At 42.3% G+C, this 59,951-nt stretch overlaps 1 protein-coding gene across 1 annotated transcript; it reads left to right on the top strand.

Moving 5' to 3' along the window:
* The first annotated feature begins 7,332 nt into the window (after window positions 1-7,332).
* trabd2a (TraB domain containing 2A) lies at window positions 7,333-51,934 on the top strand. Its single transcript, XM_083670555.1, has 7 exons — window positions 7,333-8,117; window positions 8,898-9,458; window positions 25,444-25,590; window positions 25,886-26,060; window positions 43,493-43,583; window positions 47,574-47,831; window positions 51,057-51,934. The coding sequence occupies exons 1-7, from the start codon at window positions 8,013-8,015 to the stop codon at window positions 51,247-51,249; spliced, it is 1,530 nt and encodes a 509-aa protein (XP_083526681.1). The 5' UTR covers window positions 7,333-8,012; the 3' UTR covers window positions 51,250-51,934.
* Window positions 51,935-59,951: the final 8,017 nt, after the last annotated feature.

Here is a 59,951-nt window from a genome sequence, read left to right on the forward strand (position 1 = left end):
CACACACACACACACACACACACACACACACACACACTACAGAACCAAACAGTGTGACGCTTGAAATGTGTGCCGACAAGCAGACAGTTGAGCTGGTTTAGCGCCAGTATAGACACAGGTAAATACTGCCCCCTGTTGGTGATCATGGTGTTCAGTCGCTTGTGACAATGTATGCTACAGTGGTCATTTCATGGTATACGTGGTCATTTATGATATACTAAACATGGTTCTTGTTTTCATGACCAGTAGATCTCAATGATGGCACAATATATGTATGCCATACAGCTGATGCTTTTATCCAAAACAATTTACATTGCAATGCATACATTACAGTATATATGGTCCCAGCGGGATTCAAACCCACAACCTAAGCACTGTTAGTGCCATGCTCTACCCACTGAGCCACAGAGGATCACCTCAACAACAGGGTGATGACACTCAAAGTCAAGTTGCATAACAGATCATTTTAAAATCATATTACAGTCATGTTAAAATAAATAACATTTGAACAACATAACATTTGAACACAGCCAAATACGAATGAGTACAGTCATCCGTTCATACAGTAAGAACTCCTTCTGTTCCACACTAAATACGATGGGAATCGCCGATGCCAGTGCCAATGCTTGTGTTGATTTTAAATTCTCGTTTTTTAAAAAGCCGAACATGAGAATCTTGGGGTGGCTCATTGTGAAAGAAGATTCCCTGCCGAGTACTGTAGGGCCTTATGTCATGACCCAGGGTTCAAACTCCCCGTACACATTTCCTTTTATCAATAAAGACGGTTTCCAGTGAATCGGATCCATTGACCCGGGTGGACTTGAGTGACACCCCATGGCTGGGAGCCAGCAGCAAAATGGTTCATTTGTTTATAAGATGACAATCACAAGGAACAGGCCTTGAGAGCCTCTCAGTCTCCAGCCGGGCCGAGATATTGGTTTAAACATACGAGGATTACATCAACAAAGATGGCTTGATGATCTTTTGAGGGTGTTGAAAACCTCTTTCTCCCTGTTGGTGTTTCTTGTTGAAAAGAGCTTCATGTTCTGAGTGCTAACCCCTGCCGCTCTGATGCCACAAAGGATATCTGTATGAAAACTAAAGTCCTGTAACAAGTACAAACGGAAAGACATTTCACATTTCATGTTTTTTTCATTATTTTATTTTTTATTTTATTTTTTATTTTTTTTGTTCTTCTAGAAAACTCCAGCCATTTACCATGGATAGCCCACAGTATGTAGTAGGCCTACTCCCCACTCCCCATTACACACCATTGCTTCAAAGATCTTACAAAAAAGACCTATAGTTGTTCATATGCTATGCTTCTTTCTACTGATCAAAGTAAAACTAATTGAAAACCAACTACACATGCCTCCTGCTACTGCCCCGTGCATGGGAGGCTGTTTGCTCTCCACAGAGTATAAATACAAGGCAGAGGACTCAGACAGAAGTACAAATATTGCTGTTGGGGGATCAGAACCATTAGCCCCTTTCTGCTTGATTAACAGCCGTCGTTGAGGGGTGCTGAGGGGGGGTGGTGGTGGGGCAGCTCAGAGCTCTGGGACTATAGACTACTCAGGGGGTAAGAGAATGTTGGGGGGGTGGTGGTGGGGCAGCTCAGAGCTCTGGGACTATAGACTACTCAGGGGGTAAGAGAATGTTGGGGGGGTGGGGGGGGGGGGTACTCAGAAGTAACAGAGGGGGAGAGGGGGGAGGGGGGTCTGGGCAGAGGCTAGAGTCTAGAATCGCAGCTGTTTGTATAAGAACCGCTGCGGCAGAACCAACCGTTGTGGATGCTCTCTTAAGCTCTCAGACCCTGACTGCCACGACGGGGGCCCAGGCGTGGCACGGTGCAGCTCTGAGGGTAAAACCATTTTCCTGCGAACGGGGAGTAGGCTGCGGAGAGTGCGGGCGCAGCGTGGAACATTGGGTGGTCTCACTAATGCTACACATCATCTCACACTGAACGGCTTTCTTCCTCTGCATGGTCGCAGGCAGCGTAAATGGATTCCTGCCGAACACAAGAAATGTCAAGGGGGAATTCAGCGTAGAAGTTACACATATCTGCATAAATACTCAAGTTCAATGGGAAATGAATGGTTGATGGTACATGATATCATGACACAAATGGTGATTAATAGTCATAGAAAATGCTATTTTTTCTCTTTTACACAGGTTATTGCATACAAATAAATTGAAGTCAGCCTATGAAATCGGACGACTGGCTCATTGTAATGCGTGGAATTGAATGGGGAATGGTATCAAACACACAGTTGGGAAACAATTTTAGTAAAGTACTCCTTTAACTATAATGGAACATAACCTTACTGTTTATTGTACGAAGGGGTGATAGACTGATTTTCATGTTTCCATTATAACACTTCACACATAAAGAGGTAAAGCAGTCCACAATAAACAGTGACATCTCTGTATCAAATTACTCAGGTCTTTACACAAATACCCTTATGTGTCTCCTTGGTTTCATCATTGCCATTAGTGTTGCATTAGTCATGTGGTCATTGGTCCACTGTTAATGGATGCCCGTGTGTATTTTCATCAAGGCTCCCTCAGTCTCCCTGCTCTTTGGTCCGGGTCACAATGTTAACATCAACAATGTGATCAAGTACCCAGTGAAAGATTATACTCATAATATGCTCATTGACATAAATGTCCAGTATACATAAAGTCCACATGGAAACGGCAATATCAAGGAAATGTCTCAAATATACGGGGGATTGTTTCATGTTAGATACAGACTGACTTTAAATGAAATGCAAAAACATGGTTCAGATGCAAATGATTTCTTAGAGATTATGCAGTTTCTATATTTTGCACCGTAAATAATAAACTGATTCATTTGAACATGTTCTTTGTGTTTTAGAAAGCAGCATTGTGTCACATTAAACTATAAGAGCATCACTTTATTTTAAATTACATAGGGCAAATCAAAAACTGTTTGGTGTAATTGATTTGTATTCAGGCAGGAGTTCCAGAACAAATCACAGTGAGAGGTGCTAATCTAATTTAAATGCATTGGATAAATACAGTAGGAACAGAGGGAAACATAATGACGGGGAACTTTGTGAATTTATCTTAAAAGGGATAATCTCTGTGTCAACCTAATCTCCACATTAGCCCTCTCTGTAGCGCTGGGAATTAAAAAAACAACAACACCACATCACTTCTCAAAAGTAAGAAATACTCTGGCACATTCCAACATATTCTCTGTGGATATTCTGCATAACAGTGGATAATTCTGCATAATGTACTGTATGTATGTGGGAGTAATATATATGTAAGTTCATGCTTCTCAAATATAGTAGGGTCTATTTCAATCCTCTTTCAGGCTATGCTATTTATATGTTTTTGGTCCCGTTTTGTGTTGTAAGGAAACAGCTACATAGCTAGCCATCTGTTTCTGATTCCAACTAATTTAGTTTGTCCAATCTGGCTCATGACAATTTTGAAATCCTACCCGCACTTGAGTGTTTTCATGTGACTTAGATTTCCTTATTTGCTTGTGTTTTATGAAGTGGTACGTCAATATTTAGCAGCGATATCTGTCAGTGCAGTGTATAAATTACAATTATAGCTCAATACCTTCGTAGTTATAAGTGTAAGACCTCAGTGAGGTTATATAGCACACAATATTTCAATGCATGCCATATGGTCTTGTCATGAGGTATGATAAGCTTGAGAAATGACTGCAGTAAGGCCAATTTTACTATTATCTAGGAACAGTGATATCAGTGATATATTCAGTATCTTTATACTTTGGGGTGGCATATACAAACTTGAGGTAAATATACTGTAAGAGAGGGTGAGATTTTGTTTGAGTTTGTGAGTTTGTGTATGTGTGAGAGAGAGTGTTTGTTGTGTGTATATAAGAGCAAGTATGTGTGTGTGCGTGCAAGCGTGTGCGCCTGCCTGCACGCCTGTGTGTGTGTGTGTGTGTGTGTGTATGTGTGTGCGTGCCTGCCTGCCTGCACGCCTGTGTGTGTGTTTTCACAGTTCCCAGGCCCTCCACATCACCAGCTGTGATGCAGAACTCATAAAAAAACTCCTCTTGAGAAGAAACCCTACATGTCCTGCTCCTTCAACTCAGCTTGGCATCCTAAATAAGATTTCTAAATCAGATCCAGAACGGGACGGTCCAGCCCAGCATCTTGAGCAAACACAGGCTCTCTTTCACACGCTGAGCCAGAGGAAAATAATTAGAAGCCTTGATGTGCTGAAAAGGTTGAGATTGGCCTTCTCACATAACCTGAGTGAGAGCACTCCAGGAGGTCAGGGCCGCTCTGACACCAGTTCAAAGTACACAACGTATTGTATTTTTGTTTAAGTCTGATCCACCTTTTAGGCTCACTGTCACCTAACATTTCTTCTTATAACCTGTAATATCTGTCAGCGAGATTTCATCAGATTCATGTGTCTTATTTTGCTTCTAGTGTATTGGATGACGGTGAGAATTCAATGATGCTGTGAAAGCATGGGATTATATGGATGAAAGAAATCATGTTGAGATTATTATGCGTCTGAGTGAAATGCATTTTTTAAAATTGTTTTTATCATGTTTATTTGACAGGAGGAGCCATGAACAATAAAAACATACATTTCAGAACCTCTAGAACATCTGACGCATCATGGTTGTCTCAGGCTCATGGTATGAACTCTCACACAGTGGGGTGGAGTGGTATGAACATCATGATGACATTACCTGTAAGTCAGGGGAGGCTGGAGGAGGTAGAAATTGGAGGACGGGCTTATTGTTATCCATGGAATGGAATGAGGAATGGTATCAAACACGTGTGAAGGGTATCAAACACGTGTGTTTGATACCCTTCCTGATTCCGTTACATAAATGACTATTATACCCAGATCGTTGCAGTGCAGAACACAACTCACATTTACATATTGCGCCATCTTGATTTTCACCACATAGTGACACCCTAAACATCCTGGTTGAACATCAAATGAAAAATAATTATACCAAAAAACGAAGGACAACAAACCTCAGTTCCTCCTGGCATTCCATCACTGTGAACTGCTTCCTTCAACCTTGTTATGCAGTTCCTCAATCAGTGCATCAATCTAACGAATCAATTTGCTTTGGTTTCCTGTTTGTTTCCACCAGGTTCACTGTACCCTGACGGACCAGCCGCACAGTTGCTGGCAGACTACACATCAAACAACTTCTAAAAGGATCTTATCTTAGCACATTAATGTTGTATAAACACACCATATAACGTGGGATGGGAGCGTGTGTTTGTACCATAATTGATCTGCCGTTGATGTTTTGGGTGGTTGTTTTTTGCAAAAGCCAAGCAGAATGTCTTCTGCTAAATGTCAAAATGTAGAATGCGTGAGCCCTAGGGAAGGCCAAACCTCTAGGTTTTTGTGTGTGCTTGTCTTCCTCTCTTAAAGTCCTCAGTGTGCGCTGAAACAAGGATACAGTAGGACTACAGTGTGGTTAAAATGGCTGAAACTGCTGGGAAACAAAATAACCATCCAAACCTACAGAAATCAAAACCTGACCCTGTTGGCAGAAATTGGTGCCATTGGTCTATTTATCTGTGCTGATGAGTCTGACCTTATGAAACAGAAACATTTAATAACAGTTTTGGCTCACGTAACTCCTGCACTACACAGGTCCGTCTGGTGGTATTGATCGTCATCCATTGAGAAAACATCTGATCACTGTACTAAACCCTTTGACCCCCTGTTGTTTATGTATAATGTCACCTCACAGCAGTTTGATAACAGGCTTGATGCATTTATCTTGGGACCAGGGGAGGCTGGTGGAGGTAGAAATCTGAGGACTGTGTCATTGTAATGCATGGAACAAAATGAGGAATGATGTGTTTGAAACCATTTCTCATTTCATTCCATGCATTACAATGAGACCAGAAAAGTTCTTAATTTAACACATTTTGTTCTTTCATGAACAGAAGATTGACCTGCAGACATGGATTTTACAATTGGTTCTCATGGCTTTGTGGCTGGGTTATCAGGAGAAATTGGGATGGCTTTGCGGCTGGGTTACCAGGAGAAATTAAGTACTACTTAAGCTACAAAGCTTTCTGGAAACTGACCCCAGATTCACATGGGTTGCACCAGGGAGAGTGTCTTTCACCCACTAGATGGCGGTCCTACAGACTTTATGTGGGGTTAGGTAGAGGTGACCATCAGATAGGATGGACCAATTTATAGAAAATATACTACTAACCTGGTAGAGGAAAATGTGAAGAGCCAGGTAAAATCAATGGATAATATCAAGTAGAGTAGTCCATTCGGACAATTTGTGTTATCTTGATAATTCCAAAGCTAGTTGATTTCGATAATACAAAGGAATGTAATCATATAGGATTTTATGTAAATAAATCAATGGGAAATAATCTAGGCCTATTTAATAATCGACGACGACGCCATACGCCTATTTGCAGAGGCTATTCCCGGACAGGTTGTTGGTAGGTGTAAGATTTATTTACCTACATACCGACCGTCTTTGTCTGTGCAAATGTTTGTATTTACACAGACGTCTGACAACATGCATTAACTACTGGGTGTGAAAGTTAGGTTTTACGGCAGAAACGCATCAAAATCCGATGGTGCTCATGGTGCGCGCATTGTCATGTTAATAGCGCGTAGTTTGTCGCGCATTAGCAGGACATAGGTTTGTATCACCAGGAAATCCAACACCCTGCGTGCCCTTGTCAATTACAGCTTTTAGACAACTAATAGACATCTTAAGCCATTATCCTGAGTAATCTAAAGTAGGAACTACGCTCAAATGGAGAAAAGAGAATCATACATTATTTCCGTAATAATGACTAATAGGCATATGTGACTTGCTGGCATCAACACACATTATTGTGCAGACCTTTTTCTTAAGGCCAAGTACCAGCCACCAAAAGAGGTCGACGACTAACACAGTTTGAACAAACAATTGCTTTCTTAAACATAGATTCTGTCTTGCCTACTATCCGACACTAATAACAAACCGTGCCCACTAATTTGTCGCGCTATTGCCCGAAACATAAAGAAAGCCCTCTCCTCTCTGGATACCCACCGCCGTTCAGCATCCAGAAGTTATTTCAGGAGATCTGGCCAATCTTGTAGGCCTACTTGTGAAGTGAATGCGTGTGCTCTTCCCGCGGGGACAAGATGCTGAAATGAGATTATTGCGTAGTCAGAGTGAGCAGGGGGAGGGGGTGGAGGCAGGGGGGAGGTAGGGGGTAGGTAGTGGCCATGCCTGACAGAGATGCTCACGCACTTCTACAACACCGTGAGAGAGGAATGAAGGCTGGTCGAGATAGAAATAGAAACAGAGAGGACACGATAAAAGAAGTTTCTTCGATCATTTGGGGACAATGTGGAGACGAGGACAACCTATTACGAAGAAAGCTGGAGAAACTCATTTAGACCGGCTTTGATGGTATAGTTTGTGTCCGCGCAGCAGTGTTTGGAAGTTGATAACACGAACATCAACATCGTAGCGAGAGGAGATTTCCAACGTCTTATTTCGGAACTGAGGACGCATGGAGAACCTGTTGCTTGTGTGCAGTTAAAACTTTAAACATCGTGCACACTCCGCTCGATGTTCAGGATATGCTACTAAACGGGAAAGTTAGTCAACCGAAATAATAGGTTTCATTTAGGGGCGGTTATTTATAGAAGAGGTGTTGTGTTATAGTTGTACCCTCACGTGCCAGGCAAGACACTATATCAAATATGAGGGAGAAGGAGAGTGTCACCAAGAGGACAACAGCGTGACATGGCTATTCTCTCTCCGTGAGACCAACATCAATGCTTTCTCACACGTGAATCAAAACTCAAGTTGCATGCAGTTTCGCACAAACATGAGTTCGCCCGGCATTATGTCGGACATGTATCGGTGTGACTTAATTTTCAGGGAACCAAACATTGGAAAATAATTTCCTCCTCTGGGGGAACTGTTGTTGAGGTAGTTTGCAACACATTGTGAAAATTACCCCTGCACGCTTGGAGCTACGATGCTGGTCACTTGGGGCGCATTTATTCAAGCGTTCCTAATATTACTGGTGAAAGCCGACCAATGGAGCCTGAAGGATTCCTCTAACTGCGAGCTAAATAGGAAAGTAAGTGCTGCAATACCACTCTCCTTAATGTGTCTTAAATCTGAGAAAAGTACCCACTTGCTCCCCACAGGTGTACTGGTTGCATACTGTCACAGGTAGCCTACTTTGCAGAATGCTGCAAAAACGTGTTAATACACTGTTATTTATTACAACATATTTACATAATTTAATTAGTACTTTTATGTTCCTGACACATTTTGGTAATGGCAAGCATGCTTGGTTCTAATCAACACTCATTGTCTTGTATACCTTTTTTTTGGAATGTTTCCCACATTGTCGCGCTGAGCTCAGACCATTTTAGATGTGTATTGGTTTGTCTACTGGCTCTTAAGTGATCTGTTAATATGATATTATCACTCTATTACGCATCTGAAGGCGCTTTTTGAATCCACAGTCTCCTTCAATATTGAATCCACAGTCTCTGTTGACACTAACATGGATGTCACTGACACTGACATGAATGAAAATCAACCTTTTATTGTATTACTTTATGACTGTTAATGATAAAGTAGTTTTTGGAGTTCATTTGATTGTTTTCTTTACTGAATTAAGGTTTTGGCAACTACACCTTGTTAGCTGGAGAATGAAACAATATGACACACACACACACACACACACACACACACACACACACACACACACACACACACACACACACACACACACACACACAGGCTTAAGTGCTTTGTCTACATAATAATAACAACAGGCTTTGAGTCAATGAAAATAGGCCTATTTATTAATACTAATTCGCTCATTTATTCTTGTGTGTGTTGGCAGCAAACGGATTTAAACTCCTTCCTGTGGACCATCAAACGGAACCCTCCGTCGTACTTCTACGGCACCATCCATGTCCCGTACACACGGGTCTGGGACTTCATCCCCGAGAACTCCAAGAAGGCCTTCCAGGAGAGCAACATCGTGTACTTTGAGCTGGACCTAACTGACCCTTACACCATCTCAGCCCTGACCAGCTGTCAGCTGCTACCCCAGGGAGAGAACCTACAGGATGTGCTACCCAGGGACATCTACCGGCGGCTCAAGAGGCACCTGGAGTATGTTAAGCTCATGATGCCCTCCTGGATGACCCCGGACCAGCGGGGGAAAGGCCTCTACGCAGACTACCTGTTCAACGCCATCGCCGGGAACTGGGAGAGGAAGAGGCCCGTGTGGGTGATGCTGATGGTGAACTCGCTCACGGAGGCCGATATCAAGACACGCGGGGTGCCCGTTCTGGATCTGTACTTGGCGCAGGAGGCGGAGCGGATGAGGAAGAGGACGGGCGCTGTGGAGAAGGTGGAGGAACAGTGCCATCCCTTGAACGGACTCAACTTCTCTCAGGTGAGTGTGCGGGGGCGTTTTTTCTTTTTTCTTTCTTCTGAATTTGTGAGGAAGATGCTGAAAGTTTGGTAATTTTATATGATATTTTAAACATTCTTGTTTAAACACAGAGAATGGCTGAAATTTGAAGAAAGAGCTCCTTGGTTCTTTCTCAATTGAGGTAGTTGTGGTCTGGATCAGCTGAACAAATAGTCTGCTTCGGCCTGTCTTCCGTTATTAAGAAAAAATTGAACCTAATAGTTTTCGTCTGAATTTAGCTCAAAACCCCCTTGTTCCAGCAAGGGTGTCTGTCAACCAAATTGACCCGGCAATTATAAGTGTCCTTCAAAGCACACAGTTGCTGTGAAATCATGTTGAGTATTGTGGAATTTCTGCTAATACTCCTTCGGAACTAAGGGGATTACACATGGCAATTTTGCTTAACACCCAGAAGCCAAAGCAGTGTTATTTTAATGCAGGTCTTGCAAGCTGCAGTCCAGAATGCTTCACTTCAAAACATTGATTCGTGACACCACTTTTTTTTCTCCCATGAATATAGGGAGTTACAATAATATAGAAACAATTCAGGCTTAGTATCAACAAGTATGTGCAAGTATATAATCAAAGGCATATCCAATAACTTACACACGCACGCACGCGCGCACACACACACACACACACACACACACACACACACACACACACACACACACACACACACACACACACACACACACACAGACACACACAATGTGAGCCACACACACATGAATTTCAAAGTTGTCTATTTAGTTAATCCAGGTAATGGAGTGAATTTTGAATAACCCTAACCCTAACTCCAATTTATTGATCATTTTACAGGGGTGTTTCCACCCTGGAGAAGATACTGTAATTAAAGATTAAGGCTTATGAGATATGGATGATAACGTGTGATTCATATATTGACCAGAGGAAGACAACTTCATTTATTCAGCTTATCTGGAGGAGGCAGGAGGCGTAACAGGGAGCAAAGTGTTATAGTCCATATTGGATATCATTTTCAAGGTTGGTGGTGTGTGATGTGGGAGATTCTATCATCGCATTGTAAGATGATGTCATTCAGTAAGAAATGATCAACTGTAAAATAATCACCTCTTCTCTTGAACGTCCGTTTAGTCCTCAGTTGTGTGTCAGAGTGTGTGTCAGGCTGCAGGCCTGCTATGCATGGTTGGTCCTTGTCTTTTGATGAGTGGGTTCTGCCTGTACGTTACAGTGGAGCTGGTTTTGTAAAACAAAATACATATCAATGACCAAAAACTATGTTTTATGCTAGACGTTATGCCTTGTCAAAAGCCGCAAAAGACAGGAAATTCCAAATGAGCACCAGCACCCATGACTTCTCTAATGCAACAAGGTTTTCCAGCACACAGCTTTGATACCGGCTATAGTGCTGTATGTTGGTCTACTGTACTTCAAACAACATGTACTCACCACTGGGCAGGTTGCTTAGGATTCTCTCAAACAGCCTAATTCATACTCTTAGAGTGTGTTTTCTCTCAAGATAGTGATTTATATTCTGCATGACAAAATGCTATCGGCCTGCTATGCATGGTTGGTCAAATCCACCTCATCCTTGTCTTTGGATGAGTGGGTTCTGCCTGTACATTACAGTAAGTGGAGCTGGATTTGTAAAACAATAGACATATGATGGACAGGCCGTTCTGTCTACTCTGGAGCCCATGGAACATTCCACACCTCAGCGGAATGGCCCAGTAATGAAAGTGATGTTTTCTTTCTCCCGTCACTGGAAGTAATGGTGCATAGAAAAGTGATTTATGCCTGTCTCAAAGTACGTCTATGAGAGAGTTGAAGGAATGCTAGAATTCCTTCCTTCACTCCTTAAAGCTTATCCACTGTCTCCGCATTGCCACTTTGTGACGTCATTTTCATCAGTAAAGGGACGTCCCCCTTGCGCGTACGGGGTGCGTGCATAGCTTGATATCTCAACCTCATAGTCATTTGCACACCGATACCTCATGCAACCCTTGGGTGGCAGTGTTGAAGGATTTTGCTGAAGTTTTATGCCCGTTCTTGCTAAAAAACAACTCCGCCTACTTCACGCACGTTGAGTTACCCATGGAGACCATGCAGCAGGCATTACCAAGCAAGGGATGGTTTGCATGCTGTTGTTGCTTAGAAAGCGCTTTTCGGGACCAAAACAGCATTTGTAACTGAAATATTTCTTTCAAGGGATATCGTTTGCTAACGATTAAACATGTTCATTACAACCATTAGGAAGCTTTTAGAAAGTTTGAATGTTACACATTGCTCCTTTAATGTTATTGATGTCAAGTTACATTACAAAACTTAGGAGGTGTTATTTAGAGAATATTTAACTTGACATTTTCATTCAACACAATTCAATCACCTTCACACATCTCTCACTTATCTGCCCTTTAAAACAGTCCTTTATGATTTATAAAAGACTTCATACGCTCACCTCAAATTTTAATAAAATTTTAACTTTGATCTGTTTATATTATCGTAGTATTAAACATTATCAACTGAGCTCAAATTTCGATTATACTTGAATGAAAAATCCCTCACATAATTACAAATGGGGTTTATACAGATGGAGCCTGTCTGTGAAGAACAGGGATTAAATTGCCTTTCGTTCCCAGCAGAGGTTTCCGATATGAGAAAGTTATTTCTATGACTAAAACCAAACATACTTCTGCACTAAACCAAGCGGAAAGCGTTTCAATAGCACTAGTGATTTTAGCTTAATTATGATACTCCCTGTCTACAATTTTTTGGCCCCTCCATTCTCCATTTAAGAAGAATGTTCTTGTTCAGATATAAATATAATAGCAATACAAACATGTCATATTATATGTCATAAACTGTTGGCATATGAATAGCTCTTAACTATTGTGGATTGAAATTAATGTAAAGATATCTGATGGTATATTATTCAGATAGAATTCTGCTGTCATCTTTGGGATCCAGTTGTTGTGATGAAAAGCGGTAACAACCCACAACCACATATTTCACACGTGATTGCTTGGTTGTTCAAACAAGTCATTCTTTTAATGCTTGATATCATAGTACTGACATGTACACAGTCATTTGTAGAAGAGAGAGAACTGGGTACTGTTTGAGCTGTACTAAAACTAAGCAATTTACTACTGTATCATTCAGTAGAGAAAGATGGCCCTGAAACAAACCGCACAAATCTCAAACATTGTTTTAGTTAGAGTAACAAGTGTGATGATTATGTAAATGATGCCCCATGAAAGGCTTGGGAGCCATGTGAACACAATGGATGTCCTTATTTTCCACTCTGGGTACTATTTGGGCAACCTGCCATTGATTTGCTGGGTTTGCCCACAGCGGAAAATCTGTCTGAACCACTTGGTAATCAGATTAGATCTTAATGAGCGATGTTTCAACTCTGAGTAGAACAAAGAACCAACATACCTCCTCTTCTCTTGATTAGGAAGATTCCCTAAAATGTTTCCTAAATGGTGAAGCAATTTTGTCTTTCTTTGGCTGCAATATGTTTTATTCTGGAGTGATTTCCATGTCCAGGTCTATGTGTCTCATAGAAAGGACCATGCCTACTTTGACCCTTTATCTAGCAATTACGAATCCCAGAGCTGCCATGAAAGTAAAGTGCATTCAGTACACTTGGTTACACTTCACATAATGCATTTTTCATAATCACACCAGTGGAAATAAGAACAGTCCCTAAACTCCATTGTTTCGTCACTCCAAAGCAAGTACTAAAATTCAATGTTGTTAATTACACAGTTACTAGGACTACAATACAGTTTCTTCCTTTATCTTCCCAATCGTTAAAATGAGTGACGCGATGAACCCGGTGCCATCGAACACAGCAGCTCTATTGATATGCACATCTGCAGTATTGGCTTTCAGACTGAAGTGCTTGTCTTCGCAGCTACCCCTCAGAATTGGGTACATTTCGCATGGAAGTGCCTGGTTTCCTTAGTCATGTTGACCAAACAGACAGATATTAGATGTCTCACATTCCACAGGTGTTTTCTGTCTAGATCGATGTCACAAAAAACCCCAGTCAAGGGGACGTACAATCACACCCACAGTTCAAATTCTTCAAATTTATAGCAGTTGTCAGATGAGGCTCGATTTATTCTCGTATTTTGTGTCATTTGATCTGATACGTACATGAATTACAGCTGATAAACTAGGAACCCCCAGTTGACAGGGCATTTTGCCAGTCGGGATAAGGCTGAACCTAATAAATGTATACAGGTTGCTGTTGGATTCTGCCCCGGGCTTTTCCGGGTTGTGTAACACAAACTTGTGTAGCTCAAATGGGGATTTAATAGCTTGTCTCTGACTTAACACCGGGTCATGACAACCTGCACAGGGAGCTTGGCAGAGGGCCTACACAGCAAAGGCCAGTGATCAACATCAGGCCTAGTAGAGAGGGAGAAGGAAACACTGTAGACATGCTCGGGCCTTGAGGACAGTGGGAAACCTACAGCAGATCTACTGGTCTACCGACTGAGTTCGGCCTCTTCGTGCAAGATGGCTCACAAAGTCTTTGTACGTTTCCGTGTGGCCTCTTGTCCTGGGCTGGTATATGCAGGAATACACTCAAGGATCTTGTGGTTCTGGTAGCGACGTTGTGTTTTGAGATTGGGGACCTTGCCCAATGAATAACCCCCACCTACTGTAGTACCCCAAGATTCGGGGTAACACTTACCATTGAGTTGTTCCTGTTTGTAGACCAATGGAGGCCGGTGAAGGTAGAAATCGTATCCCATTCTATGCATTACAATGAGCCCATCCTCCGATTTCTACCTCCATCAGCCTCCCCTGGTGTAGATGTACTCTAGTAACAACATTCTATTGACATGTTGTTCTGTTGCTTTCTACTGTAGTTGCCAAACTCATACTAAAATTGTGGCATGATGCACGTTTTGGTTCGGAGAATGTGCTCCATCTGCATGCTGTATTTTCTATTAAATATTTATTTTTGGCATATTCAGTTGTATGAGAACAATCTTGATTAGTCCTAGTGTAAAAATAGTACAATTCACATCAAATCTAATAAGGCATCACTCCCATCAAAACTAACTGCTGCAGCTCAGCAAAGTGTGACCAAAGAAACAAGTCACCCAAAATATTGTTACTTCTAGATCAAACATACGATTACAGCAAGATAAATGTGCAATAATTCAAATGAAGCAGAAATAAATAGTACCACCAAAGAGAAATGCTGATGTAATTATAGATATCTCAACCTCAGTTCCTTTCAACTGCCTAATACACATTAGGAAAATTATTTTCCGTTGAGTTTTCCAATATTTGATTAATCATTCAGACTTATTTTTACATTTTTCTTCCTTTCTTTATTGAAGCATGGAGTGGAACCTTTCCGTAGATATCTATTCAAAAATGTAATCCTATATTTCTGTGTAACACATGATATACTTAGCAATTTGAGGGTGATTTCTCAAAAGGGAAAAAGACACCACTGGTTTTAAAACACCTAAAACAGCTAATGTTGTAATTACGACTTAATTTCAATTTCTTTGAAGGCCATCATTCAACATATTGTTTAGGAACTGTGATGCCGGGTGAGCTTAACAGTTGCTTAGGAGCCTCATTTGCACTGACCTGTGGCCAGTCCCTCAATTACCATGTGATTGTGTAATAGCCATCAGCACTTACAGAGGTATTGTGCCTTTATTGACAGATACACATCAGCTCCTAATGGACCAATACATTAGTAACAGGGACGTGTTAAATCAATCAGAACATTTACAGGCTCTCCTCAGACACTCCTCAGACACTCAAGTCAAGTCAAAGACTTTCTGTTGATAATGTTTCCATTGCAAGACAATTACGATTATTAGTGCTTGAAATTTAGTTAACTGGAGAGCATGTTGCCTGAAACAAAAGTTAAACAACACATCTGGAAATCAGCCTAGCGGTGCAAGCTTTGAGTCTTTGAGTGAGTGAGTCAGAACAGCAACATTTGGCACACAAGGCATGTTGTGTTGTATTGGGCCTGTCTAATGGATCAGAATCAGAATTCTTTTATTTGGTCAAGTATATTTGCACATACAGGAAATTGACTTGGTGAGGTTGGTGCATGGGACATAAAAAACAATAGCAAATATTGACAAAAAATGTTTACAAAATAGCTAAATATTAACAAAATAGAAATAACAAATTTACAAAATTACAAAATAGAACAATAAAACAATAAATGGATATATCCCATTTCCCCTTTTCTCACTGTTTCCATCCATCATTTTATGGTTGATGGTGGCATTTCTCAGCAACCCATTACACATGAGATTCTGTCAGACCTGGGGTTTGACTTTTGACCAAAAATAACTCTTGCCACTCAGCAGGCAAATACCTGGACGATGTAACACATCTTACACATGCCAGTGTCCATAGTAAGTCCATTTGTTTAAAACATAGAAGGAATTTGTACCTGTCTTCCACCCAGGTGACATTTGTAAACACTGCAAAGAGCTCGCTGTGTGACATAACAATAACTTTGCATTACTTGCGACTTAGATTATACTCTCCAGTATTAGGCTGCATGGCAACTAGAAAGGGTTTAAGGATAATGATTGATACGACCGCAAATAGTTCACTTCACAGAACACAAAGTTGTTTTTTCTAGATAAGATCTATGGCGGAACATGCTTCCTTTTTGAGTCATTGCTGAGCCGTCCTGCCCCACCTGGTTGACTGGAAATGTGACGGTCTGTTGCCCTGACTTGAGGAGACTAGAAAAGTGAAAATGCAAATTGTGGAAATGTGATGTGAAATGTGAATACTTCTAGTGTGTGTGTGCGTGTGCGTGTGCGTGTGTGTGTGTGGCTATATATGTATTTGTATCTATGCATTTTACAATTGATAATCCATATCTAATCTGATACCTTTCTAAAAGCTTGAAAATCTTGGCGTGAGTACTGACACACGTCAAAGTAGACACATGAAACCTGGGGTATGCGGTCAATTTTCACCCCTAGCCGTTGATTGAGGCACTTCTAAGTTGTTTGCACTTGAAAGTATTGTGGATAAGAATGCTTGACGTCAATATGATCTACACTCACCCAACACTTTATTAGGAACACTACACTAATACTGGGTAGGGCCTCCCTTTGCTCTCAAAACAGCCATAATTCTTCCTGGCATTGATTCCACAAGATGTTGGAAACATTCCTATGAGATTCTGGTCCATGATGACATGATTGCATCACACAATTCCTGCAGATTTTTCAGGTGCACTTTCAAGCTGTTTTTTCATGTTCATGAAACCAGTTTGAGACGACTTTTGCTTTGTGACATGGTGCATTATCATTCCTTAAGTACCGTAGCCATTAGAAGATGGGTAAATTGTGGCCATGAAGGGATGCACATGATCAGCAACAACACTCAAATAGGCTGTGGCATTCAAGCGATGATTGATTGGTATTAACGGGCCCAAAGTTTGCCAAGAAAACACCATTACACCACCTCCACCATGAGAAAGTGTACAGGTGTTCCTAATAAAGTGTTCAGTGAGTGTATGTGGACAGATAGTTTATTCCTGTTGGCACTTCACTCAGCGTTAGAAAAGCTTAGCACTGCCTTCATTAGCAAGTGGGATTTGCAAAGCTTTGCTGTGTCAAGCTCATTCACAGTCACTCTCCTGTTTGTAGAGAGAGACAGCATTCAGTTGCTTGTACTCTACTGAAATGTTTCATGGTGAAGAAAAACACACAAATTAAAAAAATAATAATAATTTGGTCAAATCTTAAAACATGAAATACATTGCTACAGTTGGGGGCGGACAAATCCGATTCCACTTGTAATTAACAAGAAAAGAAAAACGTCAATTCCCCGAACAGGCCTATGCCAAAGCACTACATTACTATATAAGTAAACATGGTAATATATGCCATTTAGCTGATGCTTTTATCCAAAGCGACTTGCATTACAGTGAGTGCATACATTTCAGTATGTATGGTCCCAGCAGGAATCAAACCCACAACCTAAGTGTTGTTAACGCCATGCTCTACCAACTGAGCCACAGAGGACCACGGTAATGGTACTGTAATGGTAATACGATGTTGTGACATTGTTATTACAGTGTTACTACACAAGCATGGAAGCAACGTAATGCAAAGTGTGACTAAGAATCACAAAGACACTTCTTATTCGTAACCTTATCTTGTTTAGCGATTGAAGTAAGTTCAGCTGTTGACTTTTTCAATGATTCATTCACAATACTGTTTGACTGCATCTGTAAGGTGCTATGACTATATGGTGCTATGTTTATAAGGCAGTATAACACTTCATAAGAAGTCGCCTCCAGTATTAGTGTTATCAGGAAATAGGTTTGCAAAGGAACCACTTTGCGTATCCAGAGGGGACTAACAGTGCTATGTATGTTTTTAGATGTTATAATCACGTCCTTTATTTTCCGTAGCGGACACAGGGTGATGTTTACATGTGCGGTGTTAGTACGGAGCAGAGAACAGCTTCTACATCTGTCTCATGCACTCAACTCTGAGCTCACACTGGGATTGGAGGGGGGGGGGGGGGAGTGAAAGCACACACACCCTACCCCCAACCCCCTACCCCCGCTTGTATTGTTTACTTTTTGTCCTCGCTCGGAGAGAATTCCACACTCTCAGATGAAACGGGCCTGCGTTTTCAGGGTCATTTACACCCAAAGAGTGTTTGTCTTTGGGGATGGGGTGCCTTTGTCAGGATTTGGTAGCTGACATCATAAAAGCTGTGGACGCCTGACAAGAAGCCCACTGTTCCTCCCTGACCAAAGTTAATTGCGTCTCTCCTCTTCTTTCCGTCTTCTGTTCTCAGTAGAAAGCCTTTCGCTTCCATTCTCTCCTGGTCTACAGCTGCAGCTTCTCCTCACATGCCCCTCATGTAAACCCATACTTTTAAAGTTTGTGTTTTTCTCGTCTAGATAGCTTTGTTGGATTGGGTTTAGGTTTATTTAAGGCTATTCTAATTCAACTTCACTTGTAAATGTAACACATTTTTTAAATGTTAACATGACTTTAATATGTCAATACTAAGTTGATAATATGACATGTTTTTTTTTTTTTATTGTTTTTGAAATGCAACGTTGAAATGGAAAGGAACTCACATAGAGCAATATGTTCATATTTTGCATCATGTTTGAAAGGCTGTGGTGAGATGGTTGTGGGTCGCGGGGGGACTGCAGGATACAGCAGCGTCTCCATTAGCCCCTCTCTCCAGTGGGTTGAGTAACCACAGACAGAGCCCATCAGTTTGGAGGCAGGCAGATTCATTTTTCTGAGGTTTGGGACGTTTCGACTGCTGTTTTTCCACAAGATGGACACATTCTTGCAGTTAAGCTTGGTCATAGTTTAAGTTCATTAAGAAAGTGCATTTTGCCACCAGTGTGTTTTGGAATGAACTCAGGCTAGGGTTTGGAGGATAGGTAGTTGGTGGTGAGTGACTGTGACTGGTTTTTCTCCAGCTGTCACCACCATCACAGTTCCCAAAAGGCTGGTAATTGTTTATTCTTTCAATGCCAAAGGTGAACTTACTGAACAATGAACTGTTGTAACTTGTGTACAGTAGGTCCCTTGAACTGTGTGGTCTATGTAACCGATGTAGCATCAATGGTTATGACCTACCTTTTGTAAAACCAAGCAAGATGGTACTCTCTCCTGATAAAGGGACTGCACACAAAGTCATTTTAGAGACGTAATTTTTTGACCATGTGACAGTGTTCATTATAAGAGGTTAAGCAGGAAAATGTTTATCTGACCTCTGACCTCTGTGCACATGTGGTTCAGATAGGAAGTCCATTAGTGACCTTATGGCTCAACAGATGTCGAAAGGGTTAAACCATGTAGCTTGGGCACTTAAATAGTGTAGCTGTCCACACAGACATGAGGGTTGCAGAAGAGATCATTGAAATGGACATGGGTCCATTGATTGATTGATTGACAAGTACAGCCAAAGTATTAAAACGCTTTGTTTTGAAAGGAGACGTCTGTCAGTGCAAGCCTTTTCAACGGCCAGAAACCATACATCTCATCGGTTAACTCATCACTAGGCGTCGCTTGGTTCGGTAGATTGAACCAGAAGGTTTGAAGTGTGGACAGCTGCAAGCAGGAGGTAGACTAGCAGTATAGTTCAGCGCTGCGTCCAGAATCCGAGACAGTTTTGCCAAATACCGAGCAAACTGTATTGTTTTAGCGAGTTCTGAGTCACTGAAGTGACAAAAAAAGAGTTGACAGCAACATTCTTTATATGTCAACTCTTCCCAGAGAAACACCAAGGGGAAGGCATGCGATTAAGTTCAGCCCTACTGCTATGTTGCCCTTAACACACGCTGTCCTCAAGATTAACATTATTTCCCTCTGTAAACAACCAGCCGAAAGATTGATGTGTATTTTGGTTGTGGTTGTGTTTTTTATGCCGCCCGTGTTTTCTCAATGAACTTTTGAATTGAGTGGCTCCATTATTGACTGTTATGAGAGGCGTGCGTGGAGCATGTGAACAGTGGAGCTCTGTGGACCGACACCTCTCTTGCCTCTCTCTCTCCTGCTGTCTGTCGTCTATCCATCAGGGGTGGTGTTGATGGGCACCAATGCCGGGGGAGGGTGGAGCGCTGCCCGCTACTTGTGATAGGATGCCTGAGGGGAGCTACTAGAAGCTGTCATTCTGGCCACTGCAGTGCCCCCTTTTGTGTTTGAGCCTGATTCACCCTGACAGCCTAAATATTTGGCTGTGGCCGTGCACCAAGGTAAACTCGCCCCCCTCAAGAATGTTTTGGTAGAGAGCACACAGTGCACCAGGGGTGGTGGGTCTGAGGTAATATCTGACGAGACTCCCTGCCCAAGGCTAGACCGGAAGTGGTTGAGGTTTTCTCCTTCTAAGCGGGTGTGATACCAGAGGAGAGGAACCTCTCCCCGAAGGCCGAAGGCTGCCTTGTCTGTGTCCTGTCCTGTCCTGCCCCTCAGTTCAGTAGAAGGATCACCCCATACACACACACACACACACACACACACACACACACACACACACACACACACACACACACACACACACACACACTCACTCACACATCCACCTCCAGCAGCAACTTACTACACACACACACACACACACACACACACACACACACACACACACACACACACACACACACACACACACACACACACCACAACCACCACTGTAACCTCACTCACCCTATCCCCCCCCCACCCACCGTTTCCCCACTGTTTGACTGACAGACAAGCGTGTATTCAGCCTCTAAGTCGCAACAAGCCGAACCCATCCCTGGGCATTGGGTACGTTTATTTTCTCTCCCCCACCCTACCATGACAGAAGACCACTCTCTCAATCCCATGCACACAAACAAGTCAGGTCTCCCACTTTCAAGTTGTTTGTTTACCTTGGTCAGTTGTCAATCTTCCATCCACATTCTATTTATTTATGCAGCGACATATTCATGTCGGCCTGGTGTGGCTGAATTGACAAAGCAGCCTCTGAAAATAGACTTTCACAGCAGTGATAGTTCCATAGCAGCTGTTCATATAGACTAGAACCTTCACGTAGAGTGTGTATTGAATGAATATTGTAACTATAAGAGTGAAACATTGTCTGTCCATCTCCCTCCCTGTCATATAGGAAACGGCACCCCCCATGTGTTTTCGAATTGGAAAAATTAATAAAGCATCTTCAAAGGCATGCTTGAGTCCCAGCTCAAACGTCTCCAGTAATCCACTATGATGACTCCGGGCCCTCCACAGTCATTAGACCCCATAGGAATGCAGGGGTCAAATCTCAAGACCCTGGCTGGTGGAGGGCTCTATAGGATCAAAGAGGAGAAGACATGGAGCAAAGCAGATGACAGGGCTGAGAGATAACATGAACAGGCAAGAAGTTTTTACTGCACGAGACTCCACACTTTTTACCTGCCGGAGAGCCTCGTCTGCCGAACAACCTCAGGACTCTAGAGCAGGCGTTTGGAGAACAGACGTGGTGACAAGCTGTGTTGTCAGGCTGAAAGGGAAAGCCCTCGTGCAGCGGTGAGGGATTTATTTTTTTTGGGGGGGGAGTGATTGACGGTGAGCAGCAGGCTCAATCCTTGGTTCATTCAGCAGGTTGTTGTAGATTTATGGATACAGTGTTTCAAGAAGAAGCTGAACTGTGATCTTATAGTATCTATGATACACTTGTAATATTAGTGGATAGTTGTTGGGATAATTATTGACATTTGTATTTATTTCTATAAATTAGTGATAGGCCCATATTTAGTTATAAGTAAACTGCAGATACAGTACGTTATGACCAAAACCAGGCTAGTAACAGAGTGGTACAGTGAAGTGAAGGGTCTTTAATGGAGTGAAAAATGCAGACGTGGAGATCCCAGAGGAAGTGCCCTCGACCACTAGAGGTTGACCACTAGCCAACCGCTACACGGTGTGGTCAAACTCCTCTACCTTGCTCTGACTTGTGAGAAGGATTTTGTCCACAACCACACCAGGCTAAAGGCAGTTTAAGCTCCATGCCGTGTCCTTAGCCCGATGAACTATGAGACATAATGTGTCCTTTTTTTGGACAATGGAAAGGTTGATCATTGACCGCATAAGTCTCCCACAATACATGCTATGAGTGATTTAACCAACTCCACTCCTCTACTCGACTGGATCACTCTCCTCCATTCCTGTGTTTTCTTCACCTTGAACAGTTTGTCTGTTTTGAATTAGTGTCCTTATATTCTCAAGTTTCCTCTTGTTGACTCTTAGGTGCCCAAATGTCCAACATTCTGAGAAAAGTTATGTAAATTGAATAAAAGCGAACGTATTATTTTTCTTACGGTAAATGCTTTTTGCCATGTCATAGTAAATCAAACCTTGGAACTCAGCCATGGGGATTTGCACATGTTGATCCATGGCCCCACAATGCTCTGTTGTTAGCAACATCCCAATCTAGTAACACTGTAATAACTCTTATTAACAACATGGTGTTAACATGTAATAACAATATTAACAACATGATGTTAACATATAGTAACACTGTAATAAATCTATTAACAACAGGGTGTTAACATGTTACAGCATTACTATAAAGTTATATTGGCAACTTCATTTGAAATTCTACCTTTTAATTGAATCCATCTAAATAATAATGTGTGAAGGGGATATCAGTTGTTAGTTGACAGTGTTATAAATATAACAAATACAAAATATTGCTAAGCTGTTTAACACTCAGTAGTGCTTCAAATCTGTCCATCACGACACACATATTATCACCTAGGAGATGTAGCTGTCACTAAGTCTGCCAACATCATCTTTGTCCAGAGATTTGTCCACGCATTTTCTGTAAAGGCTTGGACTTAGTACAAGACGATAATGGATACATCTGACAGCCCCAGCCATAACGTTTTAGGTTTCTTTGATAACATCTTTCATGCCTAACATAGTGGAAAAAAGAGGCAGTTGGAAGTCTTCATTTGTCCTTGGGATGCAGCCAAGACCATTCAACTGTCTGGCTGCTGCAATCATTGTGTGAGGCTTGTCAGCTCAGAGCTACTCTGGGCTATAGCCACAGACTGGAGTGATTTTAGCTGATTTAGAAATAATTGGCATGAGTTAAAAAACTAAAAAACCCCACCTTAAACTGTTATTAATTGAGCTGTTGTCATGTCATCAGGTACAGTAGTGACGTCAGAAAAAGTCAATGAAGGCCACATTTCTCTCTTGCTTTCATGGAGTTTCCAGCTTGGTAACTCTTCATCTCATCCAAGTCTCAAACTTTACAACAATCGGATAGCATAACATTGTGAAATATGTACATTCAACAAGATAAACCCTAGAAAATGTTGTTGGTGCCCTTGGAGACTTATTCAGTATTTTACTGCTATTGCCAACTTAACTAAAGGCTGATTGGCCATTCCTGTTCTTCAAATCAATCTATGGAGACATTTTGAAGGCTAATGCTGTTAACGTTCAGCAAATGCTTAATTTACTATTGTTTAGAATGAGAGGGAGGTTTTCAGAAGCTACAGAACTCTTGAAAACATACACTTCCACCAAAAAGTCCTGGTGTTTTAGCTCTGACTCAACCACTCCATCCCAACAAGCAACATTTCCATCACAAAGGCAAATTATTGACTTTCATTGGCTCCAGTGCTTTGATTGGAGCCAACTAGGATCTGAGGTGTGCACACAGCTAAGAGAAGAAACAGTTTGCCGAGGCCCTTGAATAGAGAGTGCACTGAGTGGGAAAATGCACCCACTGACCCACGGCAAGGACACAACAGAGACGGGATCACAGGAAGAAATGTAATTCGTTCAGCTCTCCTTCTTCTTCTTCTCTCAGACCCTCCCCCTTTTTCTCTTTTTTTTCTCCCCTGTATGAGTGATCCGCGCTCCCCCTCCCCTCCCTCCCCCCTTCACAACCATAATTTAAGGGGCTGAAAGGCGCTCTGAGCCAAGGGCTGAGAAAAGCCCCTGAAGATGCGGCTTCGGACAGAACAGATGTGAGAGTTTTTGTTGAGGAGTTCGGGGAGGCTGGCGGGGTGGCGATAGGCTAATTTGAGCAGCATAAAGCCGGCCCCTTTTCATATGCAGAGTGGCGCTTTGATCCGGGCCTGATGAAAGTGCAGGGAGTGGAGAGGATGGCGGGGGGCCCTTTGTCCCGGACAAGAAGGCATCTGCTGAGCTCTGCCCTCTTCTCCTATACCATCTCTCCCGACAATGGCCGCCAAAGGGAAAAAGTGTCATCTGAGCACTGTAGAAAACATCACATAAAAAGGGTCCCCGGTGTACGGGTGTGCATATAAATATAAATTCATGTGGGCCCCATATATATAAACACGCACACACACACACACACACACACACACACACACACACACACACATATATACATACACAAACACATATCTGAGGCTCACACACAAGGGAGTGTTTGATTGACTTTCCCTGTTGAGAAACAAATAAACTTGTTATTTTTGTGAGGAGAAAGCCATTGTGAGGGATCAATAGTAGGGTGATGAAGAGCTTTGGGAGACCCAGTGTGCTGTGGTAATCAGGAACAGCAGGCCTGGCCAGGCCACTCAGTAAACACAGGACAATTTCATGGTGAGACAATAGTAGGCTGCCCAACAGGACAACACAGAAGAAACAGGAAAAGAAAGGTAGAACACTGCATCCCTTGATTATGTGAAGGATTTTCATACGTCCAAGTACTTTGATCAAAGATATCACAATATCTCAATATGTCCGTTTAAATTTGTTCTCACTAGATCACTCATAAATTCCATGTCATTTGAGGGTTAGCATAGAAACCGCTAATGCTAGATTATAGACATTTTGATCAGAGCTGTATTCAATCCTCAGGTGTGCACAGGTGTGTTAGCTCTCTGGCATCCCTCTGACCTGAGGGGGAGGTTGTGTTGCTAGATCTCGGTACAGCCCACTGTGGACAGTGATGCATATCAATTCAAATCCACACAGCATTTGTGTAACAAGGGCCAGACACTGTCTTGTGCATAAGAGAGACGTTTATCTCTTTGACAGATTTGTTTTTCAAAGAAGAATTAGTCTATCAATGCAAACACAGGCCAGGCATATCCTCAAGACAAAGTACTCTCCAATTAAGTCAATGTTCTGCCAGTAGCCTACTAACGGCAAGTGAATTAGTCTGTTTCTTTGTATGCCTGGCGGAATTTGAGACAGTTCCATTTCAGTTTCCCGTCAGTTGGAATTGGACTTGGAATATTTCCATATAGATGGAACTGGCCCCAATCCTTATACCTGTAGCACAGAACAACCTAGTAAGGCTCTATGATAGAATAACTTCTAACTGGACTAATACACTCTAACCAAAAATGGTTATCTCCCTGTGGAAGAACCCGTTGAAGAATTTATTTTGTGCCTTTTTTCTAGGAGTAGAATGTGAATTTCAGAGGTGTCAGGCATATAGTGATTGTGTGTGTTTTGTACCCTACCAGGTGATATTTGCCCTGAACCAGACCCTTCTGCAGCAAGAATCTCTTCGGGCAGGTAGCCTGGAGGTTCCTTACACCACTGAGGACCTCATCAAGCACTACAACTGTGGAGATCTCAACTCCATCATCTTCAACCATGACACCTCTCAGGTCAGTTTCAACCCAAGCCAAGACCATATTAGTCCAAAGAGAGCAATTTTGTGCGATTCCTATGTACACTTTAATTACTTTTAGGGTTAGGTTATTGGTAACAACATAGTAATATGAACAATTCCTCTTAATAACTGCTCAACTCCATTCCTATGTATTACAAATGCAACTGCAACGTTGTTACTAGGGTAATTACATTGTCATGAACAAAAAGTGTTACCCTATGTAGTTAAGCTACAGTTTGCACCTGGACCTGATGTCCCAACTGATCCCCCCCTCCCTCGGCCATCTCCAGGTCCCCAACTTTAACAACGTCACCCTGCCTCCCAGCGAGCAGATCACCGCCCAGGAGATCGACAGTTACTTTAGGCAGGAGCTGATCTACAAGCGCAACGAGAGGATGGGCAAGAGAGTCAAGGCTCTGCTGGAGGAGCACCCTGACAGGAGCTTCTTCTTTGCCTTCGGTGCAGGTCAGTCCACCTCCATGTTCTTATTCTTCTTCATGAGTGTTTCTTAGCTAGTACCACCATGTTAGGGTTCCACGTTTTTTTTTTTTTACAACCCAGCAGTAACACACATGATAGTTATTTGACTGGTTGAAGTCTGTGTGTGTGTGTGTGTGTGTGTGTGTGTGTGTGTGTGTGTGTGTGTGTGTGTGTGTGTGTGAGTGTGTGTGAGAGAGAGAGAAACACTGCTCTTGTTGCACTCTTTCAAATGTCAGTGCTGGAGGAAAGGTTTTCTTGAAACCATTAATTTGTGGTTGATTTAAAACAACAGGTTGGCCAATATTAGTGATTCAACATCCAGTGTTATTATAACATTAATTTGGATTTATCAAAGGCAAATTCATAAATAATTTGTAATTTTTTAGCACATGTGAATATGAACTGACTACTATCTATGGCCTCCTCTTGTACCTACTACCTTGCACTTAAAAAACCCATTTCCAAGTGATGAAGTTAGCTTAGTTGAGTCTGAGGTTATCTGTAGGTCCTTGCTAGGCCAAGGTCATGCATTAAATTAAATTAGTCAAAAATCTGATTATAGCTACATAGAACAAATGTCTTAAATTCTTTTCTTTGTGAGCAGAGGCACTCGTGCAGAAGCGAGAGACGGCTTAGCGGTAGCCATTTAGACTGAAGTAGGTAGAGTTCAAATCCTGCAAACTACTGGAAGATCGCTAATAAGCAAGCATCGTAGTCCTCTTTGACCTGGCTTTTCTGTGATCCGTATGATAACGCTCTCAGATTTACGCGGAGGGAAAATTCAGGAATCCACTTGTTGCCACATTGTGTGCTTCATTTAACTCCTAACGAGAAGCGGAGCAGATTTAAAGAGAGGGATCCATGAACTTTGGAGAGTTCATATTGATGGAGTTCTGTAACAAGACAGACTGAGCCCTGGCTGGCGCCTCTTGCCAAGTCCCATTCTATAGTCCAAACCCTCTCAAAACCCCCTCCCCCCTACACACACACACACACACACACACACACACACACACACACCTCTCTGTAATAATGTGTGTTACAGCTGCTTATAAAACACTGTTGGACTTTAAAGTGGACTTCCCATAGGTGTGAAACTGAAGCCCCTCAAAGGGATGACATCACCTTTAGAGTTAATGATGGCATAGAAGTGCTGAGGAACTTTTAACCACCAAATGCAGGTTTACAAGTGTGCCCTGGCTCTCCATGCCCCCTGTGAGAACCATGAAATAAGTCAGGCTTGTAGAGGGATGGGCTCTGTCCATAGTTGACTCTAATGTGGAGAACATTGGAGAACGTTCAGCCCTTCTCTTGTTAGTTCCTTTGAACAGGTGGTTCTTGTTGATGGGAATATCCCCAAAGTTTACTCACTTTTCTCACTTTTTTTCTGAATAACTCAGTGTCAAGATCCCAAACCTACAGTATCTTTCTCACCTGTGACTGTGTGCTACCAAGTGCATCCTTGTCTTAATGAAAGTCCCTGATAAGGTTCATGCTCAGCAATGTGGTTTAATGTTTAATTAACTCATGTACACTTGCGATGAAATGACTTGTGAATACTTGTGATGAGGTGTAAAGGGTTGGAATTCCATGGTTACTTAGCACCAGTTCATTAGAGAGAATATTGATAAGGGATTTAAACACATTGAGGGAGTACTTGAGATAAGAGAGGCGAGTCCTGAGGTTGTGTTTGTATAAGCAGCTAAACACACATTTGTCTCGTTTCACAGAGTCCTGATGGATCACACGCTTTGTTTGCGCTTCTTCGGTTACGGAACGAGGGTACTTCATCCAATCACCCAGGGTTTCATACTGATGTAATGATTTATCGAAATTTGATTAGTATTTTGGTTTAGTGACAAAATATGCATGGATGTCTTGCTTGTTTGAGCAGGCCGCCAGAGGTCAAAACAGAAATGAGATGCCTGAATCACTGCAGTGGCCACCAGAAGATACAAAGTGTAATGGAGGCCAGAAAAAAAGCGGCTCCTCTATCTTTCCAATGGATTCTGGATCTACTGTTTATGTTTTTGTTGGTGGTTTGATGGTATGCAGAACGGCCCGAGAGTGCCTTTAATTGCTTAATTGGGAGTACGTACTGTATCTCTGATCAGGTTTTCAAAGCTTTTAAAAGCTACGCCCGTAGAGACAGGAGTAAAAGCTTTGAGGACAAGCTCCACCAACTCCTGCACAGTTATACTTGGCTTCCAAAACTGAAACTTATTTTATTGTTTCACATGGATCTCCACCACTTAAAAAAGAAAAAGAAAAGAAAAAGGAGTCTCTACAGACTGTACGCCCTTCTTGTTCATTATCTCTTGTCTGTTTGGTCCGGAGTTGAAAGGCGGCCCCTGTTTCTGTCAAAGACTGTGTAGCGAGGCTAGATGTTAGCAAGAGGTCTTCACAGTCTGGTGAGCTTGGAGGCTACAGGAAGCCAGTGAGTGAAAGCAGAGACCTAACTAATAGGTCTGCCGGACTCCTGGTTTTGCAAGTCTAACAAGGAGTACATTTCATGACTCGTCCCCGTGGGTTCTTTTTTACAAGGGCCTTGTCCGCGAAGGTGAGTGAAACTGATCTGCCCATTCGCCCAGGAGCACCACCCTCAGACATACGGGCTAAGTTGTGCTCCCTATCAACAAGGCCCTGACGTTGACTAGGGGGAAACGTGTCCTTAATTATTCCCCTGAGGGGTGAAAAGTGAGAGACAGGTTCGAGCCACAATGGAGTCCTTTATAGCCGAGGCCCCTGGCTGAGCTGTAACATCAGCTGGAAGGCCAGTCTTATCAGGCCCTCATCTCATGTCCTCCCTGGCTACACATGAACAAACCAAGAGAAAGGCAGCGAGGCGCATCTGCATGAGTACAAAAGTCAGTCCTCTTGTGGAAGCCCACTGCAGCCCCGATGGACGGAGAGAGAATCTGCCCTTTGTTAAAACTACAACTGAGATAGATTAGGAAGAGGGCTTCAAAATGTGGCAGTTATTACTGTGATCTGTAGGAGCTTCTATTGACAATGAGCCTGTTGAAGAGTTTGGTATCATCAAAATATCGTAAAATAAATGTAAACGCCGAGTGATCCTGGAGATATTTCAAGTTTTTGGGCCATATTTAATCAAACATGTAGCATGGATATACAGTATGGGTTAGGGTTTTTAATCTCTGAATGAAAGATACAGTATGTTTTTGTTGATTTGTTTTGTTCACTGATTAGATATTTGACACAAATGTAATTTCTTTCGACTTCTGAATAGTGGCCCATTAGGGTGGTGCAGACAGGGAGAGTGAGCTTTGTCGCTAATGCCAAAGTGAATAATGTGGAAACTGGCTCGTGGTTATCTCTGTCAGTGGTGTGAGAAATATGCTGTAATGTTGTTTGGGTTTTAAGAGCCTTATGTCTTGGAACTCGTTTATTACTGTCTGCTGGATGAAAATTGCTTGCAGCCAAACCCAAACTATCAATTTTTTTTCCCCTCCCTTTTTCATATTCTCTTTCTCAGACTTTTGGGGGGTGCATATACACAAACACACACACACACACACACACACACACTTACGCATTAGCAATTTGAGGAATGTAATTTCCATGGCTGGGATGCGGAGCGCTGTGGTTAGGGTTAAATCCGATTTATGGTCAATCCGGCGTCTGCAGTGTGCGTTCAGCATTTATGGCCATGCGTCCTCCACAAATGTCAGGGCATTCATGCTTCTTGTGCTTTGTGGAGTTGAGGAGAGCGGAATGTGTCTTCTCCACATCCAATAGTTTGTGAGATTATACCTCTGCCACCTACTGTCAACCAATCATGTGAATGTGGAGCTCTACGGAGTCACATGGCATCGCCGCACGGAGCTTGATTTGGCCACGACTCCGGAGTCTCGGCAGTCGCATCATACCCTCCTACAGAGCCTCCACACCGCAGTGGCTGATCAAGCATAAACTTTTAGCAGAGTCGCAGCCATGCAGCTGAACTCCAAGCAGCCACCTCTGGTCTACGGTCCCAGCCCAGCCCCAGTGTTATCGCGTGGCGGCCCGCCAGAGGCCCATCGGCAGCCCCTGGCTCCGTGGTGGCTGACAGATGGAAAAGTCATGAGGTTGAAAGATTGATACTTGTTGTCACTGTACAACGGCTTTGAATTACAAGAGATCTGCTTATGATCTGCTTATGCCTGAGCCCCTGCTGAGTAGTCTGACTAACCTTGATTTAGCTGAGTAACTGTTGGCCATGCTCTGTTCTGTTCGTAGCAGAGGTTTGGTACCACTGGAAAGATACTTAGCTAGTTGGTTGGAGATTTGAATACCATTGGCTATGTACAGTATGCAGGAGGAAAATATGACGCCTTGGTCTGTACCAGTGGTTGATGATGCTACCTTGAACATTGAATTGTGTCGGCCAGTTTGAAAAGAGAAACGAACTAAATCTACATACCGTATCTCCATTACCTTTGATCCCTCTAGGAGCACAAATTACGATTTCTAGAATTTGATACTTTTTTAACTTGCATTATTTCATATTTAGATACTATGAATACTGAAAATATGACACCTGTAGTATGGCATTACAGATAACTACATTTATTCATCTAGGTTTACAATCTATTCTAAATTAAACTAAACAGATTTGCTGTTCATTTAATTTCTCATTAATTCCCACAGTGAATCAATTAGAGTTCATTCAACTCAATTAGATCAACATTGTCGCTGTCAGGAGCCAGATGTAGTGTGCACCCTATTGTGTGCACCCTATTGTTTAGCTTATTAGCTAATTACCCCCTTGTCATCATTTGACTGCATTTCATTTCAGTCTTAAATTTAAGTTAAGTTTCTACCCATGCGTTTATATTGTGTGTGTGTGTGTGTGTGTGTGTGTGTGTGTGTGTGTGTGTGTGTGTGTGTGTGTGTGTGTGTGTGTGTGTGTGTGTGTGTGTGTGTGTGTGTAATGGATTGCTTATTTTTCTATTTTGAAAAGAAACCAGATCGGTTATGACCAGATTAGGTATAGTATATATGCAGTATTGTCTATAGCTTGTCTGGTATGTCATGGTGTCCTGTCTTCAATGGTGCAATAGTTGGTGTTTTGACTGTAGCATTAGGTGTTCAAAAACAACAACTTTTCACATGAAGTTGCCCTTATACCTGTGTAACGTACTGTTACATACTCATGGAACAAGTGAAACGACTTATGTTACATAGTATTTTTGCATTTATGATTGAAACTGGACAATTCTGTTTTTACTAGGTTGGTCGTCTATTGATAGTGTATACAAATGTCCATACAGTTCATACAGCCACACATAGCTTATGCCCTTGAATTCATCCTATTAATTTCAATGAATCTCGTCTCCTGAAATATTTACCAGAATTCCATCATTCATTGAGTAATGCTGTTGAAATGGCATCGGTACTGTACATTTGGAAGACCATATGGAAACAGTTATTGCTTTGGTCCAGAACATCGCAACCCAATACATGTACACAATCTGAATCCATGTTCCCTATAATTTCAGCCATACACTGCCGCTCATTCTTTTAATAAAATATGTTTACATATTGTTAAGGGCTGAGTTCTCAATTTCTGCAGGCTAGTGCAGTTTCTCTGAGCACCGAGATGGAGGTTACGGTATACGTTTCTACAGCTGCTTAGCACATCACAAGCTCTTAGGTCCAAACCACAAATTTAAATATTTGTGGCATAGTAATTGTAACTGTGGTTGACAGCCTCAATGTTTACATTGAAATGTTTTCATTCTTTTCACAGACAATTAGGTTTGTCTTTGGTATCTCCACTGGTAATACATGCTAAGTGAATGGCGGGGGTAACTGTGGCAGGGGTGAACGCCGACAAGACTCGCGGTACTCATTATTTATAGAGCACCTTGAGTTGTCAGCATGTGGCTGGCTGGGTGGGTTGACGGTGAAATACTCACTCTATCATGCACTCCCTCTGCATAGTACAGTATGTGTTTTAGATAGCCAGCATCACTTCAAACACTTCACATATATTTCATTTTTAGTAGGCTACTACCTAATTACAGCATTCAACATTCATACGTCCCTGTGTCAGATGAGAGAGAGCGAGGTTAAAGAGAAGTTAAAGGAAGGACGTTCTGCAATTCCTCGGCTCTTCTATCTCATAAAATTGTGTTTTACAACTGTTTGGTGTGGCTGGTGACGTGAGTATACATATGTCAAACAAAGCCGTAAAAGCAGACCTCTCACTCGGACCAGCAGTGCCAGAGCCCTGCGGACGTTGCTATCATCTAGAATGGCTGGTACTTGTCCACTCACAGACTTCCAGAACTCAGTGTGTTTGGTCTTTATGTGACATGGTTTTGTAACATGTTTCTGATTTGCCCTCTGTTTGACTGTGTGGCTGTGCACCACATTTGCGGTAGGGAGCGTGTGCCTTGAAATGGAGCAACGAGAATACAATTTAACAATGTCAATAAGACTGTGTTCACAAAGCCACTGACATGGTTGGTGTAAAGGTCAATGATGTTGGTGCCAACATGGGGAATGTGGTGCCATGTTTCGTAGGAAATACGCATCAGAGACATATGTAGTTATCAATATATAACACTTTTTAGAGCTGTATTCCAGAGCAAGTGGTTCTTCCCCATGGAGTGCACAGTCATATTTCCATGTAGAATTGTGCATCATCTTCATCTTCATCATCATCTTCAGTAGAATTGTATTTAAGTCTGGTCTGCATGTTCAGGTATCACGCAACTATGTAGTAAAGAACTTCCTCCTCCCAACATCCTCTGTGATTTATTGGAAGAGTTTGAACTTCTCTGAACTCTGCACCCTGACCCTGAAGCCCATAGCTGTTAGCTGATGCACCTGGAATTAGGCCTTACGTTTTTCGCCTCAGGCAAACATTCATTTGGCCGACAAATACCTCACCACTATGAAAGGAAAGAAAATTACATATCTGGGTCTGGTGCTTCAATTGATGATCTGCTGAGGAATTGTTATGAGAACCTGTCCTTTTCATTTGAAACTACAAAACATAGAAAATGGTGCCTAGAGGGGACAGTCGCATGGTAACACAACTCCAATGATTTGCGACTTCCACTTCCAAGGTTGTTGAATACCTTTTTGTTTTGTTGGGATTTTTTCTTCTTCTTGAATCGACCTGTGGTGTTGGAGCAATGCATTTACATATAACTAGGAATATACTTGACCACTTCACCTATTAAAACATGACCATGTACATACCTACTTTGTTTACATGTGAACAGGCACTCAACTCTTTGTGTATTGAAAGGTGTATATACATTGATTCCTTGCTGGAGTTCTTCACTGTCTTTTATAATAACACTGGTAGCTATGCATATATTGTATGTATGTATCTTTTTGTTTGAAACTTGGACACAATTCATAACCTCAACAGGGAAAGCAAAAGACCAAAGATAGATGAGATAAAAATCAGTTTTCATACTTTAAAGCCCCACAAGGTCGACTTGTCTTTCCTTTTTTAAGAGAATCGCTTAAATGATAGCATGTCAAAACTGCAAGTCCGGACCCAATGCTGCTTCTAATGAGAAAAACATGAATTCTGTTTTTGAATACAACATCAGATAGTTGTTTAGTGGGCCCATATGGACTCCTGGCTTTGTTTCGTTATATAACTGCATTGTTTACAGGCTTTTCTGGGAAACATGCCGAAGTGTCTTTCCGGAGCAGGGTAGTTTGGAGGGACGGGACCGATACAGAGTAGGACAAGGTGCAGTCCCCAGCCCTGAGATGCAACAGGCCTATAGGCTGTGTTTGTATTCAGATAGATAGAGTCCAGCAGCTCCACACCCTAAGATGATCCACAGGCCTCTGGGTAGATAGAGCTCTCTGTCTGAGTGGATCTGCATTCACTATCACTCCCAGACGTACTGGCTCAAACTCTTTTGTACCTTTTATGGAGCATGCACTCTTAGAAAAAAAAAAAGGTTTTACATGGAACCAAATAGGGTTCTACCTAGAACCAAAAAGGACAGGCAGAAGAACCTTTTTACCAGGCCATTGTTACCAGGGCTGCTGTTTAAAACTTTGAGTTCAAACTTGCTCTACAATGCACATATTTTCAAGAGATTATTTTATAAAATGTCCTTGTAAAATAAGATATAGCATGGCAAGGATTTTGATATTAAATCCTGTTTATTTTTCAAAACTCTGCTCACTTTTACGGGATTCTGACTTTGATCTCTCTTCCACTGCCTACAGTAAAGTAGTTGGTCTGGTGTGTAATGTCTCATAATTTCCCTGTGCTTTGCTTGGCAGCGCAAACGCCTACAAACTCTCAGGCCTCGTTTATTTAAAGAATGGCTTCCCTAACCATCCCTACCCTCCTTTCCGTGCACTCTGTATGTCATTGTTCAGTATAGAAATACCAAAAAGCTGTTGAATATATAAACATGATCTCCTTAAACCTTTCCCTGGTGTTGAAGTCTCCCAAAGCTATGCAGCGGTATTGTGTGACCGTTGGTATGCTCTAGTCATCCCCTTGTCTTCACTATCCCATATTGTTAGTGAAGCAGACATTAGTTCGAATAGTGTTTGAAATAATTTCAAATACTAAGCTGTGTTTGATTGAGTTTGCCTGGCACAGTGCAACCAATGGAATAGTCCCAAAAGTGCAAACCCCGCCCATCAGGCACTCCAAGCAGGTTCAACCAAACGCTGAAAGTATTTCAAATACTTTTCAACCCAGGTCTGTCATGATAGGCATAGTGCGAATGTGTTCCTCAGGATTTTAAAGCTTAACCTTAGGGTTATTAATCCTTCAAATGTGTTCAATAAGGGATCGTATATCATGCCACCCAGAAACTAGTGCATTTTACAAGCTCTTAACCTTGCTTTCTCTTAAAACTATATCCATGATGGAAATATGCATTTAGCAAAGCAACTTGGCTACCAATATCTTGGCTTTGTTTTAGCCTGGAGACGTTTTTGCCATTATGTTTTAGTCGAACAGTCGTGTTAATCATATCTGATCCTGATTGTCAAAGTCAGTAAATGTTGAATTTTGCTGTTTTTCTGTAGGTAGCCAACAGGCAGTCACAGGCAGACTTTACATGGGCAGCCTTTCAAGCTACAGTCTATGTGGTCTTTGTGAAGTGTTTCAGTTTTAAACCTGATCCGTCTCCACAGTACATTCTCTGATCTAGTCTTATCACACTCTGGCATCTCAGGACTTAAAATTCCTCCATTGTTTGACATGCCTTTTTCTCCATTCCCTTATCCCCATTGAATTCAACTCACAGCTCTTTATCTCCCTCTCTCTTCTTCTCCTTCTCTCTCCTCTTTCAGAGATACAAGCTGTTCAGTTCAGATTGAGAAGATTATGTGACCCAGAGAAATGAGAACACACCTAGCTGTTACCTCTCATCATGGATGAGAGAGCAGGAAAGAGAACTGTTTAGGGGAGGCTGTACTGTTTTTCCTTTATAAACACTGGAATCAGGCCTCTTTTGAGTGAATAAGAGCTTGTTCGTCTGGACTTGCTGTTTTGCTGTGACTCAGTTGTATAGCCCCTGTACTCTTTTCATTTCCATAAAGCCATGTCTCTGGTCTCTCACCTGTTTGGCAGTGCTCCGGTGACGAGTAACGTCTGTAGATGGTGACTGCTAGGTTGATGTGGGAGGTCTGATCAGGGTGAAGCTTTTGATCCAAAGACAATTCTGTCCCATAGAGTAAGCACATAAGATAGGTGAGTCATGTAGGCTTTGGCTTTGATTTAGAATGAATAAAACCCTATGACTATAACAGTTGTTGAATGCCTTAGCCCCCAAATCTTTCTCTCTCCTCTTAAGCTACCAGAAATCTCAAGTTGTGTGTTGGAAAATGACATCTCAAATGCTTGTGGCCTTGTGAAATTCTCAATTTCTGAGGGAATTATGATCTCAGGTTTAGAAAGTGGCACAAAGGTATTAATGAGTACATAGTCAAATGCTAAAACAACATCTCAAGGTTTTATTTGGCTTAGTCCATGGCTTTGCTCCTTTACTGGATGTAATATAGGATCTACGTCAATCCACACAATAAGCCAAGGAAAAGGGCCAGAGATATTTTGGTACCTTCAAAAGCTCTTGTATGCTACCTTCAAAACACAGTTTGAAACCAGTTGAATGATATTCTGGTTTTGAAAAGGCAATGTCATTGTGGCTTAGTAGCTTGGCCACAACTTTGAAATCGATTTCTGCAGCTGGTGTTAGATAGTAGAGGGTGTTTCACAAGAGGTGAAAATGTTTTTGCCAAAATGTTTTAAGGACATCAACTCTGGCTGTGTTGAGTGACCATGTAGTGACTCTCAACTTGCCTCAGCCTCAACAGATGGAAGTGTTGTCATGCTTAGGTGCTTTTTTTTTTTATTATTATATATCTTTTTATAAATGGGCAGCAGTCAGGCCCTCCCGGCTACAGTACCCCATTAGCCAGGACCCTGTGATGGAGGCCTCCCGTCCCCAGGGTCATCCAAGGGGCAGACGGGGAGCCAGCTTGTCCAGGGGAGCTCAGGCTGGTAAATATCAAAGGCAGACCTCTCAGGCCAGCCAGGCAGGCAGGACTCACACACATCAGCCACACCAGGCCTCCACAGGCTCTCCGGCTGCAAGGTCTCTTGCTGATTCAGTCATAAATTTTTGCCCAAAAAGCTTCCCATTTTGACGTTTGTCTGATTAACATCAGATATTGTTTTTCATAAATCCCATTTTTTCAGGATTTTAACATTCCCGCAGGCTGGAAGGAAAAAAACGGGGGAAAATACATTGTCAAGCTTTGTCATATTTATTTATCGTCAGTGAACATGACAATGTATAATCATATTGTCTTTTTAGGGTTAGGGTTAATTTTAGTTTTATACAAGTTTATTTCTGAGCTTGTATCCATTTATATTAAAACAAATTGCAGCCATTGGTAAGACAGACTTTAGTGGGAAGGAAAAGTCTTTGCTGTCTATCAACAGAGGAAATAAAGTTGGGTTTAATAAAACCATGGTCAGCTCATAAGCAAAGCCAGGGCCACTGTTCACTCGATATGTGTATTAATGGGACATTGGCAGTGGTTTACATTAGACTGAGAGGGTCAGTGTAGGTGGCATGCCAATAAATAAGCCAGTCCTTGGCTTTATTTGTGTGCCACTTGCCTGTCATTACAGTAAATTCAACAGCAACTTCTGCATGCCCAGTCGAAACATATAGCTACCCGCTGTCTGTGCCCATGAAAGCAAGCAATGATTTACCAATTCTAAGTCTTGGCTGACTTCCCTATGTTGTGCCCTGTGGATGGTAAATTGTGACTGCTACAGTATTCTTGACACTGGTCCCAGAGGTTTTTAATGTTTGTTTTTTCTTTAGACTGTGCTCTGGTTGGAGGATGGGTTTTTCTGTATATTCTCATGAGGAGAACCAGAATAAATGCTTGGGCCACTAAATGTAAGATCTGCTTACAAAAAGGGGAAAGTTTGTAGCTTTTTAGATACGTTGATTGTAATTCATTTGCTGAGTGTACACCTTTGCTATCTCACCTTCTACCAAAAAATATTGTTGGTAAGACGAGTTACCAGAGTGACAAAGATATAACTCTCTTATACATTGTGATCATCATCTCCATTGCTCAGATGCATGGTATGTTAGCACTGCGGGACCGAGCCCTGTGTGGCGGCAGTTTCGTAGTGTCCACTCTCAGAAGGCAGGCACACCCTGTCATTGTCAATTAAGGGGACTTAGGTAAATAAGACCAGTTGTTGAAAGTGTTGCCTTGGGGGGTGGAGGGGGGAGGGGGTCTCCTCTTGGTAACCTTTGGCCTATTTCATCCTCTCTCCCCCCCTCTCCCTATCCCCCTCTATGACCAGCCGTCCTGCTCCCACCTCAGTCTGGAAGGCCAGTACAGGGTGGAGTGAGGCGTCTCAGCGCAGTTAAAGTTATTGACTCAGTTGTCAGTGTCAGGAGGTGTTCCGGGGCTGTGGGCTCTCTGTGACATTTTGACCCGGCGTTATCCCTCCTCCTCCTCCTCCTCCTCCTCAGACATCAAATCACACAGTGAACAGACAGGCCTGTGACAGAGTTGAGAGTGTAGGCTCCGTCTGCCTGTTTATCTCTGAAAGCACCTATTGGGCTGGGTATTAGCTCAAACCAAACCCCTCACTTCAGTGTGATTATACACTGGCTTCTCATTAACTTAACAGTCGAAAGCATCAACTAATTGGCAGTTGGATTTTGGGGACCCAGTACTGTCATAATGGTGACAGGATGCAACCTAGTGAACATTGCTGATAGAAATGTCAGGAATAGACGTGACATGACTCCAAACTCTATATTTCAGAGTGGTACAGCTGTTCTAGATGATACGTTTCTATATGAACATTACACATGTTGTCCTGCTGAACGTAGCCCGTGCTAGTGTTTTAGTTATTAGTAGCTTGGGCATTACAGCAGCACAGCTCCCTGCTCTCTACTCTCTCCTCCGATCCGGCCAAGCCACTCTCCCATGGGGCCGCCGTGATTATGGCCCATCAGGAATGCAGCCTATGAAGGAAATGTGTACATAATGTGTACATAAACAGCAGCTCTGGCTGGACGGCACAGAATGGTGCACTGCCGTCTACTGTTTATTTAGTTGGCGTCATGTTTTGGGAACTGTCGCTCAGACCCGGTTACAATTTATAATATAAATATCTTATGGAAAGAAACTATATTTAAGACTTGCCATATGTTCTAATAATTAGAGAGACTGGAGAGGATTGGGGACAAATGGCAGCTTTTTCAGGTGACATGTTCCAGAGCGATTGGTGTGTCAGTACTTGACTACTACTACTACCACCACTACTTCTATTACTGCTACTACCAATGCAAGCATTTACAATGTAAGGAGAACACACAAAAAAGATTCAACATCACTGTAGGCTTCTCTTGAAAAACTTTTGAGCCAAGGAAGTTTTGAATGAAACCTTTCAGCTTGGCAGCTGGTCTTATCTTGAGCATCTCGTCCGAGCGTTGCAGAGTTGTGGGCGCTTTGTGTGCCATGTGAAACGACCATCAGAATGGTGTATGTTGGGGGATTGACTTTGGCACAACATCAACTGGCCACTTAGGAAGCATGGTTGGAGGTCAATACGACCATTCAGTGAACCGTGATCAGCCCTATAGAACTACCCCATGTTGGACTGAATGCTCCTGTTGAATTCTGTAGCTCTTGTTTCATGAAAATTGGCTTTTTCCTTCTCTTGGACTTATGCTATTGGTCCTTGAAATCCTAAAATGTGGCCATCTGATTACATGATATTGTGCACTCTGTTAAAAAAGGAACCAAAGGAAATAGCTTGATAAAGAACTGTCCTTGAACTGTATTCGAATGTTTTAGAAGCACTCCTTTGTGTTATTGTAATCGTAAAGGGAAGTGGATGAGACCTGTCACAGACTTAGGCTTCTTTTCCTGGTAGTACTGTAATTGCTCTTTGGACAAGGATCTGGGGTGGGTTTCCGAAAGGTTTTGTAGCTTAAGTAGTACTTCATTTCTCCCCACAACCCTGCTGCAAAGCAAGATTGTAAAATCTATGTTTTCAGGTCAATCTATCATTCACAAAATTCGTTAAATTAATAACTTTGCTGGACTAGGAGAGGAGTTGGCCTGGATTTTCAAAAGAGATAAAGCAATAACTTTAGCTACAAAGCTTTTGGGAAACTGACCCCTGAACCACGGAGGAGAAGATAGGAGACTTGGTAAGATGATCCAGTATTTCCTCACCACCCCCGGTAGCTGAGTGGAGCTCAGATACAGGTCACTACTATGAGTAATGAGGGTAATAGCTCAGCTTTGTTGTTAATCATCACGTCTAAAGCCACAGGAAGGCTGGAAGGCACGCTTACACAGCCTCTGTCAGCGTCGTGGCACACACTTTAGACAAGTGCTCTCCCTGAATGTAACCTGGCCCGGGCCGGCACGGCAGCACTTCGATGTACCGTTGCAAAGTGCTGAACGCAAATTATTTTGGATCAACAATTACAGTAATCATGATTCCATGGATTTGTCTTGTTTGAGTGTTGGTCAAAGAGACTGGAAGGTGTTATGAACACCACTGAATTCCTGCATTAGCTTCACCCATCATTATCTGTGTGAATGTGATGAGACAGCTCAAGCCCTGCTTAGTCTTGCAGGGCTAAGCTAAGTCCTCCACTAGCCTCCTGTGTCGGTGTTAATGTTGGAACACACAGCCATACCCTAGAGCAGTCCCATCCTGAAGAACACTTTCTGGAAGGACATGACCTGACTCCAGACACTAGCCTAGTTCTAACTGTCAACTGCAACTTCGGTTAGCGGAAAGATGGTGGAACAGTTGTTGATAGTTACAGTAGTTGAATATTTATAAACCATTTATAAACCATCTATAGAGGGACTCTTCAAATAAAGCGTGTGTCAGCACTCTTCCCGGCTTAGCATGCCAGCGGGGTTCAAAGGGCTACTGTTAGCAGCGTGAGTTGTCACGAATCACCTGACGGATCTGGAATTAGAGTTAATTTTGGCTGCCAAAGGCTACATCGCACATACACAGTAATTTTAGGAAAAATCTAACTGTTAAAACATAATGTTCTGTTTCTCCTCTCTTTCTCTCGCCAGAACATCAATCATTTTAATCAGAAATGTCTGTTTTTGTTTTTGTTTTTAATTCCACTACTTTGGAACAGACTCGATTTTTTAATCAGTTTCATATGAGTAGATCCGCTTGTACTATATACATAATGTGTATTTAATCAGCCTTCATGGACGCCGTTTTACTTGAGTTGGCATTTCAAGGGTTATTTCCAATGAAAAAACAACTACGTCTTAAATGCTTATGGGCGTATTCACACCTCGTTGACAACATGGGAATTGACTCATTTGAGTCCATTGTAACCAGCCCTCTAACTAAACTGTTGTTTTAGTGACTAATTATATTCGAATTACTTATTTCATGTTTTCATATTAGTTTGTAATAATCCGTCTTCCAGACATCGTTAAGGCTTAGTATGTCTCGTCACAGTGTGTATCTGGTGTGTCCACGTTTTTTTCACACACACACACACACACACACACACACACGCGCACACACACACACACACACACACACACACACACGCACACACACACACACCTACATGGTCATGAATTGACTATTCCAGGGAGTGTACCCACTTTCTGCTATACATTTGAGCAGTTCCCACTTACAATCTAAGTCAGGACAGAATAGAGTGGGCCCAGATTGATGGCTTAACTTGTATTAGCTAGCGAGGTCCAGCCAGCCGTATAGGACTGTTCAGAGACTGGAGCCCTCGCACAGGGTTTTCCCTTTGAAGTCCCCCCCACCCCACCCCCCTCAGTGGCCCTTGCATTGTGGTGGCCTCTCCATTTGTCCTACCTTAATCCCCCCATGAAGGGGAACTCATAAATCATGTTGAGTTGTGTGTTTCCAAGCACAAACCAGACCAGGCCTTCGGCTTCTCCCCCCCTCCTCCGTCCTACTCGGAACCCCACCAAAGGGCTCGTTGGCCCAGGGAACCACGGAAGGCAAAGCAGAAGGGTGGTTATGTTTCGGGGGCAAGAAGGTTGTGGGGTTGCAGGATTTAGCTGTGTAGTCTTTCCACTAGTGATATATTTTATGAAGTATGATTCACTGCTTTCTGAAGAAACACTGACGTGTTTACGGTCTGGTCTTTGGGTGTACATTTTGTAGATACCAATGAAGTACTGTACTATATCGTAAATATGGCAGTGCATTTTAAGGTTCAAATAATGATTTACTAAGATTTTCTTTGTGTAGTTTTCATTCAAAACCAGCTCGAAAAGTACACATACTGCCTGATAAGTCACAGTTTGACAGTAAGCTAGTTATCCATTTACTAATGTATGGTTTATTAGTGACCAGAGTATGTGTAGTTTGAGGGTTCTTTAATGACTATGGGGTTGAAGTAACTTCTAGTCCAGTGTCCCTGAAGGTGCCCTCCAAAGCACTACCCAATAGTATATATCCTCCTAAAGGTCTCATTTTAAACATCATATTATTGATGAACCTTAAGCTCCTTTTTCTGTCCTCATCAAAAGGTTTCTTGCTTCGTTAAAACCAAAAACGAGCCCCACCTGTTAGCCCCCTCCCTGTTATATCAGTTCATAGAGCTGTTATATGAGTCCATAGTGTTGTTATAACAGTCCATAGTGTTATAAAAGTCCATAGTGCTGTTATATCAAGTCATAGGGGTGTTATAACAGTCCACAGTGGTGTTATAACAGTCCATAGTGGTGTTATATCAGGCGATAGGGGTGTTATATCAGTCCATAGTGGTGCTGTAATGATTATGGCCCTCTCTATTAGGGCTAGATTAAAGCCCCAGTCCTTTGTTTACACATGGCTATGGTACATGGCTGAGCTGGTGCACACAAAGAGCTCCCATTCCCCTTTGTGAGTGTGTGAAGGAGAATGGAGACCCCTTGACACAGCAACCTGAACCCTCAATGCCTCACTTCACCTAGGTGTGTGTGTGTGTGTGTGTGTGTGTGTGTGTGTGTGTGTGTGTGTGTGTGTGTGTGTGTGTGTGTGTGTGTGTGTGTGTGTGTGTGTGTGTGTAAAGTCAGTGGGTGTGTGTGAGAGAGATAGAGTTGGCAAGCCTCTTCACAGGTCACAGGGGAAGGAGGACGAGGGCTTAGGGCAGGGTGGCGTGACAGAGACACACTGAAGTCTATCCCTCCGGGCCCAAACCTGCACTATTATCCAAACGTACATCCTCATTTAACTAAGAATGAAGTGATGCATGTACTGTGTATATAGAACACTGGTGTGTATGTTGGGATAGCCTCAGTTCTTCAGTTCACACTTCAAATGTCTACAGTAATCGGCAAATGCCTGTCAAACACTTTTTCACGACCAAAGCCAAGCTGCTTCATATTTAATCACCCACAGCCAACTATTTTCAATCAATTATCATCAACTTAAACCACTAAAACAGCACATAATGTCAAACGCTCACAACCTCCGTGTGTGTTTTTCAACATGAATGCAACCTCCTGTACTGTAGATATTGGGAAATATTGCTCTCCTGAGTCCCTATTCAGACTTGAGATCCGCTGAGTGTTGAACTCAGACTTTCAGGCAAATAACTCACCGATGTCAATAGGAGACTTGCGCAAAAGTTTCAGTCAAGTGGGCAGATCAAGTGTGCAGATCTCATGTCTGAATACTGCCCTTGGTGTTATCTTCCTCATGCAACGTTCCGTGAGAACTCAAAGCCGTGAGAGCTAGGCTAATGTTAGCCAGAGCTACGGTAAAGTCTAATGTTTCAGTGTAACGGGGTTAGCGTTGCCACTCTCCTCTGGGCTGAGAGCCCTGCCCTGTGCTGACTGACACTGCCGGGGTCCTGGGGCTCTCAGGGAGGCTGAAAGGAGAACTGTTTATATTGCAGGTCACTTCCTGGGCAACAACACGGTGATTGATGTGTTGCGGAGTCAAGGATACGAAGTGGAGCACACCCCTGCAGGGCAGCCCATTAACAGGTAATAATAAACCGCCCCTCTTTACCACTCGCTGTCCTCACCCCACCCCACCCCTCTCTCCGCCCCCCACCCCCACCCCCACCCCCACCCCAACCACGACACACACCCTCTCCTCATTCCACCCTTCTCTGTCGTCGTCGTCATCCAGCCACACACACACACACACACACACACACACATAATCATCATCATCATTGCACAGGCTATTCTTGGAGTTCTTACTTTTGACCCCTGTCTTTTGGCTGTAGACTGCATAACCTGAGACTTGTGTTCATTACAGTGGCTTGAGAACCCCCACATGCTAAGATATGAACTTGACTACGGCGACATGTATCAGAAAACCCCCAGGGCTCTGAATGGTGGTAGGATGATAGAGAGTGAGCTCCAGAGGTCTTGTTGTGTGTGTGTGTGTGTGTATGTGTGTATGTGTGTGTGTGTGTGTGTGTGTGTGCCGTAACGTTGCTGTGGCCCTGACTACACTATAATCCCTGGGTTTGGAACACAGTGCCTTGAAGCGATAAACAAGTCGAGACCGCAAAGCCAGGGAAGTAGTGTCCTCTTTACGCCACTGGTTAGAAGCAATGCTGTGGCCTTCCACGGAATCCAGCGCGGGACCACTCTCACCACTTGAAGGCTGCCGTGGCCTTTAAGGGAATTGTATAACTTAACTGCTTGAGAACATCCAGATCATAAACCTCCAGACTACCGGGGTTTTAAAATGGTTAGCTTTGTATACCGGCCTAAACCTGAGCTTTACAAGGCTCCTGCACCAACATACTACCTGTGGAGGGAAAAAAAAGAAGGAAGAAATAAAATGAAGCAAAAGGAGCAACGTTTCGTATTCTTCCACAGATTTGTTACTTATTATGATTTCGTCTTAAAACCTGGCTCTGTAAAATTGGCAGACCATATTTTATCACTTAAATGGGTGTTAGGTTACGCGCAGCGCTGCGTTTCATAGTGCGCCCACTGCCCCCGGGTCTGTGTGGTATTTATTTATTTTTGTCTCTCTGTTTCACTGACTGGATTTCAAATGGAAATCATTTTCCAAGTAAGCGCACCCCTAGTTGGTGTAATTTCACCCCCTCAGACCGAAAACAGATGTTCTGTTCTGCTTGGGCTGTTGTGAAAAATGTGTTGTCTGTAAAATAATCCCAAAATTTGCCAATAATTAGCCCTTTGATTTAGCACCAGTGGAAGACTCCCTCCCATGAATGAAAATGTCTACAGCTCATTATTAGATTAATTTTTATCCTTATTAATATCCCCTTATGTAGACTTGGGGGACATTAGGCAGCAATTGATCGTTCCTTGCCAGGAATGGTTCGTAATCCACTAATCCTGTAATGGCTCCCATTTTTATGTGGATGTTGGCGATTTAAAAAGGAAAATAAATAACCCGGTGTCAGAGGGGTGTTATTCCTGCAGCGAGGTCAAGGCCATAGCCACAGTGCTAACATCATTAGGCTTCGCTGCCCCCTCCGTGTGTTAGTGCTGAGTGCTACTGTACATATACAGATTAGAGCGCAGGTTAAACGAACGTGACCTCTTCATCCCTCACTCCCTGGTCATTTAGAAACAATTTGGGGCAGTGGTTCTATTGTTTCACTTTGTGGGCAGCATGACCAAAGAAAATGACCAAAAAGGCCCATATTGCCTGAATAGCCAAGTCCCACATAATCAACTACAGAGTGTCCCTTGGGCTCCATGTTCAGAACTCAAATGGACTCTTTGTGTGAGCAGTACACACACACACACACACACACACACACACACACACACACACACAGCTCTTCAACTCCGAGAATGAATTTTGATTTGCACGGCTCCTAAGCTGTTGTAATTGAAAAGGTCTCTAAATGGGCTACCACGTTCCCCTGTGACACATTGAACTGGCTCTAAATCAGGCCAGGGTTCTGTGTTATGTTACGTACATGAACATGTTACATACATGAACGCATGAGGGAAAAAATCTTGTTAGATGTTCGTTCATTCTGGAACAATGGCAGCTTGCTACTACATGTCTCGAGTCATTTGGATGATGGACTAACATTATAAATTGGAACAGGGCGTGAGTGTTGAGTTCTCTGAAATAACCACATTTGGATTTGGTTATTTCTCCATATGTGAATTTAGGGTTTCAATTAAGGGACGTACACTTTCTATGCCAAATAAAAGAGAGAAACACTAAGGATAAAATAACAATAATCACCTATTTTTTGTTAACATTCTCATGAAATATTCTGTTTAGATATTGTATTATTTCTATTTGTTAAAAAGTTCAAGCCAAGCACAACTATTATGGCTCTTGTCTAGTCTACCATGAGTCCAGACCTGGGTTCAAATCGCATATGAAATCATCACAAATACGTAGCTGTGCTTGATTGAGTTTGCCTGGCACAATGGAACCAATGGAATAAAAGTCTTAAAAGTGCAATACCTGCCCGTCTGGCCCTCAAGCAAATGCTCATAGTATTTGAAAGTATTTCAGAGTCTCCCTGGGTGGTGGTTATCTCTATCTGGTGATCAGTGTATCTCCTTGATCACCACCATGATCACGCCATGTCACGTCAGTGGAGGCTCCTATCTCACACATTTCCCGCGACAGGCACATGCATATTCCAGGAACCCAGACAGAGGAGGGGAGATGGTGCAGATAGGTTTCACCCTTAAGAAAAATAATCCCCCTTTTTATCAGGTTATAATCTAAGATAATGTCCCCATGAACTCCCCCAGCCCCAGCCCCAGCCCCCCTCCCCCCAAGTGGGGCGGTTTCTCTTTCACTCTCTCTCTCCCTGCCCCCCTGTCTGTCTCTCTCTCCCTTTCACTCTCTCTCTTTCTGCCCCCCTGTCTGTCTCTCTCTCCCTTTCACTCTCTCTCTTTCTGCCCCCCTGTCTGTCTCTCTCTCCCTTTCACTCTCTCTCTTTCTGCCCCCCTGTCTGTCTCTCTCTCCCTTTCACTCTCTCTCTTTCTGCCCCCCTGTCTGTCTCTCTCTCCCTTTCACTCTCTCTCTTTCTGCCCCCCTGTCTGTCTCTCTCTCCCTTTCACTCTCTTTATCTATTTTCTATTTCTTTCTCGCTATTTCATAATTTCTTTCTCTTTCTCATTTACGTACTTACTTACTTACACAGACACACCACCATGATCACACACACACACACACACACACACACACACACACACACACACACGCACACACACACACACACACACAAACTCACACATCTTTCTGAAATGAATGGGACCCAAGATTGGAGGAGACATTGGAAGCCTGGAGATTGGAACATTCCGTCGTAAATATGCACAACCAAGTGGACATGGGTTTGGCTTTCCAGTTTATTTGCACCGATGCAGCTGTAATAGATTCCTGTAATGTTTTAAACATCATTCGAAGCCACATGTATGTGTGTCTGAGTTAACACATTAGGGATGGCCAGTGATTCATCAAAAGCAGATGTCTCTTAAAATCTGAAGTAGGAGGGCTAGCTCTTTCAGTGCCCCCACAAGGTTTCATAATAAGCATACCTTCCTGTGCTCTTCTTATCAGTACCAGTTACAATCACCTGTGTGGTTCTTTTGTATATTTCATAGGCTGCGTTTGACTTCCTATCTTGGGGATGCAAGGTGTTGTAGTAGAGTTGTTCGATGAGGTCTTGTACACCAATTGACTGGTGATTTGCATTGATGAAAGTCATTTGCATTGATGGCCTTTCAGTTTGGCAGTGCAGTGTCCCACCTCCCCAAACCTCGCAGAAGCACAGTAGCATCATTGAGGCATCAGAAGTTGCAATAAGGTGCCTCCTGTGTATATTATCTAATGTGGCCCTCTGTGGCTCAGTTGGTAGAACATGGTGTTAACAACACTAAGATGTGGGTTTGATTCCCGCTGGGACCATATATACTGATAAATGTAAGTCACTTTGGATAAAAGCGTCAGCTAAATGGCTAATATTTTAATGTTGGTCTCTCTCCACTTTCTTGTATTTGCAGTGGGAGACCAGATCAGGCAGGTCATTCCCCGGGCCAGGACTTGGACGAGGAGCCCCCCTACCTGGAGCCCTTCTTCCATGAGCTCCACGAGGACCAGCAGCACCCTCTGGAGGACAACCCCCTCCCCCACATGCTGCTGCCTCACAGCCTAGACCTGTTTGAGAAGGTGGACCGCAAGCTTAAGAAGAAGCGCCGTAACAAGCAGAAGAAGCAGCGGCACCGACAGTTCAACGACCTCTGGGTCCGCATCGAAGAAAGGTAAGAAAGAGGACCCCACTGCGTCTGTGTACAGTACAGTTATTAATATTAGCCTTACAGAAAGCCTGTGTGAAAAGCCGGTAAGCGTCATATATATATGCCATTTAGCTGACGCTTTTATCCAAAGCGACTTACATTGCAGTGAGTGCATACATTTCAGTATATATGGTCCCAGCAGGAATCAAACCCACAACCTAAGCGTTGTTAGCGCCATGCCCTACTTTTGCTTCATGCTGTACGCCATGCTCTACAGTTTGGCAGTATCTTTGGCAATGATAATGCGTCATCATGTTGGGAACGGCATGGATGAGTATTACATTCAAATGTCATGCCCGAAGATAGCTAGTCCGGAGGTTGAGTAGAGCAAATTTCAGGTATCATTTTCGCGCTCAAGTTTGGGCAGTAAGGGAGGCAGTAATGGATGCGGGCCCGTCTATAGGATCTAACTGACACCTCCTGCTACTTTGCTGCAGGCTGAACCCGCCATCATATCATATCACAACCTCCTCATGCAATACAGAGCCTTCATCTGGTATGTCAGTGTAGGAATATGTCTAGACTGGTTCAGTACTGGTCTAGTGTTGTGGTCATGGTTTTGAAAATACCTGTTTGAGAAAAGGTCCAGTAAAGGCATAGCTACAGGCAGAGACCTTTGTATCAAAAACACTTATATATATATATATATATATATAAAAATATTTTTATGTATTTTTAGAATTGAATATGTCTAGACTGGTTCAGTACTGGTCTGGTGATGTGGTAGTGGTTTTGTGAATAGCTGCTAGAGAGAAATGGTCCAGTAAAGCAGTTGCCTCAGGCAGAGACCTTTGCGACAAAAACATCCTTTTTTTAGATTTGAAGTTCAGTCAGACGGAGTGCAGTGGTAAATCCATCCACCATAAAGAATAACTACACACTTGTGCTTTTGACTTATTCCCTGACATTTACAGCACTTGTTTCTCCTGTAAGGATTTATTGGTTTTTCTATTTACAAGTTGACATTAAGCTTCATAAGTAGCTGAGCTTGTTGTGTGTTCACATTAGTGATGTCACAGACCTGTTGACAGATCAGACAGGACATCTTTCAATGAGTGTCAGGCCTGAAGAAGTTTTATCAAGGAGAATTATCAAAATGATACCTTGAGTCATTTAATAACACTTGAACAAGTTGTCTCTCTACACAGCCAAGAGTACTTGTAACATATGTCCAGAGGCAGTGGAAACTGGCTACAGCTTTTGAGCCCCCGTCTGTTTTCAGAAACTGTTGACACAGATGTAGAATGTAAATGTCATTTACAATTTCAAACACTGAAACAATTTATTCAACTTCCATTTCTGCGCGCTGAAGGTCCAGGGTCTGTCCAGCCTTGAAGCCTGCCAGACTTTGGCTGTTTCCAGACGTTATTTATTTATTCTCCATGGAAAATAAAGTTGTTTACTGCGTGCTGGCTAAAACATACTTTGGATATTTAGACAATCCACAAGCTAGCCCCGAACGAATGGATCATGATTATAGACACATTTTACACCAAAAGTCAACTTCTACATTGTGTATATTATGTCTGAACATTTTTTTTTGATGCGTGTCACATTATCATTAATATTCAAGAATCTTATTCAGGAAGGTAGCCTGAGGTTTTTCTTTAAACATACGTAGAATGTACAATTCTTTCCAGTGAGAGGGAGCACAGAGCACCATTTCTCTCGTCCCTTTGATGCATGGCCACATGCGGACACGTCAGACGTGATTACACTGCATGCTCTTGATTTCACTGGCAGATCTTTGTAATGCAGGTTGAACTAAAATAAACCTGCTTATAGTTTAAGAACTCAGGGCAATAAAACGCAGGAAAAAATGAATAACTTTTCTGAATGTTAACTTCTCTAAAATAAGCACAAAATCCCAAGCTAAATCCGTGAGCTGCAGCCAAGGCCAATCAATGAAAAGTAAATATTATTAACTACAAGCATATGCCAGTGATGAAAAGACAGTTTTTTGGTTTTCATCCTGATTAAAAATGCGAGGAAATTTGGAGGATCTGGTCAGTTGTAGCCATGCTTTCACCATTTTATTATTCTAGTTTTTTCTTATATATCATGATCTAATAACCTTATCAAATTAGTATTTAATAACAGCATTGAATATTGCACATTTAACTACATTTAAGAGTGGGGTCTATTTTAAATTTGTTTACTAATTGGAGGGGTCGCTTGGTTGACATTTTCTCTCAACCAATGGCGGCGCAGGAACCTGCCAGTTTGTTTTGACTGGCAGAGTCCCAGTCACAACTACACCAGTTCTGCAGAAAGACTTCAAACAGCCCGGCTGAAATGATTTAATAGTGGGGCTCAGCATGCTAGCTGGACTGACTAAGCTGCGCTACGTCCTCTTCTGGATCAGTTCGCCTCAGAGGTCTTTACCACTGCAGCCAACTGGCAACACTCCACCACCTGACAAAGCCTTCCACTGCTCACTCTCATGTCTTAGTAAAACTTCATTTAATTGGTTGTGGTTTTCTCAGAGAGATCCGTGTTGCCTCCGGCGCATTATTATTTTCATTATTTTCATTTTTGTTGTTTAATCGCCGCCAAATCTCCGAGTGGTTTGGGCACAAGAGGGATTTTGCTGGGGCAAGACTTCCTAAATGCTTTAGAGTTTTGTGAGATTTGTTTGGAGACTTTGTCTGGTTTGTCTGGTCAATCTGATGACTTCCAGAGACCACAATCCAACAACAATGGATCTGGAATTGTCTGCCATCATGTCTACTTGTATGATTAAGGGCTAATCCCGTATCCATGCTCCATATTAGGACAGGCCCTCTTAGGAATAAACTCTCTGAGGACAGACCCTGTTTGAAGGACAAGGCTGTGGTTGTGGAACCCTCAATTACATTCTGGCCTCAGATTGACCAGTAACACTTTACACTAATTTGCTCTTATGCATGTGCGCAATAACAGTTTAAGTACACTCAATCAATGTACACATATTAGCATGTTGTTACTGTAGTAATAACTGTGTTACTAAGAGCAGCTTCACGTAAATGGACATGTTACAAACGGACCGGATTCTGATGTAACTATCCTCGTGTCGATCGGGTTAAAACTTGTTTTAGGTAGGACTTGTTGGCAGGAGATATTTAAGGCGTTCACTTCTAAACCCAGACACAGCAAAGGATGCCTATCTCATCTGTATCTAATCGGTTGTCCTCCTTCTCTGCCTTCTAGCACCACGGACCAACCACAACCACCTCCGCTGGTCCGCATCATCAACGGCTACATCACAGTGCAGCCTCCGGAGAGGGTCCAGGGCAGATTCAACCACGTCAGGCCATCATCAGGTTGCCTCTCCGCCGCGACCTTGTCACTCCTCTGTTTGTTGATCACAGCCTTAATTCAGATCTGGACTCTGCAGCTCTAGTCTTAGGGAGCACGTTGGAGAAAACACCTCCTGCTCAGAAACTGGAAGGAATGATCGTCTGTCGCCAAAAACGGCAAACTCCCTCAGTCACAACTGGATGTTTTGTAAAATGTTTTGTATTTTTTACAAAATGAACCCAAACAGCTCTTACCCTCGCAAGATTGTTCTCTTCCACCCTTAATTTATTCTTCACTTTTCGAAGAATCTGTTTTGTATCGCATAATACTGTGGGAACTGTATATATCTACATATTATAGATGTATTTTTAGAAATATGAAAAATGAAACGGTTGAATGTGTTTTGTTGTTGTTTATAAATAGATACAGTATATTTTTGAGACTAAATCAGGTACTAACCAACACCATAACCTGTATTCTCCTAGATTGAAATTTCAAGCTGGGGGGAAATAATTGTACCAGTGTTATCTTTGGCTTTGTGTATGTTTTTGCTGAGAGAATTTGTTTTATGTTTTACATAGAAATTATTTGTTTAATTTATTTAACTATATAGTTGTGTAGGTTATCTAAACATGTTGTTCTGTGACCATTCTCAATGTGATCTTCAGCCTCCCTATCAGCTCAGTTGGATACATGAAATTAGTCATGCAGCTCATTCACATTTTCAATTATGTGGCATCAAATGATTGTAATATTTTTGCTATAATGTTGAAAACAATAAAATATTTATCTAGTTAAACAATCGATTCAGACTCCATTGTTTAAAATGAAATTGAGAAATGTAAAAAAGTAGAAATGATATGACCTAGGAATGATAGCTAATTGCAAAAATGATCAATTGTTCATTTTAACAACGATTTTAAACAAGGACTTACCACAGAGCTGAGGATTATGAAGACAAAGTCTAACAAGGCTGTCATTAAAGTATATAGATACATGTAGTACAATTGAGATAGTTCTCTGTAATGCACTGCCATAGAAACTGTCCATCAGAATGATTTTCAACACATTTAACAGACTGTCTGTGAGCACTATCTGGGTGGCATTTAATCTACTAAACCAGTATTTTGCTTGGTTTACTAAAAAGGGTTGTGGACCCAGATGTGCTTAAATAGTCTTTATCCAATCTCAAGTGATGCAAAGACGTAATACCTGGCAGCTGTGCTTCATAGCATTTTATTGGTACATTTCAATAAATGCCTTCTTATGACTAGACCAGTGAGGTTTTCAGCTTGGGATCACAAACTGTTGAACATCTCTCAGAACCCGAGAGTTTGAAACTGTTTGTCGGTTGCTACTCACCCCAACAGTGACCCTTTTACATGCGTTCACGTTGTTCACTTATAGTTGGAGACAGCTCAAACAGCATCTCATGGGTCGAAGGTTGTTGGGGCCAGGTTGCTGCAAGAACTGTTCACTCAATTTAGTCACCAACCCAATGACATGGGTCATGTTCAAGGAGCAAATAAGAGAAAATATTTAAAAGTGGGGAAGGTGCAACATGAACTTGTTCAATGACAATACCAAGGTTTTGTTTCTTACATTGTGCCCTTCTGAAGAGGACCCAGTGCTACTGATGCCCCAAGCCAATCATAGCCATGTTTTTGGTGGTCTAGTGGTCGTAACGTTGGCGGCCCAAAAGCCTGCTGAGCTCCATTAGCGCCTGCTTGTTGCGTCTGATGTGATTTCTGTCTGTGTGGCAGAGTTATTTTAGAGGTAATGTGGGAATGGAAGTGGAGGTATTTACATAGCACATGTTGTGTCAGTGAATAATCACCGTCTGGATGAAGCATATTTCATGTATTTAGGGTGAAATTAAAAGTCACTCCCAGTTTGTCCTGTTTATCTGATACCCTGCAGAGTAAACTGTGAAAATATACAGTGCCCAATAATGATTTATAGTGCTAGATTACAGGGACTGAGACCAGGAAACTCTTGATTAATGACATGTTTACTACCTACCAAAACACATGGACAAAACAAGATTAGTGTGGTGGTGATACATTTAGTACTTGTTTGTTATCTTCATGACTGAGTTATTAAAATAAAGCGGTTTAAAGACCAGGTCATTCACAGTCATTCCTTTTTTTATAACTGTGTCCCCAGACTATTCCAAGGTACCTACAAAACACTATTGCATATTGAAAAATGATGCCAGTTTCCTGAGTTGTATTACAAATGGAGGCCGACTGGAAGGACTGTGGAATGTCCAGTAGTTCAAACCTCCATCCACCAAACACTTTTTAAAATATCTGCAAAATGTAAAAGAGAAAAGGAAAAAAAAGAAGCTGGTTGGAAGCCAATTTAAAGTTAATTTATGTATTTTCCTCAAGTGCTACTCAATACTGTCAGAGGCAGGGTAAGGCAAGAATGACTGAGAGTGTCCTTTCTTTCCTCTATGAATCTCAAAGTAATTATCTTGTCTAAGACGACATTGAATGTGGAATATAGTATGGAATATAGGCCTAACCCACATTGCCTGTATCAAAGGTTTCAAAGGTATCAGAGGTTTCAGGTTGATGTTGAAGTTTAAGAGGAAACAGAATGTATGGTATTGGCAAACATGACTCTTGTCTTGATCAAATGCTATGCAATGTCAAGTTCATTTAGTGTCACTGTTTAGAATGGATACTCCATCTGATCCTCTTACCAACCTCTCAAAACAAAGCATGCAATTACCCTGGTATGGACTTGCGTTGGGTAAGTGTCTTCATATGAGCTGGCAGACTGTTGTTATGTTATAGGCTACATGCATTTGGAATAGGAATGGAGGACATCCCTTAGAACATCCCTTAGAGCTATTCTCGTTACAAAGACGATTATTTCTTTCCCAAAAATGTTTTCAATCATGACGTGTGATCACTCTCGAGTCTGCTTATTTTGAGTTAACTCAATTAGATGACGGCATTGTCGTCCTTCGTCCTCAGTTCATTTCCCATGGTTCTCCAGCCCCATGCTATTTCTTGTTTACACGTTACATTTAGCTTTGCGTTCACTGCAACTGACGTCTAAATTGGAAACATAATTTGCAGTTCGGTTCGGCTCCCCTCAGATCCGACGGCTCACCTTGGTAAACCTCCTCTGGCCTTTGTCCAGATCCGCCTTTACAAGAGGGACATGTGGCTCGTAATGTTTTTCACCTGTAGCAACAGCTGCTGCTGCGGCCGCCGCTCTTCAAAGGGACGATGAAGCAGGGCCCGCCAAAACGGCAGAGGTGGGGGATGCGCGACGAGCACACCTGCAACCCTCTTTAATGTCCGAGGGGGTTCTGGACCGCGTGATTTGTAGAGGGGCATCTGCATCGGGTCAAAGACAACTGTTCATTATTTTTTTTTATAAATTCCCTCTGTTCAGCAGGATGGCTCGACATCAAAAAAACATGTTTTCTATTTCGACTTTTCCCATCAGCCTATTGCAAATGCAAATGGACGTTTTTTATCACATATTGTATTTTAACATTACTTTATTTTGACATGACACAAAACCACACGTTTAGCCGAACTCTTTAATAGCCTATTTGATTATATTTCTAGAAGGAGGATTGCAAGCAGCATATACACTCACCGGCCACTTTATTAGGTACACCTGTTCAACTGCTTCTTAACGCAAATATCTAATCAGCCAATCACATGGCAGCAACTCAATGAATTTAGGCATGTAGACATGGTCAAGACGACCTGCTGAAGTTCAGAATGGGGAAGAAAGGTGATTTAAGTGACTTTGAAGTGGCATGGTTGTTGGTGCCAGACGGGCTGGTCTGAGTATTTCAGAAACTGCTGATCTACTGGGATTTTCACGCACAACCATCTCTAGGGTTTACAGAGAATGGTCAGAAAAAGAGAAAATATCCAGTGAGCAGTTCTCTGGGCAAAAATGCCTTGTTGATGCCAGAAGTCAGAGGAGAATGGCCAGACTGGTTCGAGATGATAGAAAGGCAACAGTAACTCAAAGGTCGGTGGTGGTGGTGTAATGGTGTGGGGGATATTTTCTTGGCACACTTTGTGCCCCTTAGTACCAATTGAGCATCGTTTAAACGCTGCAGCCTACCTGAGTATTGTTGCTGACCATGTCCATCCCTTTATGACCACAGCGTACCCATCTTCTGATGGCTACTTCCAGCAGGATAACGCGCCATGTCACAAAGCTCACATCATCTCAGACTGGTTTCTTGAACATGACAATGAGTTCACTGTACTCCAATGGCCTCCACAGTCACCAGATCTCAATCCAATAGAGCACCTTTGGGATGTGGTGGAACGGGAGATTCGCATCATGGATGTGCAGCCGACAAATCTGCAGCAACTGCGTGATGCTATCATGTCAATATGGACCAAAATCTCTGAGGAATGTTTCCAGCACCTTGTTGAATCTATGCCACAAAGAATTAAAGCAGTTCTGAAGGCAAAAGGGGGTCCAACCCGGTACTAGCAAGGTGTACCTAATAAAGTGGCCGGTGAGTGTGTCTTCAGGAAGCTTTGACCACTGTCTATACATTTCCACTTGAAAGTGATTTTATTTGCTGAGATCAAAAGGGAATTATATATTTAGAGGGTATAGTACAAACATATCTATTCTGCCTCCCTATGAATTGTTCAAAGGGTTTTCATAGCATGCAAATGATCTGTTTCATATGTTAAAGACAGGCACGTTAATTCAATTGATACTGTATGACCCCCACACATGTCGTTGTCTGTCTGATCATGATGTTGAATTTGAATTCAGATGCATTATTTAACATGAAGAGCAGCTAATTTAATATAAAGGTCAAAAGAAAACTCAGCATATACTGCATGTATAATTTGGTTACAAGGGCACATTGTGAACATATACAAAGTGAAAACGTGAAGGACACAATATATTTTCTTTTTCCTTTACACCTCTTACACATTATAATCCACATATTCTAGGACTATATGATATAGGCTTATGCTACACACAATATAGTTTTTTATGACAGTATTTACAGAAATAGTAATATTTGGTTATCTGCGAGCGTTTACTCCAAGCCTTGAACAACACTACAATACATAACATTCATGCCTTTTAGTTGCCGATTATGACTGGGGACACCTCACTCCTTGTCTGGCCAATATCGCCTCTAAAAGTGACTGGTTTCTACGCCAGATGTAGCTAATGGCTTTCACTACCTTCAGAGCGCTCCAAATGTGTTTTAGATTTTGGAATGAGTGAGCTGTCAGCTCCAGAGAGTGGCCATAGTCTGATCTATGGATGAAAGAAGTGTGGGACATGTAACTCATTTACCACACTGACACTCTTTTGGCATCAGCCGAGACAGACTCCATACACTCCTGATCAGAACCAACCAGCTCTGGCTTTTAACAAGGGTGATGAATATTTCCCAAAATACAGTGATTAGTGAATGGAATCTCTACAAAACTTTGACATTGTCCCGGGTAGGCCTCACATTTCGTTATGGATGTTCAATGGATATTTATATATGGTGTGTATTACTAATCACATAACACAGTCAACATCTAAGACTTATTAGATTGTTTACTTATAATTGTATTATTTACTAATTTGATTTCAAGACCAAGAAAGGGAACGTATGAGAAAGAAAAAGAGATAGAAATAGACAGAGAGAGAAGGAGAGAGCAATAGGTAGACAGACAGAGAGTGAGACCTGGCATACTGCCCTTCAAAGCAGCATCAACATTTTCCTTGTCCAGGGTTTTAACCAACCCACAGCATCACTTCCTCTACAAGGGAAAGGATGCTCCCACTTAACCTCCTGTACTCTGAGGCCCTTTGTCAATAGTTAGAAACGCGTTTCCTCACATCATCTCCTCCATCTTCCACTCGCTCCCTACTCAAAACTCATTGGAGGAGAACACCTAGGTTCTTCCCCTTGGATATTTTCCTCCAATGCTTTCTGAGAAGAAACTGAGTGGAGGACGGAGGAGAGGACGCAAGGAATTTGAATTTCTCACAATTGAGAAAGGGCCTGGGAGTCTCTTGATGTGGCAGCCAAGTCAGGGAGTCCAACTGCTGATGAAGCTACACAGAGCCAATTCAGCTCCACAGGGGCTTAGACCACAGGAACTTAGAGAGCTGGAGAGACTGCTGCCTTTCTCTTCAAAGTGGGCTTGGGTGTGGAGAGAAGCACTGGTGCAGTGTGAGATAAATGCAAACTGCAGCAGTGAAGTTCTAAAACCACAAGCTGCTCAGTTACTGAAAGTTAATGAAACAAACATGGGTGTTTCATTCAGTTCACTGTTTTCGGATATGTTAAATCACAACCACAATTGTTTCCTTTGCTCATAGTACTTAGTGTACCAAGTGAAACATTAGTAGAAACATATTCATGTTTTTCAAATAACAAAATGAAATGAGTCACAATATAAATGATCATCACGTAAATGATATGTCTCTAAAACATAGTACAGGACCTCAAAACAGTGCTGGACAAACAGATTGTCAAAGGCTGATGGTTCTCTTTTAGCATTTGCGTGTGGAGGGGCATGTTTCACTCGGACAAGAGGATCCGTAGACATTCCTCATGGCTCTGTAATCCTGTTGGCAACCACATGAAACATGACTTCCAGTAAAGAGAGCTCGCCAAGGAAATGAATCAGTGGGTGTTCAGATGGTCAGTCATATCGACCATGGTCTTACCAAACATTTCCTTCAGATTAAAAATAACCATCCTCTATACCCCTGGTGCTGAGCGGTTGGTACTGTGTTTCTGCCCATGGGTGCTGTGTGTGCGGTCTGGTACTATGTTTGTAGTACTATGTGTACTCAAGGTTGGTATGAGGTCCATTGTGAGACATTTCACAATATGTAGTCAAGTTAAGAAATATGGACTGGTGTGGACTAAGCAGGGTTGTTTTGGAGAAGGCTAATCCCAATTGTTAACTCCCTGACTCATTAAGGATGTGTTCATTTTGGCACGGTCACAAGGAACCAGTACAAACAGTTGAGCAAACAGTTGTTAAGCAGGCTATTGTGGGGCCTCCGTCTGGGATCGTGTCCATGCCAGAGAAGACGTTGTACTAGTTGACATTGAAACAAAGTGTTTGTAATTTGTAACATTACTCATTTTCAATACAGCCCCCCCTCCCCTCAAATATCATAGCTTTACAGTAAACCAAATAAGAGCGTGCCATGGCACAACTACAGTTGTGGGAGGTTGGAGACGAGTTAGTAATTCTGATTTTGTTGATTTTGACTCATTATACCAGTCTCTGGTTTCCATGCTTGTTCATCAGCCCAATGGGTTCTCTGCCTCTTTTCTCACCTCCATCCAAGAAATTCTCTCCCATCGTGTCCGAAATGGATCATTGGAATTTTCATGGAAAACTTTTTTTCTACTTTGAAGCCTGTTTAAGGCGATGACTAACCGTCCAAGACAGGGTTTGCTTGCTTTGTATGCCTTATATAGGCAGAGTATGATTTGACACGTTAAAAATGCTCAAATATCTTTCGAAGGAGTTTTTCAATATTAATTATATTAAATGGAAGCATATGATTGAATGATCTTGTCTGTTTGGAAAGTAGACAGGAATGCCAGCATGAAGCCATCAGCATCTGATGAGCGAGCACAGACAACTACACACACTGCTAGAACAAAACGTCAACAACACCGATCTTGCGTCGGACCATTATGCAGACTGACATTGTGTACACTTCCAACACAGTCAATAAACCCTGATGTCATTACAGCTCCACTCTGAGAAAACACCCCTGAAAGCTGCTGTGCAGATGAAGTAGAGTAGAGCTCTCTATGACCTTACTTCCTGCGAAGGTCCATGAATCACCTGCTGCTGTGCAGCGTCAGTGGGCCTCTTTCTCCCCCTGAGGTCTCCGGCTGATAGATGTGTGTCCACTGCAGGCAGAGGTGACTTCATTCATCTAGCTCTATTATTCCCATTATTCCCGGCAACTCTTCCACAGATGCAGGATGTGTGAGAAAGAATGCAGCTGTTCAAACACTTTTTGATTTACTGGACAGGGTTTGGTGTAACTTTATGAGTCACTTTCTCCCAAAAAAAAAAAATGTCATGATAATTTAAGTGCATCTCATCAAGATTTTTTTTTTTTGGGGGGGGGGGGGGGGGTATCGTCTCTGCATGGTTGCCTTTTTGGAAATCTCACAGAAGCTTTAGGACAGTATGATGAGGAACACACGTCATTCATTATTTTTTATAGTGTAAAACATACCTGAGGATCAGTGAATAAAACAGAAAGAGTGAATATGTGCCTTACAGAACCAAATCGCTTGATCAAGTCTACTGAGGTTTCGAGAATGGCCCCTTATGATCACAATCCTGGTTAAAACAGCAGCACTAATCCAAGAGAGAACCAAAAGCCCTCCTGGTACAAATACAGAACATTCAACAGATTGTACTCCAGAAATGTTCAGCTGTCAGCAATGTCTGTGATAAGCTGAAGCTGGTTGTTTCACCTAAATGAACACGATGCTGAGTTTGGAATTTGTGGTCTGACACAGAACCGAGAAGGGCCCAGTGTCGAAATATTAGCGTGTTTAGCTAGCAACTCCTGTAAAGGGCCATCTGTCAAAACCTCTTACTGCTCATGGGGTCAATACAATCTAGAGAGCCCCTTTTTCTCACTGTGTAAACAGGCAAAGCATGAGGTTTGAGTTTTCGTGTTGCACTTCTCACCTGCGTTTTATTAAAGCCTTGCCAAAAATGATATTGTAAAATGGTGGCTGCTGGAGTGGTGTGTGAATGCCGGGTCAGATAACCGCTAGGCTCCCGT

Source organism: Argentina silus (genome assembly GCF_951799395.1).
Source record: "Argentina silus genome assembly, chromosome: 5".
Taxonomy (NCBI): domain Eukaryota; kingdom Metazoa; phylum Chordata; class Actinopteri; order Argentiniformes; family Argentinidae; genus Argentina; species Argentina silus.

Excerpts from the sequence above, each read along its gene's own strand:
- trabd2a (XM_083670555.1), top strand. The coding sequence starts at position 8,013 with ATGCTGGTCACTTGGGGCGCATTTATTCAAGCGTTCCTAATATTACTG. Across the intron at positions 25,591-25,885 it reads TCAACCATGACACCTCTCAG|GTCCCCAACTTTAACAACGT; the intron begins GTCAGTTTCAAC and ends GGCCATCTCCAG. Across the intron at positions 47,832-51,056 it reads TGGGTCCGCATCGAAGAAAG|CACCACGGACCAACCACAAC; the intron begins GTAAGAAAGAGG and ends TCTGCCTTCTAG.